We start from the raw sequence: 72,089 nt of genomic DNA, 5'->3' as shown, positions 1-72,089 counted from the left end.
TTCAAATATAACTTAAGTCATTACTAGCTATAAATAACTTAAAAGCCTACATATATAAATCTATATGTTTCTATTACTAAATCAATGTAATTGTCATCATATTCAAGAATTTCTCTTCAATATTCTTGACTATATATTATATAGTAGTTTAATTAAGACTTAACATAATAATATAAGACAATACAAAGATTCTAGGTTAACATTAAAATTTTAAAATCACTTATAAATAGATTTTATAATTAACCAGATTTTTGTATTAGTTAAGTTATATTAATATACATTTAAACTTATTTTGTATAAAATATAATATAAAAAATAAATGAATAAAAATATTTAGAAATTTGAAATTAATTTCTTGTTTGCAATAGTTTTAGAAACAAATAAATATATGGATAAACAATCGTAGCAAAAAACCTTTCAAAAATTTAATGGCAGATACCAACCAAAATAAGCAACAATATAACTTAAATAGAAATAACAACAATAATTGTTACTAAATGCATTGCTCATTTTCATAGGAAAATGAAGCCACATATTCATACAACTTTAGCGAATAATACCTTTAGAAAGTTTTCTTCTCCTTTGAAAATCTGTTGCTAAAATTTCTTACTATGATTAGATATATGTCACAAATTTCATTTCTCCTTAGTATTTATGTTTAAGATTGTCGTTAATATTTGTTGCTATTTGTCCTTTCTTGTTATAGTAAACATGTGGGCAAATATATACTCCCAAATAATATGAACCTCTATCAACAATTATAATTTTTAATTTTATCACATAAACTTGAATTTTATCCTATTTAATCCCAAAATTAATTAGTGACGTTCGAACGAGTTTCTAATTAATCAATTGTTAATTGTAACACAATAATTTTTTATGAATATCTATTGAGCGAAATTTTGGTTGAAGGAAGTCCAAACAAACTTTAGCCTCTGAGGAAGTTTGTATCATCAAGATAGGAAAGAAACCTTAACCTAAGAAAAGCTTGTTTTGTAGAAAGAGGGGAACGAGTGTGATGTGGGATCAACATGGCGCTGACATTCCGTCCATAATGGAATAGCTTCAATCAAGTTGAGAATTGTTGACACGTAAACCCGGTAATGAGTCAGACATGTTCCAAACAATGTAAGGGTACAATAACGAAGGACTTATTCAGCTCAATTTTGAAATACAAAGTGATCTAAAAAAAAAATAGTAAACTAAAGAATTTGAATATTTTTAAAAATACAGGATAAGATAAAAAATTTTTATGTTGTTAAATTTCTGCCTCTATGCTAATTAATTAAATTGAAAAAGTTAAGTTATTTATATATGGATTTATTTTCCCTTTTTCTAATATAAAAATGTCAATAATTACATTGCTTTGAAATTAAGTCTGCATATTAGCCGCTTGCTCTCGTGAATAAGAGTTTAGTGGACGTTATAGAAAACTCCCATGTGAGAAGTTTTTGTCGCAATTGTGAAATTTTGTCCTGGTATTCGCTCTGAACATATATATATATATATATCAGAAGATGGTCATAGTTAATCAACTTGTTGTTTAGCTCTCTCCCTTTATCTCTCTCTCTCTCTCTCTGTATATATATATATATAGACATACATACACACATATATATATATATATATAAAGATGTGAAGAGAGTCATAGTCAATTAACTTGTCTAACTAGAGTATTTATTCAAAGTTAGAAATACCTACACATGGGTTTTAGCTGGGAATCAAGGTGTTTTCTTCCTTCTTGTCGTGATCCACATATTTTCACTTCTCCCTCCCCATGCGTGGTAATATATATATATATATATATATATATATGTTGATGATAATATTGGTGATTAGTGGTTAATTAATTACGCCAACTTGTTGTCATGTCCTAGTTTTGAGTCACAAAAGCACTAAAGCTTGGTAATCTCTCTCGTTAATTAAGATCATTGTCTTAATTAAATAAATAGATTATTATATCATGTTTATAAACTGATCGAATTAGGAAAAGTTTTCATGACATCACTCAAAACAAACAAAAAATATTTATATTTAAAATAGGAAAATGACATATATTATATATTAGTTAGTATTAAAATAAAGGCATAGGTGATAAGCTTCCGTCCATGTAATCCCATTTCGAAGTTTTTGACTCTCGTTACTTAGCTACTTGCTCTCATCATCTACCATAAATCACATATATATTAAATTATTTTGCACTGACAATAAGGTGGCTACGGATGTCAGACACCAAACAGGCTGCTTTACATATATATATATATATATAGAGAGAGAGAGAGAGAGACGCATGCACATGCGCTGTTTTAATCGTTTAGTAACTACGAAATATACAAACGTTATAAATGTTTGCGTACAAATTAATTAATGTGATAATTTAGATGGATAATATATGTTACTCAAACACATTAACCAATTGATTTTGTAATATATATATATATATATCTATAATGAATATAATACTAGTGACGGCTACGTGTGTGTTTGTGTCTTCAGTGTGTTATATATATATATATATATATATATGAAGGTGGGTGAGCATACGTCCTGGGATTAATTTATATATATATATACACATATATGAAAGAGCAGCTTTCGTATGTAAAAATGTAAGTGGTCTAACATCATTGGCATAAGCGTTTAGGTTGAGTTTACAACCATGGAAAGAGAAGAAAAAAATAAAGAATAAACAAATATCTGATGGAGTGGGTTAGGCAAATAATTAATTACCCTTAATATTCAGTCAAGTTTGATCTAACCCTAATTTTCCTAGGAGTGGCAAACCCTAATTTAACAAAAATAAGTTGTTAAATATTATTTTCAGAAGATACAAATTTTTTCTATCTACAGCAAAAATTCTTCTTATATTATTTTCAGAAAAATTATCATTATTCATAGATTTCTCGAAGGCAAAAAGAAAATAGAATGCGACTTCTACAGTCCAAGATGGTGCATGAGTAAAGCAATGAGTTGCCAGAATATGTGAGATAAAGGTTTTAGAGTTATGCAGAAAATATATATATATATATATATTGGTATATAAACTTTCTTATATCTTATATAAATGCATGAATACTTCATGACATTAGTTTAATCAAGTATTAAATGGAAACCTGTAACATGCCAGATGTATATGATGTCGGCATCAATATCATATATATAAAAATTACATTTAATTCATATAAACACATTAAAAAGAATAATACAAAATATAATATGATCAAGCATGGAATGGTAAACCTAAAACCCTAGAAAATACATATATAGGGCAGTAAGTTTCAAGGGTTTCTTGAAGGGATTCTTTTTCTTCTATTTTCTTATTTATTGGCTCTGCTTTAGTCATGAGAATCTCTTTAAAAGTAAAGACTTTTTCAATAAACTAATAACATTGTATTCTCTAATTTGTTTTGTGCGATTTAGTAAGAAATCTAACGCACATTTTGAGAACATATTTCTTTTAGATAGGCTTTCACCTTAAAATTCAAAAGTGTTAGCAAATATCTTTAGCGTCCTATTTATGGACAATTTGGAAGGTGTAGAATAAGGAAGAAGTAATAAAATCTCTTACATTATCAACCCAAGGACTAACTGGTTTGAAGATAAAAAGTCTTACTACAACTTGAGGAAAAGTTTCTCCATTTTCGTAGTTTATTTTATTCCACTTCATCTTTAGTTCATTAATCTTTCTAGGTTTATTTTAAAGTTATATTCTAATATAGAATTAAGTGGTTATTTAGATTATCAAAAATATTGATCTTATGAAATTTATGACGGTATCACTTAGTTTAAAGATAATTAAATATATTAAAGCAATAAAAACTATTTTAAATCTTTGTTTTAGCTTGTATAATGACTTAAGTCGTTTAGGCTATTATATATTTAAGTCCAAAATAGTTTAATCAATCCTTCAATTAGATTTTTTGATCAAGTTTAATTGATGTGATCCTAGAAAGTCCAAATTTAGTTTCACAGATACAATCTTACATTAAGGAGGAATCCCGCCAAAACCATAATTCCCACAAGAGAGTTACCTGTGAGTTTGTAGCCACACGTTGGACAACACACATGTACAGATCTGCACGTGCGTTGTGCATGCGAGAAAAAGGAGATTCCTACAAAGATAAGCAACACAAGTTAGCAGCTTTGCGTGCATGTGTAGGCATGCATATGCGTGAGAAAGAGTATTCGTACATGCGAGATCGTTTCCTGTATGAAACAGCACGCCAAGTGTGGGACAACGAAACCCATACACTGCAAATTTCACCTGTGCGGGCAGATCATATCGCACTCGCACAAGAGGAAAGTGCATGCAAAACATTGTGTAGACAACCCCTGCAGCACACATGCAGGAGCTCGCACACGCCCAACCACATGAAGGGGGTGCACATGTGCAAGTGAGACCAAGCAACCCTTGCCCACCCGCACGTGGCAAGCACATGCTACTAGCAAGTATGTGCGCCATTTGCATACAGATAGACTATACATTAGCACTTCTATTCTGATTCCATATCCTTTTTTCTTTTTTTTTTCCATGTGATTAACATGTTAAATTTCAAGAGTGGACTATTACTTAAAGTGGGAAGCAAAAACAAGCATAAAAAGGAAGCTAAGGAGTTCAGCCAAAGGAAGAGGAACTTTACTTCAAATAATTAATTATTATTTTATTAATTTCTTTTGAAGTTTTAGATAAAGATTTAATAATTTAATTAATTTCCAACAAGTCCTAGATAAATTAAGTTTTAACATTTAAGTAGGAATTTGTTATCCTACTCCAATCGAATTAGTTGAAAAAACTTATATAAAGGCTTTAATCCTTAGGTTGTCAACACATCTTCAGAAATCAATAAAATTAAAGATTTTTCTTCTTTTGAATTAGTTTTGCTAATTTTCTTTTAGTATCCTTCAAGTTCTTCAAGGTAGGGAGCTTTCAGAAGTCTTGTTGAGTCAAAAATTAGGATTGATTTATCAGGTAAGTCATAACATCTTTTCATATTTTTTTTATTTTTCTATTATCTTGATTTTACATACAATATTGGTGGGTGTAATTTCAAGTAGGGAGGGTAAATTAGGTGGTTACTTCTTCTTACTCATATATTGGGTGAGGTTCTCAGATTCAAAACGATTCTTCCCCATCCCTCCAGTGATAGAGAGTATTTTTTCCACACTTTTTTCTTGCAGGTATCACCATATCTCAACCAAATGAGAATAATACCTCAGCCAATCTAAAAAAGCGCATGAAGCACATGTTTATCAAGCTCAGTCTAGCCATTAAACACCTAGAAACTAGGATGGAGGGAAGACTAAGAAAGAATAATAGTCTACTCCTTACTAGATGTCAACCTATTTAGGAAGACTCTGAATCCTGTGGCGACAACGATGAGGGTGATAGAAGAGACTGCTAGAGAGAATATGAGACATCAAGTCCATCAAGATATAAATACCACCATTTAAGGGAAGAAATGATGTTGAGACTTACTTTGAGTGGGAATAAAAGGCAGAATTCATCTTCAATTTCCATAACTACAGTGAAGAAATGAAGGTAAAATTGGTAGCTGTTAAGTTCATTAATTATGCACTAGTACGGTGGGATCCGTTCACTAGCCTCAGAAGACATGATAGAGATCAACCTATCTCAACTTGGAGAGAGATAAAGTCAATCATGAGGAAAAGGTTTATACCTTATTATTGTACTAGAATGATGAACCAGAAGCTACAGTACTTAACCCAAGGATCCATGTTCATGGATGATTACCACAAAGAGATAGAGATAACCATGATCAGAGTTAATATTTATAAGGATCCATGGTTCGATTTCTGAGTAGCCTGAATAAGGAGATTGCCAATGTTGTTGAGTTACAACATTACCTGAATATATAAGAGATGATGCACATAGCCATGAAGATTGAGAGGCAACTAAAGTACAAGAGGTCTTCTAGAGGAATATCCAGTTCCTCCCTCAGTTTAGCTCCAAATGGCCAAAGAAAGACAAGAGAAAGAGATTTAAAGAAAAAACAAACAAAGAAGTCTCCATCAAGTCAAAAGGTACTTCTAAAACACTTCTTCAAACTAAAATATAGCTTTATTAAATGCTTCAAATGTTTTAAGATTGGACATACCGCTTTATAATACCCCAATAAGAAAGTCATGTTAATATATAACTACCTTAATGTACGGTGATGTTTATGTTATCCAGAGAGCCCTGGACATGTAAACCAAGGAAGAGGACAATGACTAAAGAGAAAACATCTTCCATACCATAATATTATCAATGGAAAAGTGTGCAGCATAATAGTTGATGGAGGTAGTTCTGCGAATGTCACCAACACTCTATTTATGGACAGGTTAGGGTTACCTTGCACTAAACAACCTATTTATATTTGTTGAATGAGTGTAGAGAAGTCAAGGTCACCAAGCAAGTTAAGGTACTTATCTTAATCGCCAAGTATAAAGATGATGTATGTTGTGATGTTTTTCCTATGCATGCAAGTCATATATTACTTGAGCGACCATCGTAGTTTGAGAGAAAAGTCCATCATGATGGTCATAAGAATCAATATTCCCTTTGACTAGATGGCCTGAAGTACAATCTTACACCTTTATCACCATAGGAGATTTATGAAAACTAGATAAAGATTAAGAAATATTTTGATGTATTTCTAGAAAAAGAAAAAGAAAACGAGAGAAAAAAAGCCAAAAAGAAAAAAATAAAGGCCTAATGAGGGAAAAAAAGGTTGAAAAAATAATAAAAATAGCCCACTGAGAGAGAAAAAGGCCAACAAATAAAAAAATTGGTGCACTGAGTGAAAAAGAGCCCTCCCTCCCCCCAATAAAATGAAGATGGCCCATGGAGAGAGAGTGAGAGAGAAAAAAGAAAATGGTGTCTTTATGTTAGGGAGAGAGAGATGAGGTGAGCGATTTATGAGAAAAAAAGTCTAATTATACTTCATCATAAAGAAGCTTGTCTGAATTTATCTGACCTTAACCCTTATGTGCCTAGTTCTATTTTTTTTGCAGGAATTTAAAGATGTCTTTTCGAAAAAAATACTGAATGGTCTTCCACCACTATGAGGAATCGAGCATTAGGTTAACTTTATCCCCGAAGCATCAATCCCTAACCCTCCGGCCTATTGGAGTAACCTCATGGAAACGAAGGAACTTTGGCGACAAGTTGAGGAGTTGTTAGAGAAAGGTCATGTTAGTGAGAGCTTGAGTCCTTGTGTTGTTCCAATACTACTTGTACTTAAAAAGGATGATTCCTAGAGGATGTGTGTCGATTATAGAGGCGTCAACAAAAAAATAATAAAGTACAGACATCATATCTTTAGGTTAGATGACATGCTAGATGAACTTAGTGGGTCATGCATATTTATCAAAATATATTTAAAGTGTGGTTATCACTAGATTAGGATGAAGTGTAGTGATGAATGAAAAACTGCATTTAAAACTAAATATAGTTTGTATGAATGGTTAGTTATGCCTTGATTATCTAATGCAACTAGTACATTCATGAGGTTAATGAATCATGTATTGCGATCATTCCTTGGTAAATTTATTATATTCTACTTCGATGACATACTGATTTACAGTAAGTCATTAGAATATCATATCCAGCATATCAAGTCTGTCTTAGAGGTCTTTAAGAAGAAACAATTGCATGACTATACCAAAATGTGCACCTTTTGTAATAAAAAACCCATATTCTTTAGGTTTGTTGTAAGTACACAAAACATTAAGGTGGATGAAGATAAGGTAAAAACTCAAAGAATGTGGTAAGGAGTTTCCATAGATTAGCAATAGGTTTGTTAAGGTTTTAGTTCTATAACAACACCCTTGAATGAATTAGTTAAAAAGAATATTAAGTTTACTTGAATTAAATAACAAGAGCATGTTTTTACTTTATTAAAATATAAATTATGTTCTGTATTTATTCTTGCATTACCTAATTTTAATAAAACTTTTGAGGTTACATGTGATGCCTCAAATGTAGATATAGGAGCAAGTTTGATGCATGAAAGGTGCTCAGTAGCTTATTTGAGTGAGAAACTCAACAGAGCGCCATTGAATTACTCAACATGTGATAAAAAATTATATACCTTGGTATGAGCCTTAAATGTATGACAACATTACCTACTACCGAATGATTTTATGATCCTCACCGATCATGAATCACTGAAGCACTTAAAAGGCAAGGGTAAACTCAATCATCGACACAATAAGTGGGTCAAGTTCATCGAGTCATTTTCCTATGTCATAAGGTATAAATAAGGTGATACGAGCAAAGGAGGGCAACGTACAGAAATCAAGCTTAAGAATGCAATTTTATCTTTTTTTATAAGAGTCATTTTAAGACTAGAAATTCTTGCAACATAGATGTTAGAGTTGGATTTGCATTCTAGAGTCGAAGGGGAATTTTTATTTCAAGAAATTAATTAATTATAGATAGTTTGAATCATAAAACATGGAGGAAACTCAAAGGAGGAAAAAATTCCTATTCTTAGTTGAATTCCAATCCTTAATTTTCTCATGGATAATGTATATTTTCTATTTCAATTGGGAAGCCTTTTAAACTATCTTCAATTCAATTTCTACAACAAGAATTTATTAAATATTGAATACCAAATTCAAGTCAAAGACAACATGGAGAATTCGACCATAATACTAACTTTCTTCAACAGAGAAGACTTTTATTTTATTATACTTATGCTTCTTTAAATTAACATTTTATTAGATTCCTAGAGAAGAATGTAATTAGAGGCTTTTTATGATTTAGTTTTTGAATTTTAATAGAATTAGTAAGGTTTATGCTTATATAAAAGTCTTACTCCTTTGGTTATAAAGACATTGAAGTTTGAGATCAATAACGTTAAGCTTTTAGATTTAGTTAGCTATTAGCTAAGTTGCTCTTTAGGGAGTCTTCAACCTTCTTGTTGAGTGAGAAATTGATGCATACTTATCAAAATAACTTGTGACGTTTTCATCAATATCTTTTCTTGAGTTTATTTTAACTTATCAAGATTTTTTTTGTGGTATTCTAATCAATTCACTTATCTCAGTTACCTTAATTCTCAATCACATATTAATTGTGGATTAAGTAGGAAAAGTTTGTTTAAAGATTTAAGTTTTCTACATGCTAATATTATATATGGGGTTTTGGATTGCATTGTTGACCCCAGATTCTTCATCACAAGGTTAGGATAACATAGTAGCTGGTGCATTATCTTGCAGGTATGCTTTGATTTCTATCTTAGCTATAAGTTGTTAAGATTCAAACATATTAAAGAGATGCATGCTAACAATTCTAATTTTGCCTCTTTTTATGATGCATGTGAGAATTATGCATTCCATACGTTCTACAGGCATAATAGTTTTTTTCTTAGGGATGGTAAATTATGCGTGCCTAACTATTCAGTTAAGGAATTGCTAGTGTGTGAAGCACATAATGGGGGACTCATGGATCACTTTGGGGTAACAAAAGCCCTAGACATATTGCATGATTACTTTTATTGGCCTAACATGAGGAATGATGTAGAACAAATATAATAGTAAATGCACTACATAAAGATATGCCAAATCTAAGGTATTATCTCATGAGTTGTATACACCTTCACTTGACCCTACGACACTTTAGATATATATTTTCACAGATTTTGTGTCAGGATTGCCTAGGACTAGAAAATGTAATGATAACATATTTGTCGTAGATAGATTTAATAAAATGATACACTTCATTGCATGTCATAAAACTTATAATGTGACAAATATCGCAAGTTTATTCTTTAGGCATGTTGTAAGACGACGTGACATTCCTAAAACCATAGTTACTGATAGGAATGTGAAGTTTTTAAGCTACTTTTGACAAATGTTGTGGGGTAAACTAGGAATTAAATTAAGATTTTCTTTAACATGTCACCCCTCGACAGATGGCCAAACTAATGTGGTTAATAGGACGCTAAGATATCTATTACGGGCTGCAGTTGATTGAAATTTAAAAACTTGCAAATATTGTCTACTTATGATTGATTTTGTATACAACTTTAGTATTCATACTTCCACATAATTTTCACCTATTGAGATACTTTATAGTTTTAATCCTTTAACTCTGCTTGATCTAACACTTTTACTTTTGCAGGAAATCACAAATACAGATAAATAATAGAGAGTTGGGATGATTAACTGTAACGACCCGGAACTTGAAAGGAAATAAATTATAAATTAAGTGCGGAAGAGAAATAATAACGTTAGAGTTTACATTTCTTACACAATAATTCAAGTTACCCAATAGGACTACGAGAATGACTATTTTTAAAGAAATAACCAAAAATCAAAGAAATAACTGGAAAGTAAATAACTGGACATCCTATTCGCAACCCTCTTGTGGATCAGGCTCTGGATCTTGCTACTCTTGATCTGAAATGGTTAATAAAAGAGTGAGTTATACTAGCCTAGTAAGAATGTCACACTACTCACTGACACATAAATGAAGGTTAGTAAAAATCATAAACCCAACTAATGGAGCTCTTAATTTAAGTAAATTCGTTTATCATGAATAAAATCATTTACCGCATACTTACCGTAACGAGATTCCAAAACTGATCTATAGAGGCAATAACATAAATAATATCATAATCTCATATTCAATCAATCGGAACAACAAATTTCTTCTTTATTAGCCTACTGGTATCTATAGGAGTCCATAGGGATGTTCCTACTACGCGTGAACCTTTATTCAATACTTTCAACTAACGAGCCATCCCCATACCCCGTCCAATATGAGTGCTAAAAAATACCATCCCTCAATACTCCGTCCAGTATGAGGGTAAAACGGGCCATCCTCATACCCCGTCCGGTATGAGTGCTAAAATACAAATCATCGATATCTCGTTCGGTATAAGGCAACGTTCACGGTAGGGTTCCCTATGTACCCAGTCCGTCCACCATCTTCCAAGATATCCAGTAAGGCTACCATTCATCCATTCACTTAATCAAATAATTTTCTGTTTATTTTTAATTTCCAGTTTCCTAATTAACTGTAAACCATTCAAAATAAGCAATACATGCATCAAGGAATACAAACGAATCATCATACCAATTTTAGTAGGCTATCATGGATTCAAAACTGTAAAATCAATCAATCAATTAAAACATGACAAATAGCAATAAATAACCGATTCAGGCTCCACTAGTAACTTTTAATTATCGATATTTCTAAATCACATAAAATACCGTATTATTTATAATTAGACTTCAATTCCATAACAGGAAATAAGGTGAGAGATTCTTACTCAAATTGATGTTCGAAACGCTAAGCTTTCAACTACGCCTACTGGCAGTCATCGGGTTCCCTGAATTCTTCTTTGCAGATTAAAACACGCTATAAGTACCGAAAAATATTTTAAAAATCCAAAATTAGTGTTAGAAATCCTTTTTGGCCAATTTTAAAATCTGGTACGGTGGCAGTTTGCCTTGGGCTTGCCGTTTTTGGCAAGTTTTGGTTGATTTTGGCCGATTTTGTACTCTTCCTTACGAGAAAACACGTTAAGAGGCCTCGGTTGGCTGAAAAAAGTCGAAAAACATAGGCTTACCAGCGGCAGAATTTTCAGTGCGGCAGCTTCACTGGCTCACCTTCGCAGTTGGATATTTTATTTTGGTCAACCCGTAGAAAACGGAATGGTGATTACAATGGTGGAAAAAATGCATGAAACGGGAATCGGGAAGGGCCTCATCGGAGGTAATTTCTAATTTTTTCTGCGGCGGCACCGCCAGGATTTACTTGCAATTTCTGGCTTATCTGCCTTCCTTTTACTCTGATTTGGCCATGGAGGTGTTCAAAATCGAATTTCGAGCAAATAAAATTTTTTTTTCCTCTTCTGGCGGTCAGAGGTGGCTTTGGCGCGGTGGCTGGACTGGTTCTTCTTCTCCGGCGAGGGAGGGGGGTTGGCGACTAGGATTAGGGTTTTTTGTGAAGTGGATATTTATATCCGTCCCCTTTTAATTTGGACCGTCCATCATGTTTGATATGAACTGTTCGATTGTGTTTAAATAGGAAGTAAATCTGGACTGTTCATCGCGATTTGATCTGGACTGTACGATCGCGTTTAAAAAAAACGGATCCAGACCATCCACACGCGCGGTAATAAATCCGAACAGTCTAATCGCAAGTACACAGATTACCAGCGTGGCCTCCCGCGTGGCACCGTGTCAACGTGCCTTGCCACGTGGCGCGCTCCGATTTGTTGGGACTGCTGACTAGGTGTTCTACGTGGTACATTTTTCTTAAATTATATTTTGATCCCTAGTTTCTGATTTTTTTTCAAAAACACCCCATAAACCCAAAATTTTACCATTTTTCTCCAAAATTATTTTCAATTTCATCCTCCCTCTATTTTTTTTAATTTTTACATTAAATAAAAATTTAAAAATTTAAAAATTATATTTTATACATTAATTTTAAATATTTTAAAATTAATTCTGGGTGTTACAACTTTCCCCCCTTAAAAAAAATTTGATCCCTCAAATTTGTCTTTCTCTCACTCAATCAAACAGTTGGGGATACTGGGCTCTTAAGTTGATTCTAGCTCCCATATGGCCTCTCCCTATGTGTGATTCTTCCATAAGAACTTAATGAAAGGAAATTTCCTGGTTGCGGAGTACTATGCTTTTTTGGTCCACAATACCGACTGGTACCTCTTCATAGGAGAGATCCTCCTAGAGTGAAAGGAGCTCATGAGCCAAGATGTGAGAGGGGTCTGGGTTGTACGTGCATAGTATGGACATATGGAATACATTATGGACGCTAAAAAGTTCTGGAGGCAGTGCTAGTCTGTAGGCGGCGATGTCAATTCTGTCCAAGATTTCAAATTGCCCAATAAATCAGAGATTTAGTTTCCCCCTCTTATCAAACCTACTGATTCTCTTGAACGGAGCGACCTTAAAGAACACCCGATCACCTTTATCAAATTCCAAATTCCTCTTCCTGGTATCTGCATAACTTTTCTGCCTGCTTTGAGCCACCTGGATGTTCTTTCTGATCACTACGCGTGAACCTTTATTCAACATTTTTAACTAACAAGCCATCCTCATACTCCGTCCGGTATGAGCGCTAAAAAATACTATCCCTCAATACCCCTTCTAGTATGAGGGTAAAACGGGTTATCCTCATACCCCGTCTGGTATGAATGCTAAAATATAAATCTTCGATACCTCGTCCGGTATAAGGCAACGTTCACAGTAGGGTTCCCTATGTACCCAGTCCTCCACCATCTTTCAAGATATTCAGTAAGGCTACCATTCATACATTCACTTAATCAAACAATTTACTATTTACCTTTAATTTTCAGTTTCCCAATTAATTGTAAACCATGTAAAACAAGCAATACATGCACTAAGGAACATAAATGAATCATCATACCAATTCTAGTAGGTTATCATGAATTCAAAACTGTAAAATCAATCAATCAATTAACACATAACAAATAACAATAAATAACTGGTTCAGCTCTATTAGTAACCTTTAATTATCGATATTTTTAAATCATGCAAAATACCGTATTATTTATAATTAGACTTCAATTCCATAACAGGGAATAAGATGAGGGATTCTTACTCGAATTGATGTCCGAAATACTAAATTTTCAACTGCGCCTATTGGCAGTCTTCGGATTCTTTGAATTCTCCTTTGGGGATTAAAACACGCTTCAAGTACCTAGAAATATTTCGAAAATCTAAAATTGGAGTTAGAAACCCTTTTTGGCCAATTTCAAGATTCCGGCATGGCGGCGGCGCCGTGCCCCGACAAATGCACGGTCGCCTGTGGCGGCAGTTTGCCTCGGGCTGGTCGATTTGGGCCAGTTTTGGATGATTTTGTCCGGTTTTGTACTCCTCCCTGCGAGAAAACATGTTAAGAGGCATTGGTTGGCCCAAAAAAGTCAAAAAACAGAGGCTTACCGACGGTGGAATTTCCGGTGCGGCAGCTTTACTGACTCACCTTCGCGGTTGGGTGTTTTGCTTCGGTCAACCTATGGAAAAAGGAATGGTGATTACAATGGTAAAAAAATTGCATGAAACAGGAATCAGAAAGGGCTTCATCGGAGGCGATTTCTGATTTTTCCTGCGGCGGTGCTGCCGGGCTTTACCCGCAGTTTGCACCTCATCTGTTGGTCTTTTTGCTCTGATTTTGCCATGAGGATGTTTAAAATCAAAATTTGAGCAAATAAATTTTTTTTTTACCTCTTTTGGCGGTCAGAGGTGGCTCCGGTGCGGTGGCGGGCGTCGGTCGGCTCCCTTCCCAGCGACTGGTTCTTCTTCTCCGACCGAGGGGGGAGGGGAGGGGGGTTGGCGGCTAGGGTTAGAGTTTGGTGTGAAGTGAGATATTTATATCTGCCATCTTTTAATCTTATTCGTCCATTGCGTTTAATTTGGACCGTTCAATTGCATTTAAATATGAAGTGAATCTGGATCATTCATCGCGATTTGATCTAGATCGTACGATTGCGTTTAAAGAGAAAAAAATCTGGACCATCTGATCGCGAGTACATAGATTGCCAACGCAGCCTTTCGCGTGGCACCGCGTCAATGTGCCTTGCTACGCGGCACGCTCCGGTTCGTTAGGATTGTTGACTAGGCATCCTACGTGGCACATTTTTCTAATTTATATTTTAATCCATAGTTTCTGATTTTTCTGTCAAAAACACCAATAGAACCCAAAATTTCACCATTTTTTTCAAAATTATTTTTAATTTCATCATCCCCCCATTTTTTTTAATTTTTACATTAAATAACGATTCAAAAATTTAAAAATTATATTTTATACATTAATTTTAAATATTTTAAAATTAATTCTGGGTATTACAACTCTTCCCCCCCTTAAAAGAAATTTAGTCTCTTAAAAGAAATTTGGTCACTCAAATTTATCTCTCTCTCACTCAATCAAACAACTGGTGGTACTGGGCTCTAAAGTCTGATTCTAACTCTCATGTGGCCTCTCCCTATATGTGATTCTGCCATAGAACCTTAATGAAGCGAATTTTCCAGTTGCGGAGTACTCTACTTTTTCGGTCCATAATACCGACCAGGAAGGCTATATTCCGAATCTATGTCGGAATCTGCCAGTGCAAAGATGATCATTGATGCTAGGAGTTCGGATAAGATAGCGCATCCACGGAGATGGTGGATCAGTTGGGGCTGAAGCCCTTTTTAGTAAGGGCCTCATCCAGAGCCCTATCGAATCAGACACCTCCTCGTAGGATAGATCCTCCTGAGTAAAAGAGACTCGTGAGCCAAGACATGAGAGGAATCCGAGTTGTACTTGCGTAGCATGGACACATGGAACACATTATGGACCCTAGAAAGTTCTGGAGGTAGTGTCAGTCTGTAGGCTGCTGTGCCAATTTTGTCTAAGATTTCAAATGACCCAATAAACTAGGGATTTAGTTTTTCCTCTTGCCAAACCTATTGATTCCCTTGAACGGAGTGACCTTAAGGAACATCTGATTACCTTTCTCAAATTCCAAATCCCTTTTTTCGGTATCCGCATAACTCTTTTGCCTACTCTCAGCCGTCTGGATATTCTTCCTGATCTTAATTATTTTAGTTGTAGTCTCCTTCATAAGATCTGGACAAAATAATCTTCTATCACGCACCTCTTCTCAACAGATTGGTGATCTGTATGGGCGGCCATACAACGCCTCGTACGGAGCCATGCTAATACTTGCTTGGTACCTGTTATTGTAGGCGAACTCTATTAGGGGTCCCAATAGCCCCCAAAGTTAAGAACACAAGCTTGAAGCATATTCTTTAGTGTACGGATTGTCCTTTTTGATTGTCCATTGGTCTGAGGGTAGAATGTAGTACTAAGAAAAAGTTTCATTCTAATGGTCTGCTAAAAATTAGACCAAAACCGAGAAGTGAACTTGGGGTCCTTGTTGGACACTACTGTCACTAGCACTTCATGTAACCTGAATATCTTCCGGATATACATTTACTAACTTGTCCAAGGGGTCAGTTATCTTGATGGCTAAGAAGTGGAAAAACTTGGTGAGCTGGTCAATAATTACCCAAACGACATCATATCCCGAGCGTGACTTAGGCAATCTTGTCACGAAATCCATTGTGATATATTCCCACTTCCACTTCCAAATTGGTAATGGCTAAAGTAGTCCGCCTAAGCATTAATGCTCTATCTTAACTTGCTGACATACCAAGCACTTAGAAACAAAGTCAGCCGTATCTCTTTTCATCCCATTCCATCAAAATCGGGGTCGCATACTTTGATACATCTTAGTGCTTCGAGGATGCATGACAAAATTTGAGTTATGGGTCTCTGTCATGATGTCCCTTTTCAGTTCATTGTCACATGGAACACACACTCTGTCCTGAAATCTAAGCAACCCATCGACAAAGACTCAAAATTCTGAATTAATTTCTTATTCTGCATCTTTCTCGAGGGCTGCTAGGATGAAATCGTCGGATTGGGCTTCCTTTATTCTCTAGATCAACTCAGGTTGAACAGTTAGGTGGGCCAAACATGTAACTCTCTTCAGGTCCTGAAGTGTACCTGTTATGTGGCCCTTATTGCCCTGCATTCTGAAACCATTAGGTGAGCTAATATACCTGCACTTCATAAGGAATGGTTGAGTGATAATTCATTCTTTGGGGTTTTATAGGGTTTTTGTGTAAGGAATGGTTTCGAGGAACGCAGCTCTAATACCAACTGTAATGATCCAGAACTTGAAAGGAAGTAAATTATAAATTAAATGCGGAAGAGAAATAATAGTGTTAAGATTTATATTTCCTACGCAGTAATTCAGGTTACCCAATAGGACTATGGGAATGAACATTTTAAAAGAAATAACAAAAAATCAAATAAATAACTGGAAAGTAAACAAATGGGCATCCTATTCACAACTCTCTTGTGGATCGGGCTCTAGATCTTTGTCTTCTTGATATGAAATAGTTAATGAAAGAGTGAGCTACACTAGCCCAATAAGAATGTCACACTACTCACCGACACAGAAATGAAGGTTGGTAAAAATCATAAAAACAACTAATGGAGCTCTTAATTTAAGTAAATTCGTTTATCATGAATAAAATCATTTACCGCATACTTACCATAGTGAGATTCTAAAATCAACTTATAGAGGCAATAACATAAATAATATCATAATCTCATATTCAATTAGTCGGAACAACAACTTTCTCCTTTATCAGCCTACTGGTATCCATGGGGGTCTATAGGGATGTCTCTACTATGTATGAATATTTATTCAACATTTTCAACTAACAGGCTGTCCTCATACCCCATCTGGTATGAGCACCAAAATACAAATCCTCGATACCCCGTCTGGTAGGCAACGTTTATGGTAGGGTTCTCTATATACCCAATCTGTCCATCATCTCTTAGGATATTCAATAAGGCTACCATTCATCCATTCACTTGATCAAACAATTTTCCGTTTACCTTTAATTTTCAGTTTCCCAATTAAATGTAAACCATGCAAAAGAAGTAATACATGCATCAAGGAACACAATGAATTATCATACAAATTTTAGTAGGTTATCATGGATTCGAAACTGTAAAATCAATCAATCAATTAAAATATGACAAATAGCAATAAATAACCGGTTTAGGCTCTATTAGTAACATTTAATTATTGATATTTCTAAATCATACAAAATGCCGTATTATTTATAATTAAACTTCAATTCCATAACAGAAAATAAGGTGAAGGATTCTTACTCGAATTGATGTCTGAAATGCTAAGCTTTCAACTGCGCCTACTGGCGGTTCCCCGGTTCCCTGAATTCTCATTTGGGAATTAAAAAACGCTCCAAGTACCTAGAAATATCACAAAAATCCAAAATAGGTGTTAGAAACCTTTTTTGTCCAATTTTAGGATTCCAGCACGGCAACGGCATAGCCGCCCGCGGTGGCAGTTTACCTTGGACTGGCCATTTTTGGCCTGTTTTGGCTGATTTTGGCCTGTTTTATACTCCTCCCTATGAGAAAACACGTCAAGAGGTCTCAATTGGCCGAAAAAAATAAAAAAATAAAGGCTTACTAGCAGCAGGGTTTTCGGTGCGGTGGCTTTGCCAACTTACATTCGCGGTTGGGTGTTTTGCTTCGATCAACCTATAGAAAAAGAATAGTGATTACAATGGTGGAAAAATTGCATGAAACAGGAATCGGGTAGGGCCTCATCGGAGGCCGTTCCTAATTTTTCCTGCGGCAACGCCGTCAGGCTTTACCCATAATTTTTGGCTCGTCCGCCGGTTCTTTTACTTCGATTTGGTGATGAGAGTTTTCAAAATCAAATTTCGAATAAATGGAGAAAATTTTACCTCTTTTAGTAGTCGGAGGTGGCTCTGGCACGGCGATGGGCGGCAATCGGCTCCCTTCGTGGCAACTGGTTCTTCTTCTTTGGCGGGGGATTGGCAGCTAGGGTTAGGGTTTGGTGTGAAGTGAGGTATTTATATATGTTCTCTTTTAATCTGGACCATCCATCGCGTTTGATATGGACTATTCGATCGCGTATAGGAAGTAAATCTGGACCGTTCATCGTGATTTGATCTGAATCGTAAGATTGCATTTAAAGAGGGAATGGATCCGGACCGTCCACATGCGCAGGAACAAATCTGGATCGTTCGATCGGGGGCATGCAGATTACCAGAGTGGCCTCTCGCGTGGCACCGCATCAGCGTGCCTTACCACACGGCCTGCTCTGGTTCGTCGGGGCTGCTGACTGGACGTCCTACATGGCACATTTTTCTTAAATTACGTTTTGATCCCAAGTTTCTGATTTTTCTTTCAAAAACACCCCCATAACCCAAATTTTCACTCTTTTTTCCCAAAATTATTTTCAATTTTATCATCCCCCTATTTTTCTTAATTTTTACATTAAATAAAAATTTAAAAATTATATTTTATATATTAATTTTAAATATTTTAAAATTAATTCCGGGTATTACATTAATGCCATATATGAAAAGGTCAAATAGCATATCCAGAATCAGAATGAATCCTATGCACGTAATGCCAACAAAAGACAGAAACAAGTTGTGTTCCAACAAGGCGACTGGGCTTGGGTTCATATGCGGAATGAAAGATTTCTTAAACAACGAAAATCTAAATTGGGTTAATGGGACGATGGGTCATTTCAAGTATTGGAGAATGTCAATGACAATACTTATAAGATAGATCTCCTAGGCAAGTATGATGTTTTTGTTACTTTTAATATTTTTGATATTTTTCCTTTTGATATAGGTGAAGATTCGAGGATAAACCCTTCCCGTGGGGGGGTGGGGGGGGGGGGAGGAGGGGGTGATGTGAACCAATGTGGCCATTTCCTAGACACCCTTGAGGAGTAAGCCCACGAGTTCTGCCACATAACACACATGAAGAAAGATGTTCATGCACACAGAGGCCAAACAGAAAAAGACTTCCATGCTCGTAGAAACCCGTTATCTTATGGAAAAAAAGAATCTTATTCCTCCATAGATTCCCACGAGCATGGATCAAGCAAGTGCAAGGATTTTGGCATAATTTTAACTCCTACACTAGCCTAACTCCAAGAATAGCTCAGGACTTTTCAAGAAAATGGGTTTGGAGATCATGGGAGAAGAATTATGATGCTTTTAGGCTCAATTACGACGATCCAGTCCAAAAAGATCCAACAAGCTTTTAATCTTTCTGTCTAAGAGTGGGTAAGTGAAGAATTCAATTTAAAGGCCCAAAGAAGTTCAAGAAAAGGCTAAAAAATGTAAAAAAAAGCCTCGACCTTATGTGATCTTGACCTTAGATCCATATGGCTAAGAGAAAGAAGGAAGAGAGAGCCCTACCCGTGCAGGAATCCTTCTCCCATGAGGAGTTCAACTCCTCAATCGACTTTTTTCTCTTGAATTTTTGAAGAATTCCATTCCAAGTTAAAGATAGGCATGCAAGTAGGAAGAAGAGACTAAGAAGAAGACAAAATATGAGTCATAGAAGAAGGACTCGCAGAAAGAGTTGGAGAAGGGAAGAGCAACCCTGACCACGCAAGATCCTTTGGTTGAGAAGGAGTCTGATTTCTTCTTCCCTTCGGCCGCAAGATCTTTTGATTTTATTGCTTAGGAAGAGGTCTACACGGTTTAATCATTCTACTCCAAAAATGATAAAAAGATTATTAAGAAAGGAAGAGTTAAAAACCATGAAGGAATCGACCAAGATGCAACCTTTCATAGCCTAATTCTTCTGTCCTTCCCCATTTAAAAACTGAAACTTTCAAGCATTTTTAAGTAAAATTCTGCAACATAAATTAATAAAAAAATAAAGATTCAAGCCGAGATGAATTGGGATACTCAAGTTCAAGCGAAAAACTCTAAACTTTCCAAGAGAGAGATGTTTATCTTTTAATTACTTTTCAGTTACTTGAATATTATTTTGATACAATCTTATATTAAGTTAAATTAAGAGTTTGATTAGGATTTTATTTTCCAAATTCTAGTAGGATATGTAAGGTGAAGGCCTATATATATAGGCTACACCTATAACGACCCCAAAAATCCAAAAGGAAATAGATAGTAACTTAAGTGCGGAAGTGAAATAAAAGGTTAAGGTTTATGTTCCTTACACAATAACTTAAAAGTACTAAAGAGCATTACGAAATTCATTCTTTGAAAGAAACACAAGAAATAAGGATCTAAAATGGTTAAATAAAGGATGAGCTACACTAGCCCAGTAAAGATATCATACTATATCACCCACACAAAAGTAAAGGTTGATATAAAATCGAAAATCACTAATAAATCACTAAGTTTAAACTAATACATTTATTATTAAAAATAAAATCATTTACTGTTCACTTACCATAGTGGAATTTATGAAACAACCAGTAAGAACAATAATATCATACAGACCAATATTTCATGCATAATCAGCCATCATTATAAATTTATAACCATTATCAATAAATCCAACAATAACTACCACTCTTTTCACCAGCCTGCTGGTATTCATGGGAGTTCATAGGGATGCCCCTGTTACACGTGAACCCTTTCATTTGTTATTCTCAATTATGAACTGTCCCCATACCCCGTCCAGTGTGAGTGCTAATTTACCAAACCTCAATACCCCATCCAGTATGAGGGTGAAGTGGGCTGTCCCCATACCTTATCCAGTATGAGTGCCAAATTATCAAGTCTCCATACCCCATCCAGTATGAGACAACGTTCACGGTAGGATTCCCTATGTACCCGGTCCGTCCACCATATCCCAAGATATCCAGTAAAACTGTCTTTTCATCTAATCATTTAATCACACAATTGTTTTACTGTTTAAACTTTATTTTTTCCCGATTCAGCAGTAAACACGTAAAATAAACCATGCATGCGTTCAAAATCATAAAATAAATAAATAAGATACTATAATGTAGGTAAACTGTAAAAATAATTAACAATAGCAGTAGATAATTTTCAGTTCTGTCTCCATTAGCAACCCCTAATTAATTATGCATGTTCACTAAAATCGCAACAAAAATTACATTATTATTTATTTAAACTTCAGTTCTATGATAGAGAATAGGGTGATAGATCCTTACTTGATTTGGCGCCCGAAAAGTTAAACTATTTACTGCACCTACGGGCAGTCCCTAGGTTTCCTGAATTTTTCTTCGAGAACTGAAATGTGCTAATAGTATCTACAAATATTCTAAATAAACTCAAAATCAGTCCCAGGGCCCACTCAGCCAATTTCAGAATTCCAGCATGGCAGTTCTGCTATGCTCCAACAATGGCACCACCGCCCGTGGCGGCGTTTTGCCTCAGGTCGGCTGTTTTTGGCCGATTTTGAATTGATCATGTGAGAAAACACATTAAAGGGCCTCAGTTGGCCGAAAAAACATGAAAAATCGAAACTTACTGGCGGCAGGGCTCTCCAATACGGCGGCTCCTCCAACTCACGTTGCGGTTGGGTGTTTTGCTTCGGTCAACCTGTAGAGAAGAAAACGGTAATCACAACGGTGGAAAAATTACGCGAAACAGGAATCAGGAAGGGCCTCATTGGAGGTGTTTTGTGAAATTCCCCGCGGCGGTGCCACCGGACTTCATCAGTGTTTTTTGGCCAATTGGCCAGTTTTTTTGCTTTGATTTGACTATGAGTGAGCTTAAAATTGAATTTCGTGCAAAAAGAGAAGTTTTTACATTTTTTGGCAGTCGGAAAGGGTTCCGGTACGGCGGCGGGTGGCGGCGGTCAGCTCCCGGCGGTTGGGTCATCTTCTCCGGCGAGGGGTTCTGGCAGCTAAGGTTAGGGTTTGGTACAGATAGGGGTTAAAAATTATATGCAGCAGAATAAATTATTAAAAATCTCTTACTAAAATATATGAGTTCTAATTACACACACACATATATATAGAACTAAGAATAGAAGTGGCAACAAAATACAAAATATCAAAATAAAAAAGGGTCACTTCTTTCACTATGTGATTGGACTCATCAGAGTACGGGACAAGTTATACACTCAAGATTTATGAATCCACGAGATCTTCATAGACTTCAAGGGGTAGGTTAGTGATCGGTTCCTCATTATCTTCCTCATCTAGGGGGCATGGAAAGAATGAGTTCCATTTACTCAATAAGGAAAATAATATTTAAATAACATCGTAAGATTTTAAAAGTAAATAATTATGTCATTCAATACTTACCATCAGGTCTTGTTAGGGTCTTTTTTTACTTTATGAAAACTATTTTATTTATTATAAGAAACATTAGATTCATCATATCATAGTCACAACAATCAAATCAAAATCGTACTTAACAATAGAGAAAATCAAACAAATTATTAAATGCTCAGATTTTCGTGTCATGTTTTGTGAAATAGTTCTAACTTCTATCTCTGATGGTAGATACGGATTTCTGACTATTCATGTGACATGACCAGATTAGATATATAATGATAATTTGTTCAGGCACATTTTTGGCTTGCCAAACTATGATATGATCTATGACCATGGCCGTACTAACCACACTGATCCTATTAGATATTCTATAACTACAACAGTACTTAGCTAAAGGTGACCCCTAACAGATATTCGCATCACTGTTCTCATCAGAAGATACGCCGTCATCCATAATGAGCAGTCCTCTCACGTCTTTCTAGACCAGATAGGGGAGGAGGAAACAGAAACTCCTCAGAGATAAAAAGTCTAACGAGAAACTTTATGTATTATGCATGTCAATATAGATATATTTATTTTTCGGACCATTTCAGACTCATTCCCTTTCTCTTTTTTATTTATTTATATTTTTTAGACAATTATCATCAGATTCATGTTATTTAATTTACATGCAAATCATTAAGTGCCTATAAGATCACGTAGCATGCTTGAAATCAAGAACAAATTACTTTATTGAAACTATTAAACATAAATCATGCAAAACATAAAACACAAACTTCATAATTTTTTATTTTCTAGAAATGCTCCTTAAGATGTTTAAAAAAATATTAAATTCCTTACTAAAATTTTGAAGTTTTCTGACACCTTTCTTCTTCTTCTCCTCTCATTCTCTCTTTAGATCACTCTTTTTTTCTCTAAGCTCTTGGAGGATGGAAGAATGAAACGGAAATGATGAAAAAAAAAGGAAGAAAGGGGTCCTTATTTATAAAAAATGGAGACCGTTGGATTTATGTCAAGTGGTAAAATCTGATGAAGAGAGAGAAAGTTGAGTGGAAGATGAGTAATTTGATGTGACGTGATGGCAACGCAAAAAACGAAGGAAAAATCCTTAACCGGTAGTGGCTCTCCACCCAAGGCAGCGGCAGCACACTGCCCAAGGTGGCTCATGATGCCCAAGGTACGGCGGCACACTGCCTGAGGCAATAGCGCACTGCAGGCCTAGCCTACAGGTGCCGACCTATCTTGTCGCACGCAGGGCTAGCCTGCATGCAGGCCCATGTGCGTACGCCTATCCGCGCAGGTCTACTGCGCAGACGGTGCGCGCACAGGGCGCATGATGCCTGACCTTGTCCATGCATAATGTAACGCGCACGGACTGACTTATCTGCGAGCGATGGGGCGTGCACGCAGACCGACCTTGTGCCTCGCGCAGACGAAACATGCGCACAGTGCACTTGTCTTGCGTAGGCTGCGCACACACACACGTACACAAGGTGCAATGCCCGCACGGGTGAGCCTTTCCCGCATGCGTTTTCCCATGCGATTTAGAGCTTTTTTTCCATTTTTCTCCTGAAAATAATTTTTAATAAATAAAAAAGTAATAATAGTAAATAAAATAATAAAATCAGATGAAATACGATATAAAACTACGAAAAAATTTAAATGAGCTCAAATAGACTTAAGACCTGAATAAATAGGAGTTTTTAGGTGCAAATTTTGTGCGATGGTGAGTGAGGTGTTACAAAGACACTATGATGTATATATATATATAATATTGCAACACATCAACAAAAGCATTTGTTGTGGTTCTTCATCAATATATTTGAACAACTTACTTCATATATTTATATATGTATAGAATTAAACATCATGGTCCGTGAAGAGTTAAGACGAAGAGAAGAACGACTGGATAAAACAAGTTGGATTATTGGAGGTACTATTACTATCATTAATGACAAATGGGCTAAGATGCAATAGCAATGCAAAGAGCTATTGGCTGGGGCATAGGGATTAATGATGTTGAGAAGAGAAGGAAGGAACGTAAGTGGAGCTTAAACTCTTTAGCCTTTAGGGTTTCATTATATATATAATATTAGTAAAAAATAATATACATATATATGTACATCAAAAGTTGGGTGTATATGGGTTTTGGCGTGGCCCCATCCCCCACATAATTTCTCAATGACCCAAACTCACAAATTTGTTCAAAAAATCACATTAAGCTAGGTTCGAGCAATTTGAATAGGATGAGTTCAAACTAAGATTGTCATCACTACTCTTGTTTTAGGTTTTATGTTTGATTATGAATGATGAAAGAAGTCAATCCACACTTCCTTGTGCTTAATTTTTTTTTTTTTAATTACTCCAAGATAGTTTGTATATATATTTAACTTAATAAATAACTTTCTAAATAGATTCAATGTTATTTATAAATATAGTTCAAGTATAGTATAAATATAAGATAATAAAAAATTATATTAGACAATAGAAAAATTGATAATATATGAAATTGTGTAGAATTGGAAAAAAAACATTATAAATTTCATTAATTGATGGATTTTGTAATTTATTTTTTTAATTTTGTAAAAATATTCACATAAAATTAATTTTTTAAAATAAATATAAATAAATTGTACTAAATTCTTAAATTTGTTAAAGCATAGGGAATGCTCAATTAATATTCGATGGAAGATATTAAACTTACAATACAAATTGAACAATTTTTGTAAGAAAGATTAAAAAAAACCAGAAGCCTTTGGGAAAGAAGAGGGGAAGAGAAATATGGAAAAACTGTTTCAGTTATGATAAATAGTACATGTGTGAGTATTTATACATAAAGAATAATTTATGTCCAATTACAAATATAACCCTACAATTACACAAAATAAATATAAAAACTATTCTAAAAAAAGAATCTCAATTGAACATAGATTGCTTAAAGTCCTCTCAATCGCGCTCAACAATTTGGGTCCGGATGGGTCTTCAATTTGCCGGCAGCTACTTTATATTAAAATATTTTTATATATTATGAATTGGGTATTATAGTGATTAATGTATTTCCAATATTATGAAATAGATATAATGATTATATATGCATGTGTATAAGCAGGCAGGCTTGTAATATTGTCTCCAGTAATGAGTAGCTCACGAATCATAAAGGAAAAGAAAGGGAAATGATGAAGGGCAGTCATGATAATATAGCAATTTAAATTTATTTTTTTTTATTTGGTTTAGAAAAAGATTTTCATAATAATTTTGAACCCTTAACCTCTTAAATAAGAAGAAGACAACACTAAGTGCTAGTGGTTAGAAATTATTTTTATTAATATAAATATTAGATCCTATTTTAAGTATTAAATAAAAATAAAATTTAAAATTAATATTATAAACTTGAACTTAATTTTTATTAATATGTTTAGTTATAGATACGTATTTAGCTCCACCAAAGGTCAATTTAATGTAAGATTTCTATAACAAAAATTTGAGAAGAGCCTAGTGAGTAATATTATCTGCACGTATGTTTCTTTCTTTTTTTTTTTTTTGAAAAATAAGTGGAAATGTTCGCCAACAATTTGATATTTTTAACCTTCTTAAAAAATAATAAATTATTAAATTAATTTTCGAAATTTATCAATTGTTACAATTTATTTTTTAATTTTTTTGTTACAATTTGATACTTAACATTTTTTATTTATTTTATACATATAAGTTTCTTTAATGAAAAATTCTAAAATAATTAGATCATTTTTTAATATTTTAAAAAACACCTGAAAAGGATAAATTTAACTGATTAGTTAAATTAATAAATTAATAATGTAATAGTAATACCAGACCTGTTTTTATTATTACTAATTTATTAAATTAATTAATTATTTTAATTTTTTAAAAATATTTATGATATAATTTTTTTATTTAAAAATAGAATGAACTAAACATTTGAAACAATAAAAAATATTAAAAATTAAATTATAGTAAAAATATTAAACAAAAAATATTAAATTTTAAGAATTAATTTAATAATTTATGAAAAAAAAAAAACTATTCGGCGCCATTCCACTACTCTGTATATTAACTAATATACTCCGTGATTCCTCGTGTTTGAGTATGTACGTATATATATTTATATATACCAGTTAAAACACATCATGCACACTTTGAGCCGGATAATAAAAATATTGAATTGGATATATATCAAATCATATGGTGGGATTTAGGTGTATGTCATATAATTCTTTTTTAAAAAATATTCAGCACGTAGTAATAAAATACAGATTAGAAAAGAAAATGAATTTCGCAGTTCCTTTTTGTCACAACAAAAAAAAAAGCAAGAGCGAACCCACAGAAGCTCTCTTTCTCTCTCTCTCTCTCTCTCTCTCTCTCTCTCTCTCTCTCTCTATATATATATATATATGTATATACACGTACATACAATACTTGTCTATAAAAGGACGTATTGTCTGTTGAATTTCAATTTCATTTGTCTGAGCAGTGCGTAACTTACTTGGTGTTGGCAAGATGTGGAGGATTCATCCAGCTGGTGATCATAAGAGTTTGGAGAAGGTAGATAATCCTACAATTCTTACAGTGTGGAAGAGATCAAGCATGAGTTTCCAAGGAACAGATGGGTTCACAGTCTTCGACACCCATGGCCGCTTGGTCTTCCGAGTTGATAACTATTCCAGAAACACTCGTTGGATCGGCGCCGGCGATCTCCTTCTCATGGATGGACTCGGCAACGCTTTGCTTACTCTCAAACCCCAGGTAAACTAATCAAACTCATTCATGACTATATAAACATCAAGCATGCCAAACGAAACCTCAGAATCATATATGATGTAACGATGAAAAGCAAATGCATGCAGTGTTAGAGAAATGATGTAGAAATTTTATTTTTCTGTAAATATTTTTCATTATCTTTGAACTAGTTAATTAGTTGGTTTTAATGACTTATTACTTTTAACAGAACAATTAGAAATTATGATTATGTTAGTGCAGCATTTTTAGAGATTGTGGGTATGTTAGTGGAGTATTTTTCTCTGGTTGTTGGTTACAGATTTGTGTTTTTAAGGCAGGTTCATGGTTGAATGCAAAATATATTTTGGCAGTTCATTTTTTCTGCATACAAAACGTTTGACAAAAGTTCTCATAGACCTTATTTTTCAGCAATCCCATTTTTTGTTATCTGTTATCTTGTTTTAACAGCCCTTGTTCTTAACATGCAGATGGTGATGGGGATACAACAACAGTGGGTTGCGTATAGTGGAGAAGACGACGGAAGGCAAAGGATTTTCTCGATGAGAAGACGGAGAAGAAGAAAGGAGGAAGCTGAGGTTTTGATGGGATGCTCAGATTCCAAATACCAAATACCTGATTTCACAATTGAGGGTTCATTTAAGAGGAGAAATTGCAATATCAAGAACTCATCAGGAAGAATGGTTGCTAAGATTGTTCGAAAGAGAGTCAACTCAACAGTTTTACTTGCAGATGATGTGTTTACTCTTCTCCTACAACCTGGTTTTGATGCTTATCTTATTATGGCTTTTGTTATTGTGTTGGATCGAATATCTTCTCACCCGTTTAGACCACTTTTATGTTCTTAGTATATTCTTGTATATACTCTATATACAATCTCATATTGTCTAATAAAATATTTTTCATTTAATTCTTGATTTTTAGTAATGGATAGTTGTAAGTATATTCTTGTATATATTCTATATACAATCTCACATTGTCTAATAAAATAGTTTTCATTATTTAATTCTTGATTTTTAGTAACGGATAGTTGTTAGTAAAGTTAATTATTGCAAGCGATTCTCCATTGGTAGGTCATTTTCAATAACAAACCTCAATTTGTTGTGACAAAATTTTTCATTTGTATTGGTTTTATTACCAGCTATATCGACTTTTTCCGTTGGTATAGATTCATTAAGTCCATTAAACCTTATTTCTAACCTAATCCACTTCCTTAAAATAGCTTGATATTTTTAGAAATCTAAGCTCGTGTGAAACACCTAAATTATAGTTCTTTTTTGGCAAAAAAAAAGCGCTTTTCTCAACAAAGCTCTTGATTCGTCTTTTTCAACGAAAATCACTTTTATTTGTTTCCTCCGACGAAAATTAATTCCATTGACAACCCTTTGCCTTATTTTGCTTCTCCTTCACATCCTCAGCATCTTTTTCTTCAATTTAGCAACAGTCTCTAATGTCCTCAATATTAGCTGTTTCATTCTTCCACCTTCAAAAGCCTCAACTTCTGTATGAGAAAGTAAGCTTCTAAGTGACTTCTTTTGTTGCTTTGAAGTGATTGTTTTATTGTAGTTACGGCACTTAGAAAGGACTGCTGCCTAATAGAACACTTACCAATTAAGTAATTGCAGATAGGCTTCGTCTTTTGGAGTTCACAGGTATAGTGTAAGCTTTCTTGCTTCCCTTCATTTTTGTTTTAACAGATCATAATGTAAACCTAGATTGGATTTGAAATTAAAATAATGTGATTGTAAAAGATGAAATACTTTTTGACATGTCTGTTGTTTGATGAAATCCTAAAGTGAGAATTGATTTGTCTTCTATGAATATATGTTGTTAAATATATTTCTTATATGAAAAAGGAAAACATCGTATATTATAAACAGAGTTAATAGAGAACAAAAAAAAAAAAAAAAAAAAAAAAAAAACAATTTTAGGAATAAATGGTATATGGTATAAACGCCCTTGCAAAAGCTAGAAAAAACATGCGTGAATGAAAAGCAATTCTTCCTCTCTGTTATTAGCATGTAATTTTTTTCTCTCTTTCATTCTCCCAGTGAATTTCAGCGTGTCAGTGGTACTAGAGCTGATTTTGATTCTATGGAAATCTTTGAGAATACTCGGTCATAAGAATCCAAGAAAATGAAAGAAAAGGGGAAGCATGAGGCATAAATTGAAAAACAAAATGGATCAAGAAGTGGAGAGTTGAAGCAGGAGGTTGGAGGATTGAAGAACAAAATGGCCAAAGTAAAATAATTATGGACCACGCTGGTTTGAAAACGGACTGCAGGATGAAAATATTGTAGCAGAAGTCCAGCAAGAAATGCTCCAAAGAAGAACAGATGTTACTAGAAAATGAGGAGGAGATGAGTATGGTGAAACTAGACTTAAAATTTCAGAGGGTGGATTATATGAAGTGGAGAGACGGGTTAAACTTGAAGGAGAACCTGTCAAGATTTGAAGGTGAGACTGGCATCTTTGCCGCTGGGAGATAAGGCATTGGAATGGCATCAAATTTTAAAGAGAAATCGATGACCGCATATGTAAAAATCTTGGAAGCAATTTTTGGAGAAGCTTATGTGGATCCAATGGCCCAACTAACCACCTTGAAACAAGAAGACTCCCTGCAAGAATACATCCAACAATTCAATATTCTCGTAAGGCACGTGACAATTACCGATGAATACTAGATCAGTCTCTTCGTTTCGTGGTTAAAGGCAGAACCCTAGACCTTAGTGAAGACTCATCATCTGACTACATTATAACAGGCGATTGGCGAAGCCACTGGAAAAAGTATTGGTGACCATGTACCAAAGCCTGAAACTTTACCTTTAACTCTCCAAACCTTATTAAAAAAGCAAAAAAAACATCTAAAGAGCTCTTCGAAATGTGATGCCCAATCATACTTCTAAATCTACCACATTAACTTCATTCTATAAGCCAGACCATACCAAAAACAGCCTAACCTCTACTACCAGGTCATCAGCCCAATCAGATAATATGGGCAACCAAACTGCCTCAAGTTGTTATAGTGTTGGATTATTAACAACTCTAAGTACTCACACAATGAAACTAAGTCTAAAGCAATTGTAGGATAAGAGAATCAAGGATCTTTAATACTTTTGTGATGAAAGAACCATATTGGGCATAATTACAAGAACGAAGAATTGCTCATGGTTACAGTACATGAAGGAGAAGAGGAACAAGAAGAATGAGAAGAAGCAGCAGAAGGAAAAGAAACCGAGGAGCAGTCTTGCACATCTCCATGTATGCCATTAGAGAGAGGGCAGAAACCTGATAACTCTACCAATCCAATAAGAGTTAAAGGAATGGTATGTAATAGACAAATTCATATGCTAATTGCCATGGGTAATAGTCACAATTTTCTGGAGTTGACAGTGGCTAAAACGTTAGCATGTAAAATTACCACCACCAAGCTGATGTATGTTGATGTAGCTAGCAGTCATATACCATTGAGGGTACAGACTGTTGTAAAGATGTGAAATGGAACATGCAGGAGAAAGATTTTCAAGCTACAGTTTTTGTAATCATCATGGGATGAGCAGAGGTTGTTTCGGAAATACAATGGCTCACTAAGTTGGATGACATTGTATGTAATTTCAAACAGCTAACTATGATGTTTAAGAGGGAGGATAGGTGGATAAGATTGTAAGGAGAAGAAGATGAGATAGAAGTTAAGCAAGTTTCACAAGCCAGAATGATGAAACTCACCAAAAAGGAGTTTATAGGCCAACTATGGACAATCAAAATAACGTAGCCACATGAAATTATGCCTGCTGTGTCCAACAAAATAACCAAAGAACCTCCATAAGAACTACAGCCTGTATTAAACCAACTTGTTGATGCTTTTAATACCCCTAAGACCTTGCCACTACACAGAATCCATGATCACAACATCCTTTTTACCAACCCTCGTAAAAAAGTATATACACAACCTTACAAACACTCAAAAAGTAAAAAGATTTGGCAAAATGGTGAATGAACTATCAGAGTCGAAAGTAATAAGAGAAGGCCAAAGTCCATGTTCTTCACCTGTTGTACTAGTCAAATTGAAAGATGGATTGTGGAGAATGTGTTGACTATTGCAAATTAAAAAAATGGACATTGAAGGATAAATCTCCCATTCCTATCATTAAGGAATTGTTGGATGAGTTATGCTGCTGATCAATATTTTAAAATTGGATTTGCACTCTGGTTACCACCAAATACACATGGCAGAGACAGACGTACAAAAGACGGCTTTTTGAACAAACGAGGGATACTAAAAGTTCTTCCTGATGCCATTCAGGCCTCCTAATGCCCCTTTAGCCTTCTAATAAACTCATGGACAACGTGTTCAAACCTTTTCTTAGGAAGTTTGTTGTCATTTTCTTAGATGATATTCTAGTTTACACATTTTTGGACATACTAATCACTTGGAAGAAAAGTTCTTACTCTTCTTAGATAGAATCGGTTAGATGTGAAAAAAGCAATTATGTTTTGGGACCCCTACAGAGGAGTAGATATATCATCACTATACATTGTGTGGCAATTGATCCCAAGAAAGTAAAAGCTTTGAAAAAAAAAAAAAAGCAGCCTTCTACACCAAAATAGCTTAGTGGATTTATTTGCCCTACAGGCTAATACAGAAAGTTCATACGCCATTATGGAATTATTACAAGGTCTCTATATAACATGTTGAAAATTTTAGAGAAAATAAACTTCTAATTTTATTACTTATATATTTTGTGTTTATATTTATAAAATATATATAAAATAATTATTTTTATTTTAAAAAAATTCTAATTACATGATATATGTTTACTATTAAAACTCTAACTATAATGTAATACTCTATTTAACATAAAATTTTTATCAACACTCCCTTAGATTAGTACAAAAATATCACACATACCCGACTTGCAAACCAGATTCTGGAGAAATTTATTGCATAATTCTATAGTGAAAATATCAGCCACCTGATCACTAGAAGATACATGATATAAGTATAGACACCCACCAACCACCTTCTCTTTTATGAAGTGTCGATCAATTTTAATGTGTTTTGTCCAGTTATGTTAAACTAAATTATGAGCAACATTAATGGCTGCTTTATTGTCACAAAACAGAGATAGTCTCTTTTCTTTAAACAATTTTAATTTCCTTATTAACTTTTGCAACCGTAATAATTCACACTCCTTGGGCTATTGCTTTATACTTTGCCTCTGCACTAGAGCGGACAACAACATTTGCTTCCTGCTTTTCCACGTGACCAAGTTGCCTCCTACAAGTATGTAGTAATATGTAGTTGATCTTCTATCATTTATAGATCCAGCCCAATCAGCATCTGTAAATGCTTTTATTTTAAGGTGACCATACTTAGAAAAGAGCAAACATTTTCCGCATGTAGACTTCAGTTCGTAATATGTGGAAGACAACATGTAAATGAGTCTCACAAGAATCATGTATGTACTGGCTCACTAAACTAACTGCATATGCTATATCAGATCTGATATATGAGAGATAAATGAGTCGTCCAACTAGTCTCTAGTATCTTCCCAAGTCAACTGATGTACCACTATCGGTACTTGTAATTTGTGATTGCTTTTAATAGATGATTCTGCCGGCTTGCAGCCCATCATACCAGTATCTTCTAGTAAGTTTATGATATACTTTTTTAAAAAAATGAAGATCCCTTTATTGGACCTGACAACTTCAATTCCCAAGAAATATTGCAATTTTCCTAAATCCTTTATTTCAAACTCTCGAACAAGTAGTTCCTTTAACTGAGTAATCTCTTCTGTATCATCTTCAGTTACCTTAATATTATCTACATAAATAATGAAAAGAGTGACCTTACCCTCACGATGTTTGATTAATAGGGTATGATCAACATTTCTTTGTTGGTTTTTAAAAGAGATAATAACTCTTCTAAACCATTCAAACTATGCTCTTAAAGACTGCTTTAATCTGTATAAGACCCTTTTTAATTTGCAAACTTTTCTTTACGTCCTCTCATCTTTAAATCCAAGTAGAATTTTCCATGTATACCTCTTTCTCTAAGTCTCCATGAAGGAATGCATTTTTTACATCAAACTGTTGTAAATCTCAATCAAGGTTAGCTGCGCAAGACAAAAGTATTCTAATTGTGTTCATCTTCGCAACAGGTGCAAAGGTCTCCTAATAGTCAATTTTATAAGTCTGAATAAGCCCTTTAGCCACTAATCTAGTTTTGAACCTTTCGATCGACCCGTCTACTTTGTATTTTATGGTGAACACCCATTTGCAACCAACTATCATATTTTCTTGTGGAGGTGAAATAAGTTCGCATGTTTTATTTTTGGCAATACTCTCATTTCTTTAATCATGGCTTCTTTCCACTTGGGATCTCCTAGAGCCTTTCTCCAATCCTGTGGAATAAAAACAGAGGAAACAGATAAGACAAAAACTCTATAAGAAAGAGATAGAGAGTCATAGGAAACAAAGTTAGATATAGAATGCTTAGTACAAGTTCTCATTCCATTTCTAATAGCAATATGTTTATCTAATAAATCACAAGAGAAAGATAACTCACTAGTATCTTCTGGAACTAGAGAAGATTCTTGACTTGGAATAGACTGCATGATGGTTTTTTCTAACTTATCTCTCCTTGAATATCTTTTCAAGTCTGATTTATCCAAACGTTCAACATTATCTTCTTGATTAAAACCTTCTACAATAGAACTCTCCCCCTGAATATGACTCTCAATAGTTACCCAATTAGGTATCACTTCTTCCCTCTCACTCTCACCCTGAGGAAGTGTTGGGTTTGAGTTGAAGTAAAACTCGATTTTCCTAAAGGTAACATCTATAGTTACAAAATATTTTCTAAACGGTAGATAATAACACTTATTATATTTTTGAGTAGAAAAATATCCAACAAATACATACTTAAGAGTTATAGGTTCTAACTTATCCACATTTCTAACACGAACAAAGCACACACATCCAAACACTTTTAGAGGAACAATGTAAGAACTTTTTCCTTACAAAACCTCCGTAGGACTTTTAAAATTCAGAACTTGTAAAAATATTCTATTGATAAGATAGACAGTTGAGAGAACTACATCTTCCCAATAACTCTTCGATAGATTTATGGTAAACATTAATGATCGAGTTACCTCCAGTATGTGTCTATTTTTTCTTTCAGCAACTCTCTTTTGTTCATTGGTGTAGACACAACTTAGCTGATGAATTATCCCATTTGACTCCAAGTAGGCACAAAACCCACTATACATATATTTTGTACCATTGTCAGTTCTCAGAATCTTAACTTCAGCACCAAATTATGTATATATCATTTTATGAAATGATTGAAAACATAAAAATACATCACTTTTTGTTTTTAACAGATAAATCCATGTTAATCTAATACAACAGTCAATAAAAGTAAAACCATCTATGACTAAAAAAAGAGGTATTCTGAGTAGGTCTCCACACATCAGAGTGAATAATCTTAAAATGATCAATACTTCTATTATTACTTAAATGATAAGAGCTCCTCTATTGTTTAGCAAATTTGCATGCATCACAAAATAAAAACTCCATAGAAGTTCTTTTAAATAAATTAGGATATAATTTTTCTAAAACAAAAAATAAAAGATGTCTCAATCGTCGGTGCCATTGTAATATTTCCATATTGACTTCTTTATTTCCAATAGTAGCTTGATTCCCAATTAATTTATGGTGCTTATCCAAGATACATAAGTCATCTTGTAGTCTACCAGTGCCAATCTTCTTCTCAGTTTGAATATCCTAAAAGATGTAATGATAAAAAAAAATTCAATTTTACAGTTAAAATAACTAGTTATGGCATTAATAGATAAAATATTGTCAGAAAAACTATACATGTAAAACTGAAGACAGTATAATAGCAGGAGTACAATTAATAAAACCTGTTTCAAATAAGGGGGTGTATGACTCATTTGCTATACGAACATTTTCTCATTTAATACAAGAAGAATAGATTAAGAATTCTTTAAAAGAACCTGTCATGTGTCTGTTAGTTTCAGAATATATAATCCAACTATGAGGAGTGAAAATAGGATAGAGATGAGTAATACCTAATTTTACCATATTTGATGCGTCAATAATTGATGAAGAGCTAAGTTGATTCAGAAAGCGTTTTAGATTTTGAATTGCTTTTGTGGAAAAGGCTCCAACGGATGATGAACTAGGTGTTTTCCTATCTTCAACAAAATTTGCTTAAGCTTTTGTGTTTCCACCTCTTATTCCTCCCCAACCTCTAATTGGTCTTCCATGCAACTTCCAACAAGTTTTTCTAGTGTGTTTTGGCTTGCCACAATATTCACACTTCGATATATCTCTAGATTGATCAGATTGAACAACTGATTCAGCCTTCTCAACTGGTGTAATGTGAACTGTGACATTTCTTCTGCTATCTTCTTGTTGGACATAAGCATAAGTTTGTTCAAATGAAGGAAAGGGATCCTTACCTAGCACTTTGACCCATATTTGATCATATTCAGTGTTCAGACTAGCTAAAAAAATTATAGATCGCTCTTTTTTATCAATTTCTAAAATTTGACTGCATCTGCAGGACACTCTACTTGAAAATCTTGATAGTAATCTAACTCATAACATAATCCATTCAGTTTAAAAAAATATTGAGAAATAGTTATCGCTCTTTACTTTGTGCCATGAGCTTTATTCAAGAGTTCATAAATCTGAGTGTCATTACCCATCTGTGACTATGTAAGAGATAATACATTCCATATTTTTTCGGCAGTATTAAGCAATAGATATATTATGACATATTGGATTATATAGAATTTATGAGGCATTACTAATGAGCTCTCAGAGTCCCATATATTATATTCTAAACTACCAACGTCTGGCTTCTTCACTTCACTAGTAATGTAATCCTATAATCCTCTAAATTTAATAAACAATAAATAAGATCTCGACCAAATAAGATAATTAGTTCCATCAAGTTTTACATGACTGATTTGTAATGAAGGATTATCAAAACTAGTAACACTCATCTTTTTGCTTATCTCATTTTAGAATGGTAAAAATAAGAAAAAAAATACCAATAATAAAAAACGAACTTTCTAATCTACACCAAGGAGCTAAAAAACGACTAAAAAACTAGAAAAAGGACAAAAAAAAGGGGAACCAGATTTGGCTCGGCTCGGTACTGGCTCAAAGGCGGAAAGCTCTGCTCCGGCGCGCGGAATAGCCACATTAGACGTCTCGTGCGCGAAAACGAACTAGTACAAGGGAGGGGCCCTGTCAGGTCAATGCAGCGTGATTCAGCGCATGACAGCGTGGTGTGCAGGAGGGATCAGTCGACCTGTCTCTAGACGCGGATCGACCGGATTGGAGCGGCAGAGGGTGCAGAATCATAGATCTTCCAAACGTGCACAGCTGCGTGAAAAAAGGTTGGATAATCGTAATCAAGCCATATTTTATGCGAAAAGGAACCAGATTTGTCTCAATCGGACTTTTCTGGCGGTATTCCACCATTTTCTTGGCCGAACGGGATGAAGCCGGCGGCGCATGTGGCTCACGCGCCTCTGCTGGCGGTGGTGCGTGTGGCTAACGCGCGTGGAAATTGTAGCTATTCTGGCCAGGGTTGAGCAGCAACTCCATCTAAGTGATGCTGAGTTTGGATTCTTTGGTAGTTGAGTACCAACTTTGACCTATTTTGCTTATTTTAAGATTTTTTCGAAACCCTAAAATAAACTTCCTTTGACTCTGATATCATGAAGATTTTGTAAAAAATAAACTTCTAATTATATTACTTATATCTTTTGTATTTACACTTATGAGATATATATAGAACAATTATTTTTATTACAAGAGAATTCTAATTACATGATATATCTTTATAATTTGAACTCTAACTATAGTTTAATACTAAACTTAACATAGAATACTTATCAACACATGTTAAATGAGGGAAAATTTCATTGGACTGATGAATCCATAAAAGCTTTTGAAGGACTCAAAACAAAAATTATCAAAACAACCAATCCTAGGTTTACTTAGTTTCAATGAACAATTCATAGTAGAAACTGATGCTTGAAAGAAAAATGACTTAATTGCATTCAGTAGCCAAGCCTTTTCAGATTGTGATATTTTACTTTCCATTTATGAAAAAGAATTAATGGATCTCGTGTTTGCAAATGTCTAAATGGCAAAAGTATTTGACAATACGAAAACGTTTTATTCTAGCACATCACTATAACTTAAAGTACTTAGTAGAGCAGCAGATGATAATCACGACTCAATTAGCGTACTCTCTAAACTAATGGGATTTCACTATATGAAAAGGGAAAAGGAAAAGCAGTTGCAAATGCACTACTTAGGCATCCAAATATTCAAATGATGCAAATACAAATCTCCGTAATCACAACAACACTCATGCAAGACATTCAACAAAGTTGGTAGCATTACCAAAAATACAAGAATTATTCGCCAAGTTGAAGCATAACATAGAAGAACAAAATCATTCATTTTCCAAGGATGGGCTCTCAAACTTAACAACAGACTTGATGCAAAACTGAGGTACAAAATAATCTAAGAGTAACATACCAAACAGACAACTGGACATTTTTTAAAATTGGCCACTTTCAAGAGAATTTCCTAAAAAGGAAGAGAGATGTACAAAATTTTATTAGAAAATATGATATCTGCCAACATTGCAAGACTAACTGAGCAACATATCTGGGCTTCTTGGAAACTCTACTAGTTCCCCGTAGACCTTTGTTGGGAATCTCTATGGATTTTATTGAAGGGTTCCCAATTCATAAGGTAAAGACTCTATCTGGTTGGTAGTGGATAAGTTCACAAAATAAGTTTACTTTACAACTCTTTTTCATCCATTTACAACATACAACATACACGATGGCCAAATATCCATGGATATTGTCTTCAAACTCCATGGTCTTCCATAAGCCATAGTGAGTGATCTAGACCAACTTTTTATTAGTTCCTTTTGGCAACTGCAATTTCAATTTCAAGGAGTCATAAAAAGAATTAAGAGTAAAAAAAGAAAGGTTGAAAGGAGATGGACAAGTGGACTGCCCAAATCAAAACCCTAAAATGAAAGGTCAAAATTTTTTCTGTTTTAAAATTAGTTAGATTGTTGGGGACAGCTAGTGGTCTCAGTAGATTCCAAAGACCACCTTTCCCTTTTTTCTTTTACTCTTCTGCACATGTATACATTCCCAATGCCTTTACACAATAAACAAATGAAAAAATCAAAAGAATATTAAAAGTTCCATTTTCACCCAGTTGGGCTTTTTACATGGTATCAGAGCAGTGCCTGTGATAAGCACTAATTTCTCTAATTTCTACATTACACAATTACTCTACTACTCAATGGCAAACCCTAATACAGATGTGTTGACACTCCTAAACTCGGATCAGCCTGGAATGCAACTTGTCACAACTATCCTTGATGGCTCCAACTATTTGTCTTGGAGCCTAGCCATGATGATTGCGTTGAGAGCCAAGGACAAGCTCGCTCTCGTTGATGGCAGATGCAAAAAGCTTGAACCTGATGCAGCAAAATATGAACAATGGCACAAAACAGACAGCATGGTGGTGTCCTGGATCCTAAACTCGATGAACAAAGAACTTGCTAGCGCCTTCCTGTTCACCACATCAACAAAAAACATGTGGGATGAAATAAAAGAAAGGTATAGTGAAAGTAACGGGTTTTTGTTGTATCAATTAAAATGTGAAATAAGTTCCATCAAGCAGTCTAACCTTTCTATCATAGCCTATTGTACAAAACTCAAATGGCTATGGGATGAGTTTAACTCACCTAAAGCCCTTACCTGCTTGCACTTGCCATGCTGCAAAACAACACAATGGAATAGACAATATCGACAACCTGATCCAATTTATAATGGATCTTAATGACTCATACGACCATGTCAGAAATCAAATATTGATCATGGAACCCTTACCCGTTGTGAACAGAGCTTATTCCATAGTGATTAGTGTTGAAAAATAAAGAGAAATACACAATATCAACTCACCTGAAGAGACGCCCGCTACATTTTACACCAACTTGCAAGACAATCTAAAATTTTCAAACCGAAAAAAGGGAAAAGATAGCAGGACATGCACTTATTGTAGAAACATAGGGCACACGAAGGACACATGCTTCAAGCTCCACGACTACCTAGAATGGTTTGTAAAACTCGAAGGGAAAAGGAACAAAGAAAAAGCCAATGCAGTGGCAAACAATGCCCCTGATGGAACCAAAACAGAAGCATCCAACACAAATTGGGACACAGAAATGGCTACACTTGTACAACAAGAAATCAGCAAGTACATGAAAAACCAAGGAGCAAACATGGCTAAGTCGGCAGGATGCGTGGGCTATTCTGACCTCTCTGGTAAGCAACCTAAATGCTATTTTTTACATGCCTCTGATGATATAGAAACCTGGATAATAGACACAGGTGCCACATCACATATATATCATGATTTTAAAATGCTTTCAAAATCTATAAAACTAGAACCTACAGTGCCTGTCTCACTACCAGACGGAACCACGAGTCATTCAACCCACAAAGGAACCATAAAACTGTATGATAATCTAATTCTGCAGGATGTCCTCTATATACCAAAATTCATTTATAACCTTACTTCTGTCAGAAAGCTAACCCAAGCTTCAAATACCTACATTTCCTTTCATCTCAACTATTGTTTTGTGCAGGATTTGACAACTAACAAAATATTGAGGAAGGGAACAATAAGGAAGGGCCTGTACACCTTGTGTGAAGATATAGACTCTAACAAAGCATGCATCAACCACACCCAAGAAAACAACCTACAACTATGGCACAAAAGACTCAGCCAAACATCAACACAAAAATTGATTCACATCCCCAGTCTTAAGTTATCAGGCAGTGCAACTTTACATGATTGTGAAATATACCCCTTGGCAAAACAGCAACGTTTATCTTTCCCTAAAAGTTCCACCAATAGTAATGACATTTTTAGTTTGATACATGTTGACCTATGGGGACCATATCCGGTCAATTATATTTCTGGTGCATTCTATTTTTTAACCGTAGTTGATGATTTTTCAAGAGCCACTTGGACTTATTTATTAAAAGAGAAAACAAGTGTGCACCAAATACCTTAAAATGCTTTTGCAATCTAATACAAAACCAATTTCAGAAAACAATCAAAACAGTTAAGACATATAATGGCACTGAGTTCATAAACACCTCATGCAAAAATGTTTTTTCAAGAAAGTGGAATCATGCATCAAAAAACCTGTACATACACATCATAGCAGAATGGTGCGGTAGAAAGGAAACATAAACACCTATTTCAAATTGCTAGGGCATTGATGTTTGAATCAAAATTATCAAAAAAAATTTGGGACGAAGCCATACTCACAGCCACACATATAATGAACGTTTTGTCAAGCTCTGTTTTAAAATGGAAAACTCCTTACGAAATTTTATACAAAAAATAACCAGATTACTCAAACCTAAAAGTTTTCGGTTGCCTATATTTTGCTACAAATATTAACCCCTAAAAGAACAAGTTTGAACCCAGGACTTTAAAATGTGTTGTCTTAGGGTATGGACCCGATGTTAAGGCCTACAAATTATATGATATAATAAATAGAAAAACAATTTTGTTAAGGGATGTCATATTCCATGAACATATTCACCAATACCAAACACAACACCCTAAACCAGATTGTCATGACACACCACTACAAATACCAAGCATCGGCACAACAACCACACCCAAAAACCACTTACAAAGACGAGAAGAAATTCCCTTATCGAACATCATCCCCCAAGAGTCTGAAATGAGGAGGAGCACCAGGGTGAGAAGCAGGCCCGCCTGGATGGAAAACTTTGTTGCCCATATCATCGAATAACCTGTGCCCGAACCTCCCTTCCTCATGTCCAACTCACCTGCATACAATCATGGCTATGTTAATTTCATTCCACAAGTGTCTATTACGAAGGAACCAATGTCATACAGGGATGCTAAAAAGGACAGCAAGTGGGTTGAGGCCATGTAAGCCTAGCTGTCCGCACTAGAAGACAATAACACTTGGGAACTAATTGCATTACCAAAAGGGAAGAAAGCAATTGACTCAAAATGGATGTATAGAATAAATAAAATGCCGATGGATCAGTTGATAAATACAAAGCAAGACTCGTTGCTAAAGGTTACAATCAAGAGTTTTGCATAGACTATCATGATAGCTTCTCACTAGTGGCCAAAATGGTCACGATTCGACTACTTTTAGCCATGGCAACTGTAAGCGACTAGCCAATGTATCAATTAGATATCAATAATGTGTACTTATATTGGTTTGTAGAAGAGGAGCTATACCTAAAAACCCCATAGGGCTACTTCAAGCCCAGTGAAGGGCAAGTCTGCCGTTTAACCAAGAGCCTGTACGGCTTGAAACAAGCGGGTCACCAATGAAACAAAGAGCTTACTTCAAAGCTTCAATCCATTAGCTTCACCAAGTTAGAAGCCAACCACCGTCTATTCACAAAAGGAACAAAGGAAACCATGTTGCAGTTGTGGTATATGTGGATGACTGACTTGTTATGGGTCTTAATGACAAAGAGATTTGTAAAGTCAAAAGTGCCCTAGATGAAGCCTTCACGGCCAAGGACCTTGGCCAAGCAAGATACTTCCTTGGAGTCGAGATAGCTAGGTCAAAAGAAGGGATCTACATAAGCCAGAGGAAATACATTAAAGACACTTTACAAGACACAAGGATGGAAGACGCAAAGGAAGCCATTTTCCCCTGCCTTCCAGACTAAAACTAAATGTAGAAGAAGGAGAAATCTTACAAGATCTGGAGAGGTACAGACGTTTAATCGGCCGCTTGCTCTACTTCAACTTTACCAGACCCGACATAACATACTCCACTCAACATCTCAGTCAGTTTATACAACAGCCCAGACGGTCGCATCTTGACGCTGCACTATATGTTGCTAGGTACCTAAAGCAATATCCGGAGCAAGACAACATTTTCCCAAGAAGGAATGACCTTAAAGTTCAAGCTTTTTGTGACTCGGACAGGGCATCGTGTCCGATGACCCGCAAATCCCTCACGGGCTTCTGCGTTTTCCTTGGACCAGCACTAATCTTCTAGAAAACAAAGAAACAAACTACGGTGAGCAAATCTTCCGCAAAAGTTGAGTATAGAAGTATGTCATCCACAGTATGTGAAGTTCAGTGGATAACCTACCTCCTTCAAGATTTATAAATAGTACCTCACTTACCCGTAATACTGAACAGCGGCAACAAAGCCACCCAACACATTGCAGCAAATCCGGTCTTTCACAAACAAACGAAGCACCTCGACATCGATTGCCACATAATTCGCAACCAGGTACAAAAGGGCTTTGTCGAAACGAAACACGTCACCTCGAAAAAACAACTCGCCGATCTGCTCACGAAACCTTTAGGAACATTAGCACATCACCGACTTCCGTTTATAAGCACCTGCAACAAGAAAACACAAAGGGTTAAAGAAGTGGTGGTGAGGAACTTGAAGAGTCGAAAGTGAACAGACTTCATCTTGAGGAGCGGGTTAAAAGAATTAAGAGTAAAAAAATAAAAGGCTGAAAGAAAATGAACAGGTGGACCACCCAGATCAAAACCCTAAAATAAAGGGTCAAAATTTTTTGTTTTAAAATTGGTTAGATTGTTGGAGACAGCTGGTAGTTTTAGTAGATTTCAAAAATCACCTTCCCCTTTTTTCTCTCTCTCCTGCGTGTATATATTCCCAATGCCTTCACACAATAAACATGGCAGAAAATCAAAAGAGTATTAAAAATTCTATTTTCACCCGATTGGATTTTTTACAAGTCAAAATCGCGACTTCTACAGTTTATCATCCTCAGTTGATGGCCAAATCGAGGTGGTAAATTGATCCTCAGAAATTCATTTACGATGTATATACCATGAATAGGCCTCTACATGGTTGCTTTGACTAATTCTTTCTCCTGAGTCTGTCTCTATGTATAGAGTATATTCTCTTTTGTCTCCGTCTCTGTGTGTGTGTGTCTCTCTCTCTCTAACAGCCATATCCTATATAGAGAAAACAAGAACTTAACTGCAATCGAGCAAAATCTCAAAATGATCTAGAATCACTTGGATATGAAATTGTTCATTTTCCTAGAGGAAGCCTTCCATGGTTGGGTCTTAAAGCTGCCACGAAGAAGCAGACGTGACAAAATTTGTGAGAAAAATTATCGACTCCCCCTCGGGTTACATACAAATCACATCCTGTGGAGTTTGCATCACACTTCCATTATTGCCATTCATCAGTGACCTGATTATGGATTCTTGACACGCTTGTTTCATGATTGGACTATATGAATCTGAGTTTGCCCATGAAGTATATGAATATTATTATATCTTCGATTGGACTATAATCAAATACCAGCAGTCACAACAAATATCGTCCCCAATTCCTGGGGCTACCCTTGTAAACCGGTAGTGAGAAAGAATGCTCATAGTTCTCAAAGGTATTTGATCGTTTGTCCATTTGATTATGCCTTTTGTAGGTGCTTGCTGATATCAATTGCTGTTTTCTGCAACCATTTTGAAAAACTGGAAGTTCTGCCTTTTAATCCTAATTTGGTGTTTTATGACTTCCGATGCCCGCAAATTAGTTTGCAACTTACAGGGGATTACAGACCCCAGTGTTAGAGGCTAGTAGATTGGACCCACACCATTGAGCTTCACGACGGAGGATGGTTAGACCATTACATCAGTCTGACTCAGGGATTCGGACCATGTGATTGCATGAATAAAAAAGGGTGGTAACTGAAAAAAAGAAAAATCTTGTGTGTATTTTCCAGTTACATGCAAGGTTTTTGGTTTACAAGTAATCGCATGAATAAGATTTGAAGATTTAAATGTTTATAAGAGTTGTTCTACCTATGATGAAGAGCCACTATATTTTCCAGTGAAACAATGAATTATCCTATATACGTTCATATATTATAGTAGTAGCTACTACCCATATACGAAATAATATACTAGATGTGTGCAAGAGCACATCAGTTAGTGTTGAGTAATGAAGTGTAAGATTTCAGTGTTAGACCAGTGGGGTAATTACATGTATGCTGTGAGAAAGAATGAGAAATGAGATGAGAGCTGAACTTGCTGAGGGTGCATCCGTGACTAAAATGAGGAGCCGGTAAAACAAGACAGTCGAGAGGGCACCTCTTCAGGAGTGGTATAGGACCTGAATCCCATGAACGGATATTCCCTTCCCTTGTCCTGAATAGGGTATATAGTATTCAGTTACATATTATATATATATGTATGACAGAGTAAAACAAGACATAAATACAAGCAAATGAAATCGATATTTCATGTTGCTGTATACAAAGTTGCCAGCTGCAATGGCAGACATGAGAGAGAGCTCACCTGCTATAACAGGGCCTGCTACAATTGTGGCCACCTTGCATTCGGCCCAGGGGTATCTGTGCTGGCACCCTTCACACCAAGTAGATTCAGACAAGCTGACTGCAAGAGTGAGAGAGAGAGAGAGAGCCCAAGGGTAGAAAAGACTCTGAATGTTGTGAGTGAGTGAAAGTCCTTTTATTGTTCCTGCATGCATATTTTTTTGGGTTTATTAATATAATTTTCGTGTGGTTGGGTTAATCACTGTGGAGTAAAACAACTCAAAAAAAAAAAATCCAAAATCTTAGGTGATTGCAGAACAATAATGGGTTTAAGATTAGATTTTGAATTTTTTGAGTTGTTTTACTCCTAAAAATTATTTCTTAGCATTCCAAACATTTAGATTTAATCCTTTAATACTTAAGATTGAAAAAAAAAAATGAAACAGAAGTGAAAATTGCAGAAAAACAGCAGGCTTACCTGCTCTGTTCGTGGTTTCAGGTGAAGCGAGAAGAATTTTTGGTGTTATGAGCTTGCTGTAAATTTCGGGACTATAGAAGTTGGACAAAAAAAAAAACGTTTAAATACTAAGAAATTGAAGGGGAACAAGTTAAAAAGGAGAGGGACTCGCATAAATCAGGACAGGAAAGAAAGTTCTTCAACACTCGCACTAAGACTCCCTCTCGGTACCTGTATTGCATTTCACCCTCGGTTCTCTTCTTATTCCTCACCAGTTCTCTCTCTAAATTTCTCTGTTTTCTTCAAATTTTGTTTTTAATGGAATGAAGAAAAAGAAGGTCAATTGGACAGTTTTAAATGGCATTTCTGAACGAATCCTAACTGCACAAAAATGGTTGACAGCAAAAGATGAGGAAAGCTGGAATTGTGCCATCTGCCTAGACAGCTGGGCTCCTCCGCCAGATGGCCAAACACCATTCTAAAGCTGGTTAAAGGTGTCCTCGGACATTTGGTTTCTATATATGCATATCTGTACAAAAAATTTAGTTTAGTTGTTTCTTTTTAAAAATAAAAAATAAAAAAGCTGGGTGGGTGATGTTTATATATGTATATATATTTATATTTTATTATTATGATTTTTATTTATTTATTTATTAAAGTAATGTAAAACAATAAATAAATATAAAAACATAAAATTCTTGTAAAATACAATTATTAGAAAGACTTCATTAAAATTTTTTTACATTTTTTTACACTGGTGATTACATTTTTTTTTTCTTTTTTCCTTCTATCTAGATAGATCTTTTAAGATATATATGGATACATTGCGGTTAAGAGATAAAAAAAGATTTAAAAAAAAAAAAAAGAAAAAAGAAAAAAGGTAAAGTTCGTTCTTATGGAATTTTTATTTTATCATTCTAATTGTTTTTTAAAGAGTTACTATGTTTGCATGATAATTTCATAAACAATTATGTAATTTTTACATTTGAACTTGTGATTAACTAATATTTATTTAGTTAATTATGACCTAAAAATCTTTTTGCCTCCAAAGTTCTTTTGCGTTTGATCTTCATATATGTGTCTAACTTGATAAGCTTATTATCAAATTGCCTCTAAGTTCTTTTACATTCATATATGATATAACATTAACTAATTATAAAAAATAATCGATAAATAAGTGATCATTGATATTCGTAAAATTAATTTACTCCACTTAATCTCAGTCTAAAACGTGTTAGTGAGATGATGAAGTAGATTTTCTTGTCTTTGGTTCTCTAATCATCTTCATGCATGTAATGCTCTTTTCTTTCACTTGTTTGAACTTTATTTAAACTTTAAAAATAATTAACAATTTTATAACCGTTATATCCCAATTTTGTCATATTAATAATTATAATAATAAATAATATTAATTAAAAGATTCAAATTAAAATCACGCGTGGTTATAAAATTATTATTAATATTTTAATGATTATTATTGTTATTATATTTCATTTTGTTTTTATAGAAACGAAAAAGGGGAAGAAAGAAAAATCAAAGTAAAAGGAGATGAAGCCCAGTGAGGAAACAGAGAAGAGAGGAAGCACAGAAGAACCCCACGTGCGTCCAACCCAGCACCTTGCTTACGCCACAAGGATGTCATTTCAGCCTCTTCAGAATCAGAAAAAGAGGAGCGTAAAACAACGTCGTTTCGCCCATTAAGTGAAAACGACGTCCTTCTACCAAAGGGAAAACGAAAAGATGGAGGAGAAGGAACATCGCGATGGGAAGAAGCAGAAAGAACGGAAGAAAGAGGGAGAAATGTTCACAACTCTTGAGGGCAGGAGATTGCAGACAGATGAGGATAAACTTATTCCACCAGTAATCAGTCATGTTTATTCATAATCTGATGCTTGCATCATACATATCATATATAAAATATTTACTTCAATATTATTATTCAATGTTTTTCAAAAAATTATATACATAATCCATATTCCTTTTCCGTTCCTAGTACAATCAGGATTAGGCATAGAAGTTGGAAAGAATTACTGGCTATATCACCGAATCTTGATAGAACAAGAATAGAAGATTAACTTATAAATAAACACTCTCTTCCCAGTTTCACACATTCTTTCTCTCCTTGCGGCTTCCTCTGCTTTGATCTTTTTAGTCTTCCTGCAAATGGGTTCGAGAAGAAGAATTGATCTTGAACATGCTGTAATTCCTCTCCAAACATCTCCCAAAGTTTTTGATGAAATCCACTTAAACAACATTGATCTTATAGTATATCAAGATACTGCCGGTGTAGAAACTCTCATGGATATGCAGCAATCTCCTTACCCTTTTGTTTCTACTTTCTGGGTGCAATTTATTAATCGACCTCATGCCTTGGGCGCCTGCATTTTTAACAAACTGGTCACGACTTTTGGAGACCATGAACTCTGCAATATTTTGACTGACCAAATCTTGCGTTTGATATTCAGCAACCCCTCATCCTTGGATCAGTATATGTCATTCTCTATCATCGCACTCGCCAACATTGTCTCCACTCACATGATCGAAGACACTAGTTTTGGGTATCAACATCTTTTCTTGACTGGTTGAGAACACATAAGAGATTGAACGCTAATAACAGCAAAATTGGAGAATTGGGTGATTGCTCCATCTATTTGGATCAATTATCGTACGCTGAGGAGCTCATCAATATGCCGTGCCATCATGTGTTTCATCAAGTTTGCATTGTTCATTAGTTGGAGAACAACAACAATTGTCCTCTCTGCCATCAAGTCTTCGACATTGATACATAACTTTTGTTGTTATGCCCATAACTGTCTGACCAAATCTCTTTATATGTGTAATGAAATTGAATGTATACTATAATCTCCCTATAAGCATGATTTAATTATTATGAGCAAAAAATGTTTAAAATCATAGAATTACTCAAGCAACAAATATATTACATAAGACATGAGGTCTTAAAATAATTTTCTTGATATAAGAATAACAATATTTAGAGTTGGGGGTAGCTTGTCCAATTTTATTTCTTTCTTAACTTACTCTGAGTATTTGGTAAAACCTGAACCAAACAAGTCAACCATATAGCAATTAAGTTAACATAATTTTACCTGGAACTAACCCAAATATACACAAATCTAAGATTAATCAGCTATTAAAGTAACAAGATCATCACAAAACTAAAAAGAAAACAGGGAAAAAAAATCTAAGCTAAAGATTGACAAAAGAAACGTAGATTCTATTGATCAATCTCATTGTTCCAGCACCTAGTCTATCTATCAAGCATAAATATGCAATATTTATCAAGAAAGGAAAAGTAAAATACCTTGAATCCTTCAGAGAAAAGAAACCCTAACAGAGCTGTTAAAGAGAATTCAAATGTGAAAGTCGAAGAAAATAGCTGTCTGGTAGAGCAGCAAGCAACCAATATATATATATATATGGGTAAAGGAGTGCACAAACACCCAGCAACAGAGGAGCAGAACATGCCCGTTTAATGAAACACAGCTTATTGAGCATAAGAGAAAACAGCCTTGGGCTAACAGCCCACTAAAACAACCAGATCCAATAACACCCCCCCTCAAGATGGCGAGTAGATGTTTTCTGCTCCCATCTTGATCATGTGTTCTTTTAGCAGCCAGCTTGATAAAGCTTTTGTAAAAATGTCTGCAAGTTGACTCCTACTAGTAACATGTTTGGTTATTATGCTTCCTTCTTGTACCTTCTCTCTTACGAGATGAGAATCAAGTTAGATGTGCTTTGTTCATTCATGGAATACAGAATTTGCTGCTATGTAGATTGCTGCTTTGTTATCACAATATAATTCTGTTCCATCTTCATACTTGACCTTTAGATCATTCAACAAATATTTAATCCATGTAATTTCACAATAAGCAGCAGCTATGGCTTATACTTTGCTTCAGCAGATGATCTTGATATAGTATATTGTTTTTTAGATTTTCAGGCAATTAAAGAACTCCATAGCAGTACACAATACCCTGTCACAGATCTTCTAGCATCTGGACAGCCAGCCCAGTCACTATTACAACATGCCTTCAACCTTAGATCAGACATGCTGGGATAAAATAATCCTTGCCCTGGAGTGGCTTTTAGATACTTTAGAACTTTATAGGCAACCCTTCAATGTCCATCTCTAGGATCTTCCATAAACTAACTTGGGACCTGAATTGAGTAGGCTAAATCTGGCATTGTTAGCGTGAGATACATGAGTCTCCCTATTAGTTTTCTGTAAGCCTTTGGATTTGGAATAGCTTCCCCTTGATCTTTAGAGAGCTTTGTGTTTTGATCCAAAGGTAAACCCGAAGGTTTTCCTCCAAGTGCTCCTGTGTCTTTAAGTCTATAACATACTTCCTCTGGCATATGTGCATCCCCCGCTTTGATCTAACCACCTCTGTACCAAAAAAATACTTCAAATTTCCTAAGTTTTTGATATTAAATTCCCTATCCATTTTGCTCTTAACTTCACTGATGGTGTCTCATTTTCGGCAACTATAATATCATCTATATAAATGAGAAGAGCAGTGAAATTCTTACTGTCATTTTTCACAAAGAGGCTATAATTAGCCTTGGACTACAAAAAGCCTTGTTTGAGAATAAAGTTTGAGAACTTGGCATACCATTGTCTTGAAACTTGCTTTAGCCCATATACGCTCTTCAAGAGTTTGCATACTTTACCGTCCTTCTCCTTTGAGTATGTAACATCCTGCCCATTGTTGTGCGTAATTAATTTGGAAAACTTTATTTATTTAGGCCTTTAAACCATATTAAACTCATTTAATTTACTCCGCATATTATTTATCGTAAAATGTAAATTTTGTTATTTTTTATTATTTTAATTTTATTCAATATTATTTTATTTTAATTATTTTCATTTAATTTTAATGTAATTTCGTTTATATTATTTATTTTATTTTAATAAAAAAATTGAAAAATTCGAATAAAACGGCGAAACGGGGAAAAAATCTTGCAGGGAAGGAAAGCTACCCGCGTGGGATGCCTGTGCACAGTAGACGGGGGACGTGCGCACAGCGTGCACATCCCATTCGCGCGCGCCGCGTGGGGTCAGATCAAATGTGCATCCTGCTGCGCGCAGGCAAGCCGTTCGCGGGTCACCTCGCACGCGGATAGGCTCCTATGGGCTTGGGGCCAGCGCGCGCGACGCCTAGCGCGCCCAAGCCCTACGCGCGCAGTAAGTCGCCTGTGCGTCTACAACGCACCGGGCAGGCCATTGCCACCTCGGGCAGTGCACCGTCGTTGCTGGCGGATGAGGTCTTCCTCTCTCATTTTTTGTGCTGAGTATCTTTTTTCTCTCTCTCTTTATTGGATTTCACCACTTGCGCGAATCCAACGATTCCAAATTTTTATAAATAGGTCTTCCCTTCCCACTCTTACCTACACTTTCATTCTTCTATTTTTCAAGACTTAGAGAGAGATAAAAAGAGAGAGAGAGTGATTTAGAGAGAGAAAGAGGGAAAGAAAAAAAGAACAGTGAATGACGAAATATCAAATTTTCGGTAAGAAATTTAGTATTTTTTTCGGCGTCTTAAGAAATTTTTTTAGATAAAAAAAAAAATTATTAAATTATGATAATTATGATTTTACCTGTTTTGCATGCTTGTGTGTTTATAGGTCTTATAACTGAATTTTTCTTGTTTTCAAGCATGTTATGTGATTTATAAACACTTGATGTTTTGCATATAATAAAATTAATATAAACTCGATATTGTTATCTGGAAAGATAAAAGAAATAAAAAAAAAAAGAAAATGTGGAATGAAGCATGAATGGTCCGAATTATGTATCTGTATTGACATGCATAATGCATCAAGTATCTTTTTAGGCTTTTTATCTCTAAGGGGTATCTGTTCCCCTACCCCCATTCGAAGTATCTGTGTCTGCCTCCTCCATCTAGTCTGAAAAGACGTAAGAGGACCGCTCCCAGTGTATGACGGCGTACCCTTTGACGAGAGTGGTGATGCGAATATCTGTTAGGAGTCATTTTGGCTAAGTACTGTTATGACTATAAATATCTGATAGGACCACTATGGTTGGTACGGTCGTGATCACAGATTGTACCATAGTTTGGCCAGCCAAAATTGTGCATGAGCAAATTGTCGTATCTGTATCTGATCTGGTCATTCCATATTGGTAATTATCTGTATCTGCTTTCATATATGGAAGTTGTAACGACTTTGCGAATCATGATACAAAAATATGAGTATTTCCTGATTTATTTGATTTTCTCTATTATCTAACTTGATGTGTGTCTATTTTGATTATGTCAATGTATTGTTTTCTTAATAAATTTTTCATAATCTAAGATAGGTCTAAGAAATAGCCAAATAAGTATTTTTGTCAAAATAATTCACCTTTAAAATTTTACGGTGTTATTTAAATACTATTTTTCTTACTGAGTATAAAAAACTCACTCTTTCTATGCTCCCCCCTGGATGAGGAAGAAAATGAGGAACCGTAGGCCGACCTAACCCAGGAAGTCTATGAGAATCCCGTAGATCCACAAAACTTGAATGCATGACTGTTCCCGCACTCTGATGAGTCCAATAACATAGTGAAAGAAGTGACCTTATTTCGTGTTTTGATTTTGTAATTGTAGCCATTTTTGTCGACAATTATATGTATGTAATTAGAACTCACATACATTTGTAAGAAATTTGTATTAATTGGTACCGCTGCATAAATTTTTATCATGCACTCATTTTTTTATTTCTGTATCTGACATCCATTTGCCTCGATTAGCATTTGGGATATCACAGATGGTATCAGAGCAGAATTACGCGGATCAAATCCCTTACACTGAGGCTTAGGTAGAAAGATCCTTAGAAGTATCAAAGAAGAGTAAGTCTCCTTATCAAAAAATTTTAGACCACAAACTTGTGTCTTCTTTTCTTTTATAGGAATGACACGAGGAAGACCATCTGTAGAGTGTACTGAGTGATCTGAAGGCCCAAATCACCCGACCAGGGCTCAATTTGCTGAACTCTTCCGAGCCATCAAAGGATTGACTACGACCATAGGATAAAATCAAGCCAACCCTTGTCCACCTTTTGCCCCTGAATACCAAATAGCCGAGAGGTCCATTTTCCACAACATAGCATAGTTTTGGGAGGTTAACCCGCCACATTTCAAAGGTGGCCCTGACCCCTTAGTAGCCGAAGCATGGATCCTACGTATAAATAAGCTTTTCTCTATCCTAGACCTGACTGAGAAACAGAAAATTCCCCTAGCAGCTTTTATGCTAAACAATGAAGCCAAACACTGGTGGTAACTCAAGAAAAAAGTCCTCCCTGCCCCTACCACCTGGGAAGTTTTCATGGATGTATTCTTTGATAACTTCTTCCCTGCCTATTTGAGAAAAGGAGAAATATTAGGATCTCCGCCAAAGAAATCTAACGGTTGCCCAGTATGCATCATGTTTTATCTAACTGTCTAGGTTTGCCCCTTTAATGGTTACTCCTGAAAGTCGAAAAAGTAGAAAGTTTCTAAAGGGCCTTCGTGCTGGCATCAGTGACCAGGTCGCGATACTGAGACCTAGCTCGTATGCGGAGGTTCTAGAACATGCCCAGTTGGTTGAAGACCTCATCTCGGTCAAGCACCAACGCATTGCTCGAGTTCGTACCCAACAACTTAGGAGGAGATTGCCTGATTTAGTAAGTAGTCACCCCGATAAACGAACTACAGTTGCTCTTCCCCCTGCCTTGCTTCCAACTACAGTTTAAACTGCTCGGCCTAACCAACCCTGTTAGCATTGTGATCGCTCGCATGGTGACCTGTCGGCATATTAATCACGCCTGCTATTAGTGCTGAAGCACCCAACACCTTGTAAAAGACTACCCCTAGTGACCAAAAGACGTGGCTAGGCCTGTAGCTCAGGGTCGCGTGTACCACCTAGATGAACCCGGTGCTCTCCCCACTCCTGTTCTCATCTAGGGTATGCTTTTTATTCATGATACTTCTACCAAGGTTTTAATTGATACCGGTGCTACTCACTCTTTTATTTCCTGTTCATTTGTTGGTAATCTTGATTTTAGGCCAAAACCTTTAGTAGAAATATTGACAGTAGAAACTCCCTCTAGGGGATTATTAGAAGCTCACTGTGTATATAAAGATTGTAAAATAAAAACTTTAGGAATAGAAATATTTGTGAATCTAATGCTATTAGATTTTGTAGGATTTAATGTGATATTAGGAATGAACTAGTTAGATAAGTACAGAGCAATAATCGATTGTGAAAGTAAAATTATAACTTTACAGTCCCTAAAAAAGGAATAAAATTATTGTTATTATTTTTCCTAACAATTGAATAAATATGAATATGGGTCCTGATCTTGTTGTGTGTTCTATATCAATTGTTTGCAACTTTTTAGATGTCTTTCCCATCGAACTTTCTGGTCTACCTCCCCTGGAAAAAGTAGAGTTCTTAATTGAGTTGCTGCCCGGAACCCAGCCAATTTTGAAGCCCGCCTATCGTATGAGTTTAGCTGAGCTAATAGAGCTGGGACATTAGCTTTTTGAACTTATTACCAAGAAGTTTATCCGTCCTAGCCATTCTCCTTGGGGCACTCCAGTGTTGTTCGTGAAAAAGAAAAATGGTTCTCTCAGACTTTGTGTGGATTACCAGAAACTCAACCGAGTGATAGTTAAAAGCAAGTACCCCTTACCTCGAATCGATGACCTCTTTGATCAACTGTAAGAGTTAAAAGCAAGTATCCCTTACCTCGAATCGATGACCTCTTTGATCAACTGTAAGAAGCCATGGTCTTCTCTAAGATTAACCTCAGTATGGGATACCACTATCTAAAAATCAAAGAAGAAGGTATTCCGATGATTGCTTTCTGATGCAGGTACAGTTTGTATGAGTTCAGGGTAATGCTGTTCAGGTTAACCAATGCTCATGCAGCCTTCATAGACCTCATGAACAGAGTTTTCCAGCACACACTAGATCAGTACATCATCGTATTTATTGATGAAATCTTAGTGTACTCCAAGAGGCTGGAAGAACATGCAATGCACTTAATTGAAGTGTTGGAGACCCTCCGTCAGAACCAACTATATGTTAAACTTAGCAAATGCTCCTTCTAATTGGATTAAATTTCCTTTCTCAGTCGTGTAATTTCGAGTGAAGGAGTTTTCGTGAATTCGTCCAAGGTTGAAACAGTAGTTAACTGGAATCTGCCCACCAATATGGCCGAGGTAAGTAGTTTCCTTGGCTTGGTAGGATACTGTTGGCAATTCATCAACGGATTTGCTAAGATTGTTGCTCCATTGACCCGACTCACCCGGAAGGGCGTACCATTTATCTGGAACTATGAATGTAGTGAGAGCTTCATAGAATTGAAGCGTCATCTTACCTCTGCTCCTTGCTCCTGTGTTGATTCTCCCTGACAATACGGAAAGGTTTCAGATCTACTGCAATGCATCTCATATTGGCTTGGGTTGTGCCTTGATGCAGCATAGTAAAGTAGTCGCTTATGGGTCCCGACAGCTGAAACCTCATGAGCGAAACTACCCTACCCATGGTCTGGAGTTAGCAACGATTGAAAATATGACGTCACTACCTACTTAGGCAGACTTTTGAAATTTACACCGATCACAAGAGTTTGAAGTATATCTTCTCACAAAGGGAGCAAAAAATGAGATAGATACTGAATGGATATCCAGAAGGACTATGACTGCAAGATCATTTATCACCCCGGTAAAAGAAATGTAGTCGCGGATGTACTAAGTTGAAAGGAGTCCTTAGTGTTGGCTCAAACCATGGCCTTCAGTTAGAAATTGATGGACGCCATGTAGTCTCTCCGTCTTATCTACTACGACAAAGACACCTATTTTGCTCAGATCTGAACCCTGCTAGATCTCTTTATGAAAATTTAAAAACTCAGTTCACGGGCTCAGAACTCACCAAGAATCTAGATAAGTTCACTTATGACGAATCTTATGACAAATCTCCTTATTTCAAGATTTTAGATTATGGACAGCTAAGATTTCAAAACCAAATTTGTGTCCCTGTCGCTATTAGGGCGAATATTCTCAAGACCGCCCATATTTTTAAGCTATCTATCCATCTCAAGAGTACCAAGATGTAGCAGGACTTGAAACGTCAGTAATGGTGGTCGAGAATGAAGAATGATATAGTCGACTATGTCTCCTAATACCTTACTTGTTAGAGGGTTAGGGCAAAATATCAAAGACCCGATGGTTTATTATAGGGTCTTCCAATTCCTGAATAGAAATGGGAGCATGTAACTATGGATTTTGTCACAGGATTGCCCAAAACCTGTTCTGGTTGAAATATTATTTGGGTCATCATTGACAAACTGAGCAAGATCGCCCATTTTCTGCCTATCAGAACCACTAACTCCACTAGCAAATTAGCCCGCCTATATGCTGATAAGATTGTTCGATGTCATGGTGTTCTCTCATCCATTGTGTTCGACCGTGATCCTCAATTCATCTCCCATTTTTGGGATAACTTTTAAAAAGCTCTGGGATCTGGATTGTATTTTGGTACTGCTTATCATTCCCAAACAGATGGTTAGTCAGAATGCATGATCCAGATATTGGAAGATATGTTGCGTTCTTGCGTCCTTGACTTTGGCGATAACTGGTATAAGTACCTTCCCCTATATGAATTTGCTTATGATAACAATTATCATTCCAGCATCGGCATGACTCTGTATGAAGCATTGTATGGAAAGCCTTGTTGTTCTCCCACTTGTTGGAGTGAGGTCGGGAATCAGTGCCATTTGGGACCAGACTTCATTCAAGAAACCATTGAGAAAGTCGCAATCATTTGCAAGAACTTGGCCACTGCCCAGAGCTGTTAGAAGATTTACGTCGATAATCATAGGCGACCCTTGGAATTTGCCATGGGAGAACAGGTTTTCCTCAAAGTTTTCCCCTACAAGGAAAAAATGTGGTTTGGGAAAAAAAAGAAGTTAAGCCCTCGATATGTAGGACCTTTTCGGATCATCGAGTGCCTTGGACCCGTGACATACCACCTCGCTCTATCCTGAGAATTTACAGGTCTACATGATGTCTTTCACGTCTCGATGCTAAAGAGGTACCACCCCAACCCTTCTTATATTCTTCCTCGCGATGAGGTGCAGGTACAAGCTGACATGACTTATGAGGAGGTTCTCGTAGAGATTCTTGGGTGGACCGACAAGGTCTTGTGCAACAAGACGATTCTTATGGTGAAGTTGTGATGGCAGCATCATACTTCGAAAGAAGCAATGTGGGAGTTGGAAAGCGAGATAAGAGAGAAGTATCCGGACCTGTTCGAGACAAATTTGGGGACTAAATTTTTCTAAAGTGGGGGAATGTAACACTCCACTCGTCGCTGTGCTTAATTAATTTGAAAAATCCTATTTATTTGAGCCTTTAGGCTGTATTGAACTTATTTAATTTACTTTGCATATTATTTATCATAGAACATGAATCTTGCTGATTTTTTATTATTTGATTTTATTTAATATTATTTTATTTTAATTATTTTTACTTAATTCTAATATAATTTTATTTATATTATTTTAGAAAAAAATTGGAAAATTTAGAAAAAAGGGCGAAACGGGAAAAAAATCCTACAGGAAAAATCCTGCAAGGAAAGCTGCCCGCGTGGGATGCCTATGCACGTTCCATCTGCGCACACAGCACGGAGTCAGACCCTCCTCGCGTCCTATTACGCGTAGGTGCGTCATCTGCGCGTCAGCTTGTGCACGGACTAGTGCGACACACTGTGCGGGTGTTGTCCATGCAGTAGGCCTACGCGGATAGGCCTTTGTGCGCCTGGGGCCTGCACACAGTAGGCTTGCACGCACGACACGTGGCCTGTGCGCCTGCAAGCTAGCCTGCAGCGCGTCGGGCGGGCCACTGCCACCTCGGGCAGTGCGCTGCCGTCGCCTCAGGCAGGACGCAACCACTATCATGAAGGAGGCCTTCCTCCCTTGTTTTTTGTGCTGAGCATCTTTTTCCTCTCTCTCCACCAGATTTTGCCACTTGATGCGAATCTAATGGTTCTAAATTTCTATAAATAGGTCTTCCCTTCCCACTCTTCCCCACACTTCCATTCTTCCATTTTCAAGACTTAGAGAGAGAGAAAGAGAGAGAAAGTGATTTAGAGAGAGGAGAGAAAGAAAAGAAGAACGGTGAAGGAGGAAATATCAAGATTTTAGTAAGGAATTTAGTATTTCTTTTGACGTATTAAGAAGTATTTTTAGATAAAAAAATTATTAAATTATGATAATTATAACTTTGCCTATTTTGCATTTTTGTGTGCTTGTAGGTCTTATAAGCTAAACTGTTTTTGTTTTCAAGTATGTCGTATGATTTATAGACACTTGATGTTTTGCATGTAATAAAATTAATATGAACTTAGTATTGCTATCTGGAAAGATAAAAGAAACAAAAAAAGAGAAAAAGTAGAATGAAACATGAATAGTCCGAAGTATGTATCTGTATTGACATGCATAATGCATCAAGTATCTTGTTAGACTTTTTATCTCTGAATATCTGTTTTCCTAACCCTATCCGGGGTATCTGTGTCCCCCTCTCCCATTTGGTCTGGAAAAACGTAAGAGGAGTGCTCCCTGTAATGATGGCATACCCTTTGACGAGAGTAGTGATACGAATATCTATTAGGGGTCACTTCGGCTAAGTACTGTCATGACTGTAGATATTCGATATGACCACTATGCTTGGTACGACCGTAGTTGTAGATCGTACCATAGTTTAGCCAGCCAGAATTGTGCCTGAGTAAATTGTTATTATCTGTATATGATCTAGTCATTCCATATCAGTAGTTGAAAATCTGTATTTGCCTTCAAAGATGGAAGTTGTAACGATTTCAAGAAGCATGACACGAAAATCTAAACATTTCATGATTTATTTGATTTTCTCTATTATCTTATTTGATGTGTGTCTATTTTGATTATGTTAACGTATTATTTTCTTAATAAATAAATTATTTTCATAACTAAGATAGGTCTACGAAGTAGCCAAATGGTAATTATTTTTGACCAAATAATTCACCTTTAAAACCTTACAATGTTATTTAAATATTGTTTTCGTTACTGAGTAGATAGAACTCACTCTTTCCATGCCTCCCCCAGATGAGGAAGAAAATGAGGAACCGCAGGCTGACTTATCCCTGAAAGTCTATGAGGATCCCGTGGATCCACAAAATTTATCTGCATGATTGTTTCCGTACTCTGATGAGTCTAATAGCATAGTGAAAGAAGTAACCTTCTTTTATATTTTGATTTTGTAATTGTAGCCATTTCTGCCCTACTTATATGTTTATAATTGAAACTCACATATATTTGTAAGGGATTTGTGTTAATTGGTTCCACTGCATAAACTTTTAGCATGCACTTATTCTTATGTTCCTGTATTTGACACCCATTTGCCTTGATTAGCACTTGGGGTGTCACAGAGTACCCAGAAGGCAACTCCATGTAAACTTCTTCTTTAAGATCTCCATATAGGAAAGCATTGTTAATGTTAAATTGGTTTAGATGCCAATTCTTCATGGTCGCAAGGGCAATAAGGATTCTAACAGTAACAATCTTAGCCACCAGAGTGAAAGTTTCATGGTAGTCTAGACTTTCTTTTTGAGTACAACCCTTCCCCACCAATCTAGCTTTGTATCTCTCAGTCAATCCATCATCCTTATACTTAGTCTTGTAAACCCATTTACACCCTATAGCTTTTTTTTCAGTAGGCAAATCCACAATCTTCCATGTCTTGTTTTCTTCTAGTGCTTCTACCCCATGACTCATCACATTTCTCCAACTGACATGTTAGCTGGCAGCCTCATATGAGTCTGGTTCCTTCTCAATTGAGATGTTTTGCAAGTACTTTTTATGTCCCCCCTTGATCCTGTGGTACTCTACAATCATGATTTCTGTTTACATCTTCATGATTTGAACTACAATTCTGAATTTGTTCACAAACATAATCTCTCAAATATTATGGTCTTCTCTTGATTCTTGTGGATTTTTCTTCTTGGTGTCTCACTAGCAACAGTAACATTCTCTTCTTCGAAGCTGACATTTGCCTCTTGTTTCATAAATTCCTATTCTTTATCAATTATTTCTGCACTTTCTTCCATAACAGCAGTTCTGATCTCCTTGTGCATTGGTGCAGGTATCTAGGGTATCGTGTTGATCTGGTCATTAAGGGGCACCGAAAAATGATTGTTGTCCCCCTATTTCTCTCATTTTCCTACATGGAAAAACTGTCTCATGAAAGATCACATTTCTGGAAACAAATATCTTACCTGTCTCCTCATCAAGCAGCCTGTATCCCTTCATTGCAAATGGGTACCCAATAAAAATACATCTTCTAGCCCTAGCATTAAATTTTAATCTTTCACCTGTCAAAGTAGATGCAAAAGCCAAACAACCAAAAACCTTTAAATAGTCATACTTGGGTTTCTTCCCGTATAACAATTCAAAGGGCGTCTTGTTTCCAATGATAGATGAAGGAATTCTATTTATCAAGTATATTGCAATTAAAAAAAATCACTCTAATACCTATCATCTAGGCCACTTTAGAACTTTAAGGCTCTAGCAGTGTTCAATATCTGTTGATGCTTCCGTTCTACTCTCCAATTATGCTGGGGAGTTTCTACATAACTTTGTTGGTGTACTATTCCTCTGTCATCATAAAATCTTCCCATTTCAAACTCCTTTCCATTATCACTTCTGATTGGCTTCACTTTCCTTTCAAATTGTCTTTCAACAAAGATACAAAAATGCTATAAATTAAGGCTTGTTTCAGCCTTGGATTTCATCATATATATCCAAGTGCATCTGCTGTAATCATCCACAATAGTTAAAAAATACTTGTAATCATCATGAGAAATCTTACTATAAGATCCCCAAACATCACAACGTATCAAATCAAAACAATTTTTGGCCCTACTAGTACTGTCACAAATAGATAATCTATGCATTTTTGCCAAAGAACATATGCTGCATAGTTTACAACACCCTAATTTTCTTATATTTACATCAATAATTCGTTTAGAATGCAAACGGTATCTAGTCTATAGTGCCAAACATCAAAAAATTCTTCTTCTTTGTTGGGTCTTGGGGTTGTTGATCCCACAAAATAATACTGACCTGAGCCTTTCAAGTCTTCAAAATCCCTAAGCTGGTACAACTCATTCTTAACTTCCCCCACTCCAAGAGTCTTCTAGGTCATAAGGTCCTGAATTATACAGTGTTCTTGTGAAAAAATCAAACAACATTTTACATCTTCTGCTAATTTTCTTGCTGATATAAGGTTAAAATTGAATGAAGGGACACAAAGCACACTATTGAGTATTAATCTTTCATTCAACCTAACTGTTCCAATATGTGAAACTTCTACTTTGTCTCCATTTGGCATCATTACCTCAGATGCAATATTTGAAGTTATCTCAGTGTATAAATATGATGCATAACTATAAATATGATGCATGAATAATATGATCTGAAGCTCCCGTGTCTATTATCCAAGGTGCGTGTGTGCCTTCATTCTCATCAATTAAAGTTGCACTAAAACATAAACGCTTACCAGTGAACCCTGCAAATTCTGGATTCTTCAAAGACTCACAGCACAAGTGACATCAATTAATTATACTGTTCTTTGGTCAGCAAATGATGCTCATTATTTCCAGGCTGCTCTACCGGTTCAGTGGTGGATACTTGGTTAACATGAGTTTGCTTAGCTTTAGTTTGTGGCTTCTACCCCTCAAGTTGACCTTTCAGCTTGTAGCAGCTTTCAACTGTGTGTCCAGGCTTATTGCAGTGGGTACACATGGGTATGTTTGGGTTGGCCTTATAGCATCTTTCTAGAGAGTGCCCAAGCATCTTGCAGTGTGTATGGTAGTATTTCTCCCTATTCGGACTTGGTGGTTTGACTGGTTTATTGGTTTCCCTGATGCTAAAAGCCATGGCCCTGTTGGATGTGAATTCTATGGACACCTCCCTCTGTTTCTCCTCTTGCTGAATGATAAAAAAGACTTCATTCATGCTAGGGAAGGACCTCATCATTAGTATTTGGTCTATCATCCCTTCGTAGGAGTCATCCAATCCCATAAGGAATTTCATTAGGTAATCTCTACCTTGATATCCCATGACTATTTTCAGTGCACCACAAGTACAATTGGCATTGGTTCATAATTAACTAGTTCATCAATTAAATTCTTCAATTTGCCAAAATAAACCCTAATTGGATCTTGGATATGTAGAAGGTTCACAATGAACTGTTTAATCTCAAATATTCTAGGCGCGTTCTATTGAGTGTGCCTTTGTTCAAGGTCAAGCCAAAGCTGATGAGCCGTGTCAGTATAAAAGGTGCTAGCTTTAATTTCTGGTGAAAGGGCATTCTGTATCCAGGTGATTACAATATCATTACATCGCAACCATTGTTCCTTAAGTGGATCAGTGGGATCCATTGGTTTAGTTAGGGTTCCATCTATAAATCCGAACTTGTTTTGGATTCTTAGGGCTCGCTTCATGTATCTAGCCCGTGTGTAGTAATTGTTCCCTTCAAGTAGTTGGGGAACCAGAATGGTGCTAGAGTTTGGGCCCTTTTCTATATAACATGGACTATCAGGGTTCATGGTCTAGACTAGTTCTATTTGACAAGCTAGGGTTCTGGTTTCCAGCAGTGCAGTTCAAAATTTCACTTTCCATTTCCTAAAATTGCTCTGATACCATGACAATAAAAACAAAGATTCTACTAATCAATCTCACTGTTCCAGCACCTAGTCTATCTATCAAGAATAAATATGCAATATTTATCGAGAAAGGAAGAGTAAAATACCTTGAATCCCTCAGAGAAAAGAAATCCTAGCAGAGCTGTTAAAGAGAAACCCTTTTTATCAAATGTGAAAGTTGAAGAAAATAGCTGTCTAGCAGAGCAGCAAACAACCAATATATATATATATATCTGGGCAAAGTAGTGCACAAACACCTGGCAACAGAGGAGCAGAACACTCCCGTTTAATGAAACGGAGTGTATTGGGCACAAGAGAGAGCAGCCTTGGGCTAACAGCCCACTGAAACAACCAGATCGAATAACAAAGAAAATGCAAATTAGCATCTGATTTGGGTTCTTGCGTGTATATATATATATATACATACATATAACCTATCACCTGCCTTGGGCTGTCGCAGGAACAAGCGAAGGGTGGAAGACTCACTGAGCATATAGAAGAATAGAAGTACTGTATGGTGTTGAAATGCGGAGAAGACGAAGACAACATCTAGAGTGTAGTATGAAGAGTGTTTATGTTAAGGTTTTATTATAAAAATTCCTTATAATATTATCAAAATTAAATTAAAAAATATACATGGTATATAATTGGGTCAAGTTCATATATATATATATATATATATATAATCTTAATTTGTTCTTTTTAAATTTTTATGCACTGCTTTTGTTGTTTTAATTTTAGCAAAGAATATTATGAAAAAAGATATATTAACCAAAAAATGATTTTTTAAAAAAAAAATTAAAAATTGAACTAATTTTTAACACTGAAACTTATAATAAGTTTTGAAGTTTTAATTTTATCTATAAAAAATTGAATATGAAATTAACCTTTTTCACTTGTTTTAGTTTCATCTTAAGATTGAAACTAACTAACTAACAACGTTATTACCTTTATAAAAATAAACTCTAATCAGCATTGGGGAAAATTATTCTATGAAGAAAAAAAATTACAACTTAGGATAAATTTAAATAGAAGTGAATTTAATAAATTACAAACCTTAAATCATATTCATTATGTGTATCCCTATACATAACACATTTTTCTAACATCCAATATTCATTTTATGTATCTTTATACAATCTATAATAAGTAACAATTAATTATATGTTATCTTTTTACTTATGACAATTTTCCTAATATATCACTAATTTTTGTGATTTTAGATTTTAAAATAAATTTTAAAATCCAACGTAATTTATTTAATTTAATTGTACCCATAAAAAATGGGTTTTGATTTAAATGATTTTGGACTAAAATAAATTAATTTTTTTAATAAATGTGTTCAATCTGGGTTTGTAGGACTGAAAGAATAAAAGAAATTCACTTGGACTTCGGGCTCTCTTGAATATTTTGTTTTTTATTTTTTGTACATTTCGTTTTTAAATTTTTATGCTCTTCTTTTATTATTATTGTTTTAGCAAAAAAATATTATGAAAATAGTTAAACTAATCAAAGATTATTTATAAAAAAATCAAAATTGAATTAATTTGTAAAAATGGTAAAAGTTATAATAAATTTATGAAATTGTAATCTTAATCATACAAAAATAGAATATGAAATTATAAAGAAAGGTTGTGATGCCCCCGCCATACTATGTGGTCGTCAGACATATATTTAATAATGTTGTAACGGTCCCGAAAATACAAAAAAAAATATATAATAATTTAAGTGCGGAAGCAAAATAAAAGGTTAAGATTTACATCCCTTACACAATAATTTAAAAATACTAAACAAATATTATGGAATGAATTCTCTGAAAAAAACACGAGAAATGAGAAAAGTAAAAGAAAATATAAAATATCTAGCATATACTCGCAATCTTCTTGCGGATCGGGCTGAGGAACTAGATTCTCTTGATCTGAAATGAATAAATAAAGGATGAGCTACACTAACTCAGTAAGGACATCACACTATATCACCAGCACATAAATAAAGGTTGGTAGAAAATTAAAACAACTAACGGAGCACTAAATTTAGCAAATTCGTTTATCAATCATAAAATCATTTACCCTTCACTTACCATTGTAGAATTTATGAAAACAAATTATAGAAGCAATAATATCATACAGATCATAACTTCATGCACGATCAGCAACATAGAACATATCATGAATTTTCATTCATTAACAATAAACTACATCATAACCGTTTATCGTTTTACCAGCTTATTAGTATCCATGAGGATCCATAGAGGTGTCCCTGCTACACGTGAACATTTTTCCTTAACGATCTTAATTACAGAGCTGTCCCCATACCCCGTCCGGTATGAGGGTGAAGAGGGACGTTCCCATACCCCGTCTCGTATGAGCACCAAACGACCAAATCTCCATACCCCGTCCGGTATGAGATAACGTTCACGGTAAGGTTCCTTATGAACCCTGTCTGTCCACCATCTCCCAAGATATCTAGTGAGGCTATCATCTTATCTGTTTATTTGATCACAACCCTTTCCTGTTTTTCCTTAGTCCCCGTTACCAAATTAAACATAATCACAAAAATAAATGAACATGCATCCGGTAATGCAATCATATTTTAAATCCCAAAATAAAGCAGTAGTCAAGTAAGACAGTAATACATGCATTTAAACCATAAAATATATAAACCGAATACTATCATACTTTTAGACTGTAAAATAAATCAACAGAAATTAACAGAGAACAATGTCCGATTCGTGCTCCATTAGCAATCCGAAATTAATTATGCACATTTATTTAATTTGTACAAAAGACCGTATTATTATTTATTCAAACTTTAAATCTATGATAGGAAATCTGGTGAGGAGTCCTTACTTGATTTAACACCGAAAAGCTAAATGGTTTATTGCACCTACGGGCGGTCCCTAGGTTCCTTGAATTTTCTTCGAGAACTGAAACATGCTTACGGTACCTACAAATGCCCCAAATAAACCTAATAATCAGTAACATGGCCTACTCGGCCAATTTTAAAAATCCGGCACGGCAGCTCTACCGTGCTTCGGTGATGACGCCGCCGTCCGCAGCGGCAGTCCACCTCGGGTCGACCGTTTTCAGCCATTTTCAGCCGAATTCGGTCGATTTTACATCAATTACTACGAGCACACACGCTAAAGGGCCTCAGTGGGCCGAAAAAATACGAAAAAACTGAAACTCACCGGTGGCGGGGCTCTCTAGTGCAGTGACTCCTCTGACTCATGTTGCGGTTGGGTGTTTCGTTTTGGTCAACCTATAGAGAGGAAAACGGTGATCACAACGGTGAAAAAATTACACAAAATGGGAATCGGGAAGGGTTTCATCGGAGGTGGTTTGTGAAATTCCCCGTGGCGGCGTTGTTGGGCTTCGGTGGTGTTTTTTGGCCAATTGGCTGGTTCTTTCACTCTGATTTGACCATGGGTGGGTTTAAAATTGAATTTCGTGCAAAAAGAAATTTTTTTACCTTTTTTGGCAGTTGGAAATTGTTCTGGTGCGGCGGCAGGTGGCGGCGGTTGGGTTGTCTTTTGCGTCGAGGAGTTCTGGCAGCTAGGGTTAGGGTTTGGTGCGGATGAAGTTATTTATACCCATCCGCTTTTGATCTAGACCTTCCATTGCTTTTGATTTGGACCGTCCGATCGCGATTAAATAGGGAGTGAATATGGGCCGTTCATCCCGATTCAATCTGAGCCGTCCATGCGCGATTCAATTTGGGTCGTTCGTGCACGCGGGAACGAACCTCAGCTGTTCAATCGCGCGCACGTGGATCGCCCACGTGGCTCCCCCCCAACGTGGCCTCCCGCGTCAACGCTTCTGCCATTTGGCGCGTTCTAGTTGGTCGGGGCTGCTCACTGGGTGTCCGACGTGGCGTAATTTTTTTAAAATGCGTTTTGACTCCAAATTTCTGATTTTTCTTTCAAAAATACATTTAGAACCCAAATTTTCATCCATTTTTTCCAAAATTGTTTTCAATTTAATCCTTAACAAATTTTTACCCCTTTTTTCATTAAATTAAAATAAAATAAATTAAATTAAATTAACAAAATAAATAATTATATTTATTAAAAAAAATGAAAATAAAATAAGAATAAAAAACTAAAATTTTTTGTTGGATGTTACAACTCTCCCCCCTTAAAAGAAATTTGATCTCTCAAATTTGTCTCTCACTCTAAATCGAACAGCTGGGAATACTGGGCTCTAAAGTCTTATTTTAGGTCCCATGTAGCCTCTCTCAGTGTGTGGTTCTGCCATATGACCTTTACAAAGAAAATTTTTTGGTTGCGGAGTAATATGCTCTTTCGATCCACAATGTCGACTGATACTTCCTCGTATGATAGATCCTCCTGGAGTGAAAGAGGCTTGTAGGCCAAGACATGAGAGGGGTCCGTGTTGTACTTGCGTAGTATGGACACATGAAACACATTGTAGACCTTAGAAAGTTCTGGAGGTAGTGCTAGTCTGTAGGCGGCGGTACCAATCCTGTCTAAGACTTCAAATGGTCTAATAAATTAGGGGTTTAGTTTTCCCCTCCTGCCAAACCTACTGATTCCCTTGAAAGGAGTGACTTTAAGGAACACACGGTTGCCTTTCTCAAATTCTAATGTCCACATAACTTTTCTGCCTGCTCTGAACCGTCTGAATGTTCTTCCTGATATTAACTATTTTGGATGTAGTCTCCTCTACCAAATTTGGGCTGAACAGTTTTCTATCATCCACTTCTTCCCAACAAATCAGTGATTTGCATGGGCGCCCATATAACGCCTCATACGAAGCCATGCCAATACTCGCTTGGTAGCTGTTGTTATAGGCGAACTCTATCAGGGGTAGATGGTAATCTCAATGGCCCTCGGAGTCAACGACACAAGTTCGGAGCATATCCTCAAGTATACAGTTTGTCCTTTCTGACTGTCCATCAGTCTGAGGGTAGAATGCAATAATGAGGGACAACTTTGTTCCCATGTCTTGCTGAAAGCTACTCCAAAATCGAGAAGTGAACCTGGGGTCCTTGTTGGACACTACTATCACTGGCATTCCATGTAATCTGACTATTTCTCAGATATACATTCTTACCAACTTGTCCAAGGGATCAGTCATCATGATGGCCAAGAAATGGGAAGACTTGGTAAGCCGGTCGATAATTAACCAGATGACATCATATCCTGAGCGTGCCTTAGGTAATCCTATCACGAAATCTATGGTGATATGTTCCTACTTCCATTCTAGGATCGGTAATGGCTGAAGTAGTCTACCTAGGCGTTAATGCTCTGTCTTGACCTGCTGACATACCAAACACTTATAAATAAAGTCAGCTATATCTCTTTTCATCTCGTTCCACCAAAATTGGGGTCACATACTTTGGTACATTTTAGTGCTTCCGGGATGCATGGCAAACTTTGAGCTATGGGCCTCTGTCATGATGTCTCTCTTTAACTCACTGTCACCTAGAACACACCCTGTCCTGGAACCTGAGCAACCCATCGGCGGAGACTCGAAATTCTAAGCTAACTCCCTGTTCTGCATTTTTCTTAAGGGCTACTAGGGCGGAATCGGCAGACTGAGCTTATCTTATTCTCTGAATTAACTCAGGCTGAACGGTCAGATGACCCAAACACGTGACTCTTCTCAAGTCCTGAAGCCGAACCTGTTGTGTGGCCCCAGTCTGCCTACATTCTGAAACCATCAAATGGGCTAATGTACCAACACTTTTTCTGCTGAGTGCATCGACTACCACGTTGCCCTTCCCTGGATGATACAAGATGCACAATCATAATACTTAAGAAGTTCTATTCACCTTCTTTTACGTATGTTGAGTTCTTTTTTAGTGAATATGTGTTTCAAACTCTTGTGATTGGTATAGATCTAAAAGGTCTCTCCATATAAATACTGGCGCTAAGTCTTCAAGGCGTGTATGATTGCAGCAAACTCTAAGTCATGGGTGGGATAGTTTTTCTCATGACTCTTTAACTGTCTGGACCCATAGGCTATAACTTTTTCATGCTGCATTAAAACACAACCCAAGCCCAGATAGGAGGCATCACTGTAAACAGTATATCCCCCATATCCACTAGGTAAGGCCAGCATAAGTGCAGTAGTCAGTCGTTTCTTTAGTTCTGAAAATCTTCTTTCACAGTCCTCATTCCACTGAAACTTGACATTCTTCTTTGTGAGCAGGGTCAAGGGAGCAATTAGACTAGAAAATCCTTCAACAAACTTACAGCAATAGTCTGCCATTCCCAGAAAGTTACAGATCTCTTTAACTGATGTCAATTTCTCCCAGTTGAGCACCACTTCAACCTTTTCAAGGTTCACTGATACTCCATCCTTTGATATGATGTGTCCTAGGAAGGTGGTCTTCTCAAGCCAAAATCCACACTTACTCAACTTTGCATACAATTTCTTTCCTATGAGAACCTGCAAAACCTGAGCTAGATGGTGAGCATGTTTCTCTCTGCTTTTTGAATAAAGTAGGATGTCATCGATGAACACGATAACAAATTGATCCAAGAATTATCTGAAGACCCTGTTTATCAGATCCATAAAGATGGCTGGGGCGTTGGTTAGCCCAAATGACATGACCAGGAACTCATAGTGTCCGTACCTGGTTCGAAAAGCTGTCTTGGGGATGTCTTCTGTCCTGATTTTCACCTAATGGTAAACTGAACACAGGTCTATTTTATAGAAAACCTGTGCACCATACAATTGATCGAAGAGGTCATCAATCCTGGGAAGGGGATACTTGTTATTGATTGTGACTCTATTCAATCCTTTGTAATCAATACATAGCCTCAATGTTCCATCTCCCTTTCTGGAAAAAGTGACTCCGGTACCCCAAGGGGACACACTATGTCTGATAAAATCACTGTCCTGCAATTCAATGATCTGTTTCCTCAGTTCCTCCATCTCAATGCAGCTCATGCAGTAAGGAGCAACTGAAATAGCCTGGGTACCTTGCTGTAGGTCTATGGTGAATTCGACTTCCCTGTCCACTAGCAGTCGGGGTAGTACATCCGAAAACACATCTGAAAAATCTTGGACTACCAGAATCTCTTGAATATAATTCTTTTTCTTGGGTTTGCCTAGTTAGAGAAAATAGTAGGGTTAAAGTACTCGACGAATAAGAAAACTTACCATTAAGGAATAAGTACTAAATGATTTTATTAATTTGTAAATGGCTCCTTATTAAGAGGATTGAATACAACCTTTTTACTAAAATAATCTACGGTGGCGTGATACGCCACTAGCCAATTCATTCCTAAAATTACATCAAAATTTCCCATGTCTAATTCTATTAGGTCCATACTCAATTTTCTATCTGTTATCTCTACGACACAAACCTTGTAGGCAACTTCTTCCAATAGTGTCATACTCCCAACAGTAGACACAAACAACATAGAATCAAGTTTATCAGGTAATATATTAAATTTTGATGCAAAAACAGGTGAAGTAAATGAATATGATGTACCAGTGTCAATCAAAACATGAGCAAGATAGTTATAGATAGTGTACATACCATGTACCACGTCCGGGTTGGCTTCAGTATCTTGTTGGGTGAGATTGTAAACCTTGCCCTAGATAGGAGGTCTGCCCTGATTCTGGTTCTTTAGGCACTCTCTCGCATAATGTTATGCACTACCATATATGCGACAGGTGTTGTTGAGGCGGTAGCAGGGCCAGTCCCCATGATCCCTGCCGCAATGCTGACAGATCTTACCACGTCCTGCCACTAGAGCCTGAGGGGAAACCTGGATCACTGGCCTGGGCCTCTTGTTCTGTTAGACAGGCGCAGTAGGTGAAGCTGAGGGTCTAAAGTTCCTTACTGCTTGAGGGAGGGTGCGGAAGCTCCTCTCTACTAGCTGTGCCTTGGCCAGAACGGTCGAATAAGTCTTGAGCTCCAGAACAAACAAATGTTGCCTGATCTCTGGGTAAAGGCCCCACTGGAACCTCCTAGTCTTCTTGCCCTCATCCAATAACATCTCAGGGGAGTATCGGCTCAACTCTAGGAACTTACGAGCATATTCTGACATAGTCATGTTCCCCTGAACTAACTGGACAAACTCCATCTCTTTCAGATGTCGGAGATGCTTTGGGAGGTACTCTGGATGAAAAGCTGATAGGAACTATTCCCAAGTAACTGGAACAGGCAGGGTGGTCTGTTTGAGTTCTCACCAGCGGTCTGCTTCTCCCACTAGCATGTAGGTAGCAAGGGTAACCTTCTGTTCAGAAGTCACCCCTAGGGTCTTGAAGGCCTTCTCTGTCTCTGCCAACTAGTACTCAACATTTTCAAAAAAGGATCCCCTTGCAAAAGTAGATAGGTTTAGTCTCTTGTATCTCTCTATGTAGTCTAGGTCAATCGTGGGAGGAACTAGGTCTCGTGGAAGAGGGACTGGGCCGGGCTGAGGATAGACTGGGGGCCCCGTGGTGGTACTTGCTGATATAGTGGGGGCACCGAATTGTACTGTGGTGGTGCTGGGCGATACTGTGACTAGGGAATCGGATCATACTGCGGTGGTGTTGGGTGGTACTATGGAGGAGCAGGGTCGTACCGAGGTGGCTTGGGATCCTCTCGCTGCAGTGGTGGCTCAACCTGTGACAGCGGGGGAGGGTCAGGTAGCTCCCTCCTCTCCTCTCTGCCTTGTTGGGTAGCAATGAGTCTCTCCAGCATCTCAAATATCCTGTCAACATCTTCCCTAAGCGAACCATCCCGGGTTGCTCGGTTTAGTGGGGGTCTTCCTCTCCTCATCTCTCTATACCTGGATTTCACAAGGAAGGTTAAGTGATAATTCATTGGTTTGGTGTTTCTCTAAGTATCATTGTGTAAGGGATGGGTCCGAGGAACGCGGCTCTGATACCAACTATAACGGCCCCAGAAATCTAAAAGGAAATATATAATAATTTAAGTGCGGAAGCGAAATAAAAGGTTAAGGTTTACATCCCTTACACAATAACTTAAAAGTACTAAATAAACATTACGGAATGAATTCTCTGAAAGAAACACGAGAAAAGAGAAAAATAAAGGAAAATATAAAGTATCTAGCATCTACTCGCAATCTTCTTATGGATCGAGCTCGGGAACCAGGTCCTCTTGATCTAAAATGGTTAAATAAAGGATAAGCTACACTAGACCAGTAAGGATATCACACTATATCACCAGCACAGAAGTAAAGGTTGGTAGAAAATCAAAACAACTAATGAAGCACTAAATTTAGCAAATTCGTTTATCAATCATAAAATCATTTGCCCTTCACTTACCATTATGGAATTTATGAAAACAAACTATGGAAGCAATAATATCATACAGATCATAACTTCATGCACGATCAGCAACATAGAACATATCATGAATTCATATTCATCAACAATAAACTACATCATAACCGTTTCTCGTTTCACCAGCCTACTAGTATCCATGGGGATCCATAGGGGTGTCCCTGCTACACGTGAACTCTTTCTCTTAATAATCTTAATTACAGAGCCGTCCCTATACCCCGTTCGGTATGAGACCAACACATTAAACCTCAATACTTCGTCCGATATGAGGGTGAAGCGGGCCGTCCCCATACCCCGTCCGGTATGAGCACCAAATGACCAAGTCTTCATACCCCGTCCGGTATGAGACAATGTTCACGGTAGGGTTCCTTATGAACCCGGTCCGTCCACCATCTCCTAGGATATCTAGTGAGGCTGTCGTCTTATCTGTTTATTTGATCACAACCCTTTCTTGTTTTTCCTTAGTCCCCGTTACTAAATCAAATATAATCACATAAATAAATGAACATGCATCCGGTAATGCAATCATATCTTAAATCCCAAAATCAAGCAGTGGTCAAGTAAGACAGTAATACATGCATTTAAATAATAAAATATATAAATCAGATACCATCATGCTTTTAGACTGTAAAATAAATCAATAGAAATTAACAGAGAATAATGTCCGATTCGGGCTCCATTAGCAATCCGAAATTAATTATGCACATTTATTTAATTTGTACAAAAGACTGTATTATTATTTTTTCAAACTTCAAATCTATGATAAAAAATAGGATAATGGGTCCTTACTT

At 36.1% G+C, this 72,089-nt stretch overlaps 3 protein-coding genes across 27 annotated transcripts; 1 reads left to right on the top strand and 2 right to left on the bottom strand.

Moving 5' to 3' along the window:
• Positions 1–26,989: 26,989 nt before the first annotated feature.
• Positions 26,990–28,401, top strand: LOC110826196 (protein LURP-one-related 5-like). Its single transcript, XM_022056798.2, has 2 exons — positions 26,990–27,404; positions 27,866–28,401. Exons 1-2 carry the CDS (start codon positions 27,159–27,161, stop codon positions 28,241–28,243), a joined length of 624 nt encoding a protein of 207 aa, XP_021912490.1. The 5' UTR covers positions 26,990–27,158; the 3' UTR covers positions 28,244–28,401.
• Positions 28,402–34,851: 6,450 nt separating this feature from the next.
• LOC148253430 (uncharacterized) lies at positions 34,852–45,803 on the bottom strand. 11 transcript variants are annotated; one of them, XR_015821832.1, is made up of 7 exons: positions 45,306–45,803; positions 44,850–45,032; positions 42,689–44,699; positions 41,781–42,554; positions 39,443–41,353; positions 39,168–39,294; positions 38,231–39,050 (listed from the first exon to the last, which is right to left on the bottom strand). XR_015821832.1 is itself a non-coding variant. In XM_088223470.1 (5 exons), exons 1-4 carry the CDS (start codon positions 45,524–45,526, stop codon positions 44,647–44,649), a joined length of 318 nt encoding a protein of 105 aa, XP_088079596.1. In that variant the 5' UTR covers positions 45,527–45,781; the 3' UTR covers positions 39,328–41,353; positions 44,643–44,646. The 11 variants fall into 11 exon arrangements, 1 of the variants encoding a protein (XP_088079596.1); XR_015821834.1 differs by having other exon boundaries at positions 39,226–39,294; XR_015821833.1 differs by having other exon boundaries at positions 39,239–39,294.
• Positions 45,804–47,195: 1,392 nt separating this feature from the next.
• LOC148253429 (uncharacterized) lies at positions 47,196–62,625 on the bottom strand. 15 transcript variants are annotated; one of them, XR_015812914.1, is made up of 5 exons: positions 62,468–62,625; positions 62,284–62,368; positions 62,134–62,168; positions 60,444–60,531; positions 47,196–48,151 (listed from the first exon to the last, which is right to left on the bottom strand). XR_015812914.1 is itself a non-coding variant. In XM_088206686.1 (5 exons), coding segments are annotated over exons 1-5 (315 nt in total). In that variant the 5' UTR covers positions 62,576–62,625; the 3' UTR covers positions 47,196–49,691. The 15 variants fall into 15 exon arrangements, 7 of the variants coding, with proteins under 7 accessions (XP_088062812.1, XP_088062816.1, XP_088062817.1 ...); XR_015812915.1 differs by having other exon boundaries at positions 47,196–47,662; XR_015812913.1 differs by adding an exon at positions 60,880–62,017 and having other exon boundaries at positions 47,196–60,531; positions 62,468–62,623.
• Between the last annotated feature and the right edge of the window lie 9,464 nt (positions 62,626–72,089).

This window comes from Carica papaya, chromosome 6 (genome assembly GCF_054855325.1).
Source record: "Carica papaya isolate Zhongbai chromosome 6, ASM5485532v1, whole genome shotgun sequence".
Lineage (NCBI taxonomy): Eukaryota > Viridiplantae > Streptophyta > Magnoliopsida > Brassicales > Caricaceae > Carica > Carica papaya.
Note: the sequence above shows the minus strand (reverse complement) of the source record. Positions and strands in the feature narration are given on the sequence as shown.

Coding starts and splice junctions, on each gene's coding strand:
- LOC110826196 (XM_022056798.2), top strand. CDS start 27,159: ATGTGGAGGATTCATCCAGCTGGTGATCATAAGAGTTTGGAGAAGGTA. Junction 27,405..27,865: donor TGCTTACTCTCAAACCCCAG/GTAAACTAATCA, acceptor CTTAACATGCAG/ATGGTGATGGGGATACAACA.
- LOC148253430 (XM_088223470.1), bottom strand. Junction 45,033..45,305: donor TGAAACCACGAACAGAGCAG/GTAAGCCTGCTG, acceptor ATATGCATGCAG/GAACAATAAAAGGACTTTCA. Junction 44,700..44,849: donor AGCAGGCCCTGTTATAGCAG/GTGAGCTCTCTC, acceptor TACCCTATTCAG/GACAAGGGAAGGGAATATCC.
- LOC148253429 (XM_088206685.1), bottom strand. CDS start 62,575: ATGTTGTCTTCGTCTTCTCCGCATTTCAACACCATACAGTACTTCTAT. Junction 62,169..62,283: donor TTCTGCTCCTCTGTTGCCAG/GTGTTTGTGCAC, acceptor TCTCTTTAACAG/CTCTGCTAGGATTTCTTTTC. Junction 50,005..62,133: donor TTTTCTCTGAGGGATTCAAG/GTATTTTACTCT, acceptor AACAATGGGCAG/GATGTTACATACTCAAAGGA.